At 61.3% G+C, this 68192-nt stretch overlaps 2 protein-coding genes across 2 annotated transcripts in view; both read right to left on the bottom strand.

Annotated features, from left to right (window-relative positions):
• CBX8 (chromobox 8) overlaps window positions 1-4466 on the bottom strand; it is a 4941-nt gene extending 475 nt beyond the window's left edge. Inside the window, exons 1-5 of the mRNA XM_058702884.1 lie at window positions 4286-4466; window positions 3850-3893; window positions 3601-3666; window positions 3420-3486; window positions 1-2954 (exon numbers count right to left, since the gene is read on the bottom strand). The exon at window positions 1-2954 is cut by the window's left edge and continues 475 nt beyond it. Coding sequence (XP_058558867.1) covers window positions 2049-2954; window positions 3420-3486; window positions 3601-3666; window positions 3850-3893; window positions 4286-4354 — 1152 coding nt within the window. The 5' untranslated portion in view covers window positions 4355-4466 and the 3' untranslated portion in view covers window positions 1-2048. The remainder of the gene's footprint in view (window positions 2955-3419; window positions 3487-3600; window positions 3667-3849; window positions 3894-4285) is intronic.
• Window positions 4467-38536: 34070 nt separating this feature from the next.
• CBX4 (chromobox 4) lies at window positions 38537-44329 on the bottom strand. The gene is made up of 5 exons (XM_058702883.1): window positions 44081-44329; window positions 43891-43934; window positions 42656-42721; window positions 40365-40431; window positions 38537-40098 (listed from the first exon to the last, which is right to left on the bottom strand). The coding sequence occupies exons 1-5, from the start codon at window positions 44147-44149 to the stop codon at window positions 38683-38685; spliced, it is 1662 nt and encodes a 553-aa protein (XP_058558866.1). The 5' UTR covers window positions 44150-44329; the 3' UTR covers window positions 38537-38682.
• Window positions 44330-68192: the final 23863 nt, after the last annotated feature.

The raw sequence follows: 68192 nt of genomic DNA, 5'->3' as shown, positions 1-68192 counted from the left end.
GTCTGAAAACAGCGTCCACATTTAAATAGATACACTTGGTCAACGGCGCTTCTTTATACAAAGTCTAAAATACCAGTCTGACAAATGTGAGCAGATAAAAATCCCCATTCGAGGGGCTTCTCTTTATAGGCGCAATTTGATATTCAAAAACAAATAAAATCATGTAGTACACCGTTTTCCCCTTTTTTTCCTTTTTTTTTTTAAACCCCCTCTCTTTAAAGGCAAGAAAGTCTGGGGGAGAGAGGGAGGTGGGAAGATGGGGGTGCGGAGGACAAGGCTGGCGTGCCCACTCTGTACCCCCATCCAGAAGCTCCCCCCAGCTCCGGCCCCCTGCCTCTCTCGTCCCGAGTCTGTGCTTCCTCCCGTGCGCCGGGCCCCCCTGCTCTCCCTCGACAAGCAGGGGGGCAGTCAGATCTCCCTAGCCCTTTAAGTGCGGGGGAGGCCGGGGAGGCCGCAGGATCAGCCCTCCAAGGGACGGAGGGGTGTGTGTGGGGGGGGGAGGACAGATTTGTGCTTTCGAGTCAAAAGAGGGGCGCGCGTCCTGCGTCCCTGGAGCGCACGGGGGCGCCCCGGGCCCCGCCGCCGCGCACGGCCTCCCCCGCCGCGGGCCGTCTCTTTTCAACTCCCGCTCCTCCCGCCCCCTTTGGCGGAGTCTGAATGTCGAGTTCAAATAGAGAACACTCCGCGAATCGAAAAGGCCTATAAATTATAGCTTTTGCTCTTAAGAAGTGGGGGGCGGGGGGGGGGGAGGAAAGAGCAAAAGTTCTGATGCGCATTCTTGGATGAAAACCTCGCCTCGCCCCTCCTTTCCCCTCGCCCGCCGGAGCCGCCGGGAGGCGAGTCCTGCCCGGCTCCTAGAGCCCGGAGCCCAGACCCTGCACCGCACTCCCGGCCGGGCCCGCCGCCGCGCCTCCCTCCGTGGGTCCCGCAGGGTGGGCCTGTGTGGCCGTGCGTCCATCCGAGAGCCGGCGGCCCGCCCTCCCCGAGGGAGTGAGGCTAGTTCAACTCTTCCTGGGAGGTGGGGGCCACCGTCTCTTCTCCTGGCGAAGCTAGAGTGCGCGAAAAGGAAAAGTCCGCCCCCAAACACTTTTCCTGTAAAACAACAACTGTCTCGAACTCTGGGCACTGACATGCAATCCTCCCAATTTATCCTGGCATTTCGGGAATGTAAACAGATTCGCTGGGTTTCTTTTCTTTCTGTGGAGTAAGGAAAGGAATCGAGGGAACTGGGAGAGTTTATCCACATTACATACACACGATCTGATCTTCGTGTGTAACACACACATCTCCCTTAAAGTGCATTTCCTGGTGTGGTCCCCGGGGCGGGGGTGGGGGTGGGGGTGGGTAATCTGCTGCTCCCCAACCACCTGCAACTCTCTAACTTTTTACCTTCAACATCACACACAAAAGTTATTCAAGTTAATACTTTTTTCCAACAGACTTCTTAATCTTAAAAAAAAAAAAAAAAGGCAAAACAGACTGACCCCACCCCCTTTTTTTCTGATTGGGGAGCTAATCTTTTGTTGGCCTGGTGGGCCAATGGGAAGAGAGAAAAAATCCGGGTCCTGCCTTGGTTCCAGGGGTCTGCCTTGGGGCTGTGGGAAAAGGGAGGAGGGGCGAGGTGGGTAGGCCAGTCCCTCCAGACACGATCAGAGAGTCCAGTACCTAGGTCCCCAAACTCCTTAGTGCTCTGGGTGGCTGAGGGGCGGCGTCTCAGCCCGTCTGCCCCAACTAAACCACGCTGAGTCTCTCTCTCTCTCTCTCTCTGCTTGTTTAAATAAAACAACTTCAAGAGTTGAAATATATATATTTAGATATTTTTTCTTAAATAACATATTTACATCTAATAGAAAATATAACTCTAGAGATAATCTTTCCAACCAAAACTGAGGGGAGGGAGGAGAAATGGAAAGGACTGGGGTATGTGAAGTTAGGGACAGGGCCAGCCCGGAAGGCCGCCTCCCACCCAGAAATAAAAAGCATTAGGCCAAGTTTGCACTCCCACTCTCTCTCCTGCTCTCTTGTCCTGCGATCACCCACCCAGCAATTCATCTTTTCTCTTTAAAAAAGCCTTGGTCCGTGTTACTTTCCTTAATGGTGACGGTCAAAAAGTTTGAGGTCACGTCGGTGACCACCACCTTCTCCAAGTTGGTCAGAGAGGGACTCCAGGATTCCTCCTCTGGGTCCCCCAGGATTCTGGCCACTGGGATCCTGGCGATGAGGGAGGGCCTTCCCCCCTGGGCCCCCATGTCCCGATACAAGCCCCCCACAGAGCCAGGAGTGCCTGAGCCATGCCGGACCCGAGGGCCACCAGGGTCCAGGGTGCCCTGGCCTCTGGCCTCCAGGAAGGTCGCCCTGTGCTTTATGACCCTGGCCGGAAAGGTGTCCACTGCCAGCTTGCCTGTGGCCTCGGCTGGGCTGGGGCTGGCCACACCGCACTGGGCCAGGTCCGAGTCCTGCCTCCGGGCCAGCTGGATCACGCTGTGGCCAGCTGGGAACTTTCCTGCCCCGGAAGGGGCCTCGTCCAGCTTCCTGCCCTTGAGGTAATCTCCGAGGCCATCACTGGGTTCTCCCAAGGGCCTCTGCGAGGGGTCCAGGAGCTCCTTCCGGGGCTTGGGGCCTCGCTTCTTGGAGCTGTCTCCCGGCGAGCTGGGCTTGTCATCCGTGCGGCTGGTACCCCGCTCACGCTCCCGCTCCCTCTCTCGTTCCCGCTCGCGCTCGCGTTCCCTCTCCCGCTCTCGGTCCCGGTCCCGGTCCCGAGGGGGCTCCACTCGGCAGGTGCTGCTGGTGCTGCTGCTGCTTCCCGGCGGGGACAGACCCATGTTCCGAAGGCCCTCACGTGCCCGGGATGTAGAGGCCAGGTCCTGGGGCGAGCGTCCAGGGTAGGGGATCCGGATGCCCCGGGCCGAGTCACTCCGGAACTCGTAAGTTTTGGCCTTTGCTTTGGCCTGGGCCTGCAAGAGAGAAGGCATGTCAAGAGCAGAGCAGGGCCCTGCCCACTCCCCCAGGACCCTTCTTCCAGCGGCGGGGGGGGGGGGGGGGGGGGGGGGCTCCCTGCTTCACCCTCTGATGCCTCCGGATTTCTCTATGGGTGGGGGTGGGGCTTAGGGGCAGCAGTCTGGGGGAAGCAGAGAATTTGTCTGGAAGCAGCCATTTGCAGAAAGCGCACTTCTTGCTTGTATTTGATTATATGTCTATTTGGGATGGCTGTGGGCCGAATCCTAGTGTGCTGAACCCCTTCCCCCAAGACACCTCTGGGCACTGACCTGGTGACAGCCTGTCTGGGGACTCCTTCCTAGATTACAAATAGCCAAGAGGAGTGGACACCCCCAAAGCTCCCTAAGCCCTCAGAGCCCCCTTCCCCCCCCCCCAAATGACACTGTAACATTGCTGCCCACCATTGGATACTGCCCTCCTACCTTGAGAAGGAAGGTTTTGGGTTTGGGTCCTCGCTTTTTGGGGCCATAGAGCTCCATCTCCCGTTCCCTAGAGAAAGGAAGGAAAGAGAAAGGGGTGTGTGAGTAAAGAACCTAGTGGGACTCCAGTCCAGGTTGGACCCATGTTCCTAAGTGAGAGTCTGAGGCTTGAAAGGGCCTGTACCTTTCCTCAAAGGCTGCGAGCAGGCGAGCATCCAGGATGTTTTCTTCGGGTTCCCATGTGCTGTACCTAGAGGAAATCAGGAAGAAATGGGCGTCAGTCCCGGGAACAGGGAAAGAGCGGCGGGTGTGTGTGTACGTCTGTAACTTTTCTTGTTGCATTGTATTGTATTTCAATGTAAAGGGGAAAAGAGGAAGAAAGAAACCTCCCGAACAACAGTCTGGGGTTGAGAATTGCACATAACCTACTTACTTCTGCGACCAGCCCTTCCATTTCACGAGGTATTCCATGCGTCCCTGCGGATGCAAAGGGGGAAAATGCGTGTGTGCAAGGGGAGAAATGCATGACGAGGACACAAGAAATGCATGCAAAAAATGCATGCACCAAATGAATGCGCGAAATCCCATCGCGAAAGGCACGCGCTCGCTGCATCAGCCCCTGCACGAAACGCTGCACAAAGTGCATGCACCGGCATTCATCCCCCCCACCCCGCCCCCCACCCATGCAATCTGTGCATCGCTGCAAGTCTAAGGAAAGCGCTTGGGCTCAGAGCCGCCGCCGCCGCCGCCACGGCCGCGGCCGCTGCTGGGACCTGGGGGAAGGGAAGCTGGGCTGCAGCAGGAGGAGGGAACCCAGGCCGGGAGGGGAGGGCTCGGCCAGCCTCGGTCCAAGGCCCGGGGGTACCTACTTTCCGTATGCGCCGCTTCAGGAGGGCTTCGGCCGCGAACACCCGCTCCCCCACCGCTGAAAGCTCCATGTTGACTCGCCGCTTCCCCCCTTGGCCGCTTCCAGGAGCAGAAAAGCAGCAGCCAGCGCACGACAGACCATAATACTCTCCCGCTGACGTCAGTTCTCCTCCCCCTCCCGCGCGCCCGCTCCCTCCCCGCCCCCCCTCCCGCGCGCCCGCTCCCCCTCCCCTCCCGCCCCGCGCTTCCTCCGGCCCCACGTGTTGCTAACGACGTTGCTAAAGCGGAGCGGCTGGGGCCTGCGCCTCTGCGCGCCGATTGGGCGAGCTCCGGGCCACGCCCCTCTCCCTTTCTCCCCCGCGTTGCTACGTGACCCGCGTTCCAATCGCCAGGGGGCGGAGTCCGAGGCTACTCCAGAGACAGAACGCGAGGGGGTGGGGGCCGCCGCCGGAAGTGACGTCGCCGGGAGGGCGGGCCCGGCCGCTGTCAGTCTGCGGGGCTGGCGAGGGGGCCGTCCACCCTCTGTCCTGGCCGGGGCCCCCTCCCCCGCCACCAAGATGTCCCTCCGGTGCTCCGCGTCCCCCAAGGCTCTCGCTGGGACCCCCGCGGTGGTGTCAGCCAGGCCCCGCCCCCTCTGCAGACCCCGGCCGCCCCACCCCCACCGCGCGGACTCGCGCCCTCCCCTCCCCCCACAGCCGCCGCCCGCGCCGCACAATGCACAATGCACAGGTGCTGGGGCTCCGCGGGCCGCGCCGGCACCCCGAGAGCCGGCCACGCGCCCCGACCCCGCTCCCTCCTGGCCCCCTCACCCCTTCCGCACACCCGACCCTCGGTCTCCATGACAACGGCCTCCCCCGCCGCCGCCAGCCCCATCCCGCTAACAAATCAATGTGCCTGTGTCTCGGTCTCCTGTCGCGCAGCCCTGCCCTCGGCCACCCTCCGGGCCCTGCGAGTCGAGCTGGGCTCCAGCGCTCACTCCCAGCTCGGAAGCCGAACACAAGACCTAGTGGACACCCGCTGTCTCCCCGCCCCCACCCAGCCTTCCCGAGTCCCAGGACCCCGCGGGGGACGTCGCGCGCCTTCTTCCAGCCCCCTGACTCGTCCCCGACGCCCGCAGCCACCTGCCCCTGCCTCCAGCCCGTGCTGCTCGTCCCCGCCAGGCCCCGGCCCTGCGCGTCGCCAGCCCCAACCCAGCCGCTCCTTGCCCCCGGCCGGCCTGGGTGTGTTGGGGGACTGGGGGGAGGGCGTGGACGACCACCAAGGCAGAGCCTGGAGCTTGGCTGGGATTGGGACGAGTAGCTGCGGGCGCGTCTCGCTCCCCGCGGACCCCGGCGACCTGCGGGGCCTGCGCCGTGCACTTCCTGTCCACGGCTCTTCCCGACGTGCGCAGCAAGACACTCGGCCAGGGAGCCCCGAGCGGGAAGTGCCGGGGTGGTGGCGGGGTCCAGTGCCTCTTGGGGGACCGGGGCTCCAGAGCGAAGATAGCAGGTCCGGGAAAGGGGGCGAGGGTCAGACCACGGACGCCTCGCGCGCGCACACACGCGCGCGCGCGCGCGCGCACACACACACACACACATACACACACACGTCTTGCTCAGCTCGCGGCGACCCGTGGCTGGGGCGGCGGAGGTGACCGCAGCCCGAGTCCGGGCCCAGCTCTCCCCGACCCTTTTCTCTTACCGCCCAAGCTGCAAGTCACAACACCCACTCCTTGGGACCCATGATTTAGTTAAAACATCGGCGATGAACTTGACTGGAAGCGATTTCCCTTGGCGAGGGATGGAGTGGGAGAAAGGGGGGGAAAGAGAGAGAACGAGAAAAAGAGAGCGAGCGAGAAGGCGAGCCAAGGAGTCTGACTCGAAAGGGCAGGGAGCCCAGAGCGGAAAACTGGCCTCCTGTCCCAAGTTAGGTGCGCGGCGGGCGGCGGGCGCGGCGCCGTGCGGGGCGCGCGGGACCGGCGCGGCTTCGGGCCCACCCTGCCTCCCACTCCGCGCCCCCGCCCCCTGGAAACGCGGGGTTCCAGGTTTTGGCCTTGCTCCAAACTCTGCAAGGTGGGCGCCGGGTGCCCAGGCTCATCTCTCTGGCCGTTCTGTCTTAACGAACAGCGAGCTGACGACGGCCAGATCGCCCCGCAGACCCGCGCGGGCCGCCCGCGAGAGGCCGCCGACGGCCGCGTCCTTAATCATAAAAAGTCATTCCCGGTAACAAATAGTTTCGTTGGCCGGTGCCAGCGATACAGCTGTTTCTGTTTAAGCTTAAATACTTTCCAACAGTTTGGGCAGTAAAAATAAAGTCGGCCTCAGCCGCCTATAAGTGTCTGGTTTCCCCGCCCAGAGAAAGCCCACCCTCCGCCCTGGGCCCGGGTCGCTCTGCACGCCCCGCCTGCCCCCTCTTGGAATCCGCTGCCCGCCGCCGTGGGCGACGCTGCCGGTCTGCCCCGCAGCAGCCGCCCGAGGAGGCTCGAGGGCCACCTTGGAGGCCGGAGGGAGGGAGCCTGCCCCGAGCAGCCGGAGGACGGGACCCGCTTCGCCTCCCGCCCTCCCCCCACCCCTCGCCGGCCCGCCTGCGCCCGCAATGAGCGGCGGTTTCCCTTCAGATAGGGTTTCTGGAGCCCTGTCCCCGGGAGTTGTGTTTGCGTTGGGTGCCTTCACCGACCTGGAGTCTGCACGAGGCGTGCAGACGTTGATGGTTTCAGTTTCACTGAAAAAGTTACTCTCTACCTCCCTCTCAGTGTTTCTTTCTTTTTTCTTTTCCTTCCTCCCTCCCTCCCTTCCCTTCTTTCCTTCCTTCCTTGCCTGCCTTTCTCCCTCCTTCTCTCTCTCTCTCCTTTCCTCCCTCTCTCTTTTCCTTCTTTGCCTAAATGCCTCGGGAAGCTGGAAATGGGGAAATGAAAAGCCTGGTGCGGCTATGCAGGGCCCCCTCCTCTGCGGGGGGGTCTTGAGTGTTTTCCCCAAGCTCCCCCCTGCGCCTTCCCGCCTTTCTCTATGCCTGGTGGTGAAAGCCCTTGTTCTGAACAAAATTATTGCTTGTGAGGTGTCTGAGTTTGCAAACATCGGGAATCATTCCTGCAGAGCCCATAGCAAGGAGGGAACTCGGTCCTAAAGGAAACAAGAGGAATAGAATAATCTGAGATCAGACCGAACCCCATTCTTTCCAGCAGCAATCCCCCCCCCCTCCAGGGCAGGGTGTCATCCCTGCTTGGTACCCACCAACAGATGTCCTGGATAGAGCAGGGTTACAGAGAGTGGGAAAACGGGTCACTGAGCGACCTCAGCTCCGGGAAAGTTTGGACACTGAGAGGTAGCAGTCTGAGAAATGGGCTTGTGGTGGGGCAGAGACTCAGAGCTGGGGCCTCCCTGGTGGGCACTGAGGATGCCCGTATGTGCCAGGAGAGGGCGCCAGCCGGGGAGCGGTGGCGGCATGATTCCGGCTGAGGGGGCAGGGTTCTTTCAAATTGGTCAGCCAGTGGCACTTAGAAACCAAGAGAACATGGAACCCCGCTCCCCACTCTGTGATTGAACGTCCCTTCCTGGATCATTCAACTTTCGACACCTCCCTTCTATCCTCCACACAACCTCTTTTCCCTTTCAAAGTTTGATCGTTGCTTTTCCCCGTGCGCACCCCTGGGAGTAAACAAAACAAAGTTGCAAAGAACCCTCTGCTTTTAATCCCACTGCTCCGCTGCCCTAGGCTCCCGCTGTCAGGTTGGAGTGCGCGGCCTCTGCAGTAAATAAGGTAACTGCTTCCTATTACTTTAGCCCCATATGGCTGCAATTTGAGTGTCTTTGGAGACAGTGCTGGTGTTGGGGCGGGGGGCAGGGGGGAGTGAAAGTGGAAATCAAATGCTCTCAGATCGCATTTTTATGAAGGAAATTGTCGGCGATTCTCTCCACAGCCTTCCCTCCACCCCTAGTTCCTGAGATGAGCTGCCCAGTTTCTTTGTTTACGGAAACACAGGCGCCCGCCCACCTCGGGCACCTGCTTCCCCAACCCCTGGGTCTCTGGCCCGATTCTGCACCGGTGTTGCTGACCTGGGCACACGGCTCCGATGTCCCTTCCCGACAAAGGACCTCCAACCTGCTCCCCACACCTGAGAGCCAGCCCGAGCCCTCCGTCCCAGTCTCTGGAAGGTGCTCATACCCTGTGCCCCATGCCATGGCCTCATTTGAGCCTGGAGGCCAGCTGAGGGCCGGGGGACCTCTCAGGCCTCCCTGTGCCCGCTGCCATCAGACTCGGCACCCAGGGAGAGAGGCCCAAGGCTGTCGGGGTCGAGGGGAAGGAAGAGGAGGGGCAGGCCGGGCAAGGCGCTTGGCTCCTGGGTTGCCGGCCAGACCAGCAAGCCCGAGCGCGTCCTCTAGCTGGAGGGTGAGGCCGGGCCTCAGCTCGTTCCCTGGGAGCGTTTCAACTCTGAGGCTCGGCGGGCGTCGGACCTGCCTGGTCTTGGCCACGACGCGGGCGGATTTGGAACCTAATGGTTCCTCGGGAGCATTGGTGGGGCCGGCTGTGAAGTGAGCACGGGTGGCTCTGAGGCGTGGCCGTGTGGGATGTGGCCTTTGTGCAGCAGCAGGGACCCATGGCTTACCTTCAGTGGCCCCAGAGCCCGACGGGCGTCCCCAGCCTCTGCCTCCCCCACACCCAAGCCCCAAGCCCGGGCCCACGCCTGCGGGGCACGGATTGTCTGTTTCTGGTGGAGGGGGGATGCCAAGGGGCTGACCCAACACCCTGCAGAGAGGGCCCAACGACCCGGACGTGACACGCTGGCCAGTGACTGGAGGTGAGGCTGCTTGGGTTTGGGGCCTGGGCCCCAGCCCCCAGCTGTCCCTGGAGTGAGACACCCCACCTCTTTTGTCCTCCCTAGTAGACCTTCAGAGCATCCTGATTAGAGAACCACTAGAACACGCTGCAAAAGATAAGAGGGGGCTGGCCATGTTCCAATAATTTCCCACAAGCCTGCACCTACCCCAGAAGCCACGTGACCTTTGACTTTGGCCCCCTGAAAACACTGTGAGCTGTTGTCAAGCCCCCTCCCTTCCCCTCCATAGGAGGAATAGCGACCCCTCAAGAGGCAAGCAACATCTTCTGAACACTTCTTGTCTGGCACCTGCACGGTCCCACCTGAGATCCTGAGATCCTTAACAACCAGGTGAGATCCAGTCCACTGTTCCCATCTCATAATTGAGGAAACTTCAGGCACAGTGAGGCCAAGTAACCTGCCCAGGGACACACAGCAGATGTTATGCCTGACAAGTCCTAAGCCTAGGTTTTCTAACACTCTGCATCAGGCGCTTTGGACCCTCTGGACAGCTCACCTCCTCCAGGGCTTAAGGAAAGAACTCAAGGTAAGAAAGGGCCCAGGGAGCATCCTGAAATGGCCACAGACGAAGCCAGGGGTCTCATTACCAGAATCAGCCGACTGGTCCCACGAAGCAGGGATACTGCTCTGGGCCCTTAGCAAAAATGATGACACTGAAACAGCAGAGGCGGAAAGGAGCCACAGCAGGCCAGCCGACTGGGCTAGAGGCTAGATGTGGGTGCCAGTCTGTTTTCCCTCCATCACAGAGCACAGTGTCTACAACTGTGGGCTCTAGGGCCAGCCTGCCTGGATTCAAACCCACTTACTAAGTGTGTGCCCTTGTGTGAGTTACTTAACCACTCTGTGCTTCAGTTACTATAAGAAAACAGAGTATTAACGTGCTCGCCCCACAGGGTGTGTAGGACAGTTGATTGTTAGGCACAGGTAAATGCTCAATAAACGTTAATTGTGACTGTCACAGGTGTGACTGCTGCTCTGGGACCAGGTCAAGCTAACAGGACCCAGTGGGTGGGTCTGGTTTAGGTGACTTTCCCCCGGGGAACACAGGGTCAGCCTGAACTGTCCCTACTTCCCGGGGAAGGGGCACCCACGGTGCTGGGAGCTGGGTGCTCACCGACCCTTTCGGGGAAACCGTGTACCCCTCAGACAGTCTAGACTCGCCCCTTGGGGCATCTGCTCCAGGTCGCACCCGGCCAGGCGGTCCCCCCGCAAAAGGCACCGGCGGCCCCTCGCAGCGCGGAGGCCAGGCACGCTGCGGGAGCCTGGAGGCAGGAGCACGCGCACAGCGCCAGAGTCGGCACGCATGCGCTCACGCGCGCCGCAGGGTGGGCCCCCCCCCCCCCAAATCCTCCCCGGGAAGACCTCCTGGTGTTGCCTGCGAAACGCGGCTCGGGGAGCCAGGAGGCACCATCGGCCCCTGGGGTGCACAGGGGTGAGGGGAGACGGCTCAGAGGTGGGCGGGAAAACCGAGCGGCTGCACCCCTGCGCCGGTCCCGAGGAGTGGAAGCGGTGCGGGGGCGAGTGGGTCCCGGCGCCGTGTTCCCGCCGCTCCTGGAGAAGGGGCTCAGAGCAGGTCTAGGGACGGCGGGGCAGGAGGGCGGCGGGGTGTGGGGGCAGAGCAGCCTGAGACCAGTGGCTGGCCTAGGGGTCAAGGCTTTGGAGCCCCATCCAAGACGAGGGCATTATCAGAAGCCTCTTGGCCTGGGATGCCTGGGGCGCGGGGACTCTGCGGCCGCGTCGGCGCTGGCATCGACGGCTCGACCCATTGACTGCAGCCTGAATTGCAGCCTGTAATTCGGGCTGTCCCCGGTGGAAAATTTGTCCCCGGATTCTGCCGGGAGGGAGAGAGCAGTGGCCTCGCGGTTACGCGGCACGGTCTCTGTGCGCCCCCTCGGCTCTCGTGACCCTACACGTCCCGGAAGGCAGGGAGCACGTACCTCCCAAGGAATGGCACCAGGCTAGCTTGGCCAAGGGTTGCCGGCACCACAGCCAGGTCTCCGGGCTCCCTTGGACCCGAATTCCTCCAGGGTTGGCACTTTGGCGGCCAGCCTCGCTAGTGCGCTGGTCACCGCCTCCTCCCCTCCACCCTCCCCACCCCCACCCGAGGGCTCTCTTCCGCCCCAGGGACGTTGTAGGGACGCCTAGCTCTCCGTCTTTAGCTTCAGGTTCTTTCTCGCTTCCTACCCCGCCCCCAAGCGGAAGGAATTGAAGTGACTTTTTGCTGGGACTCCGGGGACCTCAACTAGTTCCAAACTGGCGGTCTCTCGGCCAGGGCTGTTCCTTATCCGGCTGTTGGCACTGAGAAAAGCCGAAGCCCGACCTCTCCTTTTAGAGGTCAGAGAAACAGGTCGGGGCGGGGGGCTACCGGGTCGTTCGAGGAGGCACGAGCTGGGGGCCTCCGGAACCACCTGGGGCAGCCGAGGCGTCCGCGGGGCCCGTTCGCCCTCCGCGGGAGCGGGCCGCGCGGGGACAAGCCCAAGGGGCAGGCGTCCGGGACTCGACGGAGAACGCGCGACGGTGCCCGCGAGGGTTCGCTCTTCTTCTCTCTGCCGGACCTCGGCGGGATTGCGCGCCCTCGGCCCGGCCCCGCGCCGGGGCTCCCGCCGTGCACGCCCGGCCTTGGCCCCCGGGAGGGGACGCCGTCGGGGGGCCCGACGAGGCCGGGCGGGCGTCGAGGCTGCGCCACCAGAGCGCGCCGGCTCCGCGCACGCCCAGAAGCCGCGTAGCCGGTTCCGGGGCTGCCGGAAAGCGCGCGGCCAGCGGCGGCCCCGTCCCCGCGCAAGCGCCTCGCCGCCCGGGCGGGACCCGGGTCTCTGCAGCCGCCCTCGGCCGCGGGGTGGCTCGGCCCCAGGGGGGGGAAAGCGCGGACGGCCGCTCGGGCCGGGACACCCTAGCCGGAGAGCGGGGACGCCTTTTCTCTCCGCAGATGAAAGCCTCAGCCCCGCTTCCCCGCCCTTCTCTAGAAAATCAAATTCAGGGAACGTGGTACCGTATTTACCCGCACAACTTCCTCCCTTGACATTTTGCACTCTTGAAGTTGGGGCACAAGCGATTATGCAAACATCTGGGGCTGTCCTGCGCCGCTACCCGGAACCGTCCTTATTCATCTTGAAAGCCGCACTCCTTCATTTGCATAATAATGGCTTATCTAGAATAACACAGCAATCACAGGCAAAATTAATTTTCTTTTTCTTCAGCTAGTCCTTGAGATCCAGCAAACAGAGGCTTAAGGCAAGAAAAACTGATTTTGCAGAGAGGGTGGGATTCTTGACCAGGACCGGGGAGAGATGAGGTTTAAAGTAGTGGAAATTAAAAGCTGAGTTTCTATTATTTGATTTGGATTAAGGAGGTGCCTGGCCGACCAGCACTCTGGGCCTCTCGGCTGGTTCCGCCAGGACTCCGTTCCCCACCCTTTGGACAGATCAGAGGAAGCCCTTCCTTGCTCTGAGATTGCCGCCCTGCTGACTGGGGCAGAAGTCTTTGAATTCAAAGCAGAAAAGAAAAGAAAAGAAAAAAAAAAAAAAAGGTTGTGTGGGTGGTGGTGAGGGCATTATGTGGAGGAAACATCTTTTATACATTAAAAGATCTTTTTGATCTTTTTTAATATGAAAAGGAGTGGGAGGGAGAAAATCCATAAATAAATATGGTAAATGAATTTGCACCAGAATTGTAATCGCCGGGCCACTTTCGGGGCCATTCTGGGCTCCAGAGGAGCTGGTGCCCTCCGAGGCCACGGCCCCCCCTCCCCCAGTAGATAGTGCAGAGAAGGAACACAGCGCGGCGGGACCCGCCCATGACCCCCACATCCTGCTGCGAACCAGAACCCCCGTCTCTTCCCAAAAGATGCAAGTTTTGTGTTTATCAAGGAGGTGGTGGCGGCTCAGGCTTGCCACCAAGAAGCCACCATCGCGGTCGCCTCTTTTTAAATAATTATTAAGTTCCTTTTAACATCAGGGTTACAGGAGGAAGGTGGATTATGAATTGCGTCGAGGTGGGGCCGCCTGCAGAACTGGGCTGGCAGGAGGGGGAAGGGGGGGAGAATTAGTCCCCCCGCCCTTCCTGTGGAAGGACCGGCTGTTTTGGCCGGAAGGGAGGAGGGTACCGAGGGAAGGGACCGTGGGCTGCGGGAGGGGCTGTCTTTGGAGGCTGGGGGCTGCGGGTTGGACAGGGGGGTCCCCTTCCGCGTTCATTCATGCTGACTCTTGGAGCCGTTTCTATCCCGACGTCTTTAAGCCTCCCCGGGGGGGGGGGGGGGCTCAGACCGACCTCAGAGGTATTAACTTCTTCCCAGCGGTGTGTGAGTTATTGCAACTTCTACCCTGGGCGGGGTGGGGGCACCCCTAGAATACCCGAGCAAAGATTCTGGCCACCGCCCCCCCAGACTTTTCCTAGCTGGGAAACGGAGGCATCCTGGGATCACAGGCCTCCCCATCACAGTGCAGGGTTTCAGCCTCAGTTTCTCCTTTTCTGAGACTAGAGGAGGACACGGAGTGAATAGAGGAAGGGGCCAGCCGAGCGCCTTGCCGGGCGTCGTCAGTTTGATGCTTCGGAAACCTCTTAAGTCTGCAGAAGGTCTCCAGACCAGCTCGTTCTCCCTCCCGCTCTGGGTGTTCTAGTAGCCTCCCACCCCCCCAGCGCCGGCGGAGGGTCCCAGAACTCCACCCTCCATTCCCCCTGCGCCCCCCAAGCTAAGCGGAGAGGTTGGACCTCTTGGGGCCCCGCGAGCGGCCTGTCCTCCTGAGGGGGGCGCCACCCCGCTTGCAAGGACCGGAGTATCGGCTTCGTTTGCCCCAGAGCCCGAGCCCACCGGGTCCCAGCCCGCTGGGGACAAAGACCGGCCCGCGCAGAAGGGGGCGCTGCGGGACTGGCTGGAAGGGCCCCGGCGGGCTGGGGGTTGCGGGGCGCCCGGCTTGCCCCCCACCCCCACCCCCACCCCAGTCGCCGTCTTACGCCCCATTGAGGCGCGGCCCGGGGCGGGGCGGCGGGGTGGGAAGCTTTCCTCCCGGAGTCGGAGTCGGGAATTTCTAAGAGCAAATCCCGGAGTCCGGCCAGGCGAAAAGTTCACAGCCCACGTTGCACCACTGGGGCCGCGCGGGAGTGAGGGTGAGCGCGGAGGGTGAGGAGGATCGCGGGGTCCAGCTGGGTTTCCACGGCGCCCGCACCACTCAGAAGCGCCTGGGGTGCGGGCTGAGCTGGCAGCCACCGTGGGAGGGGGTGCGAGTCTGAAAGAGAGGGTGTGCCAGGGGCACGGGTGGGGGAAAGGAAAGGAAGAAGGGCACAGACATGTGGGGGAGATGGCTCAGAGCCTGACACTGAGCTGCCTCCTCTCCCTGTCCACCATCCATCAGGTACTGAAAGCCTGTGGGCTAACCCCCCGTGCCCCCTCCAGCAGGGGCTCTCAACGCTGCCCAGCCCCTGTTCCAAGTTGGGGGGAATCCAGGGAAGCCCCTCCCTGCCCTCTGGAAAATCAGTATTCCCACCTGCCAAAATGGGCAGGTTCTTTCCCATTTGGTTTGCTTGACGGGCACCTGTAATGCACCTCATAGGCACTGACCTTCCCTGGAGGAAAAGATCCTAGGGCTGTCTACACGGAATACTCAGGGAAGCCAGTCTGGGGATACAACGCTGGGTCCTGGGTGGCAGCAAGGGGTAAGGCAGGGCTGAGGGTGGAGCCAGGCAGAAGGGGGAGAGGAATTTAGGCAAGGGGAGGGAGGAGGCTGGAGCTGACGACCACCCACCACCGGCCCAGGGGAGCCTGCCGGGCAGTGTTTTCCTGTACCTGTTTCCACATGGGACCCAACGTACGTGATATGTTATGGTCATCTGTATCCGAGAGCCTGGTGCCCAGCCTGGTACAAGAGGATAGGAGGGAACGGTGGGAGTGGACAGATGTAGCTACCACCCACTGAGCGAGGGCTGCTCCAAGCCAAGTTCTGTATTTGATCCTTCCCGAGAAATCTTGACTTCCATTCCTCCTCACAGCCCTTAGAGGGAGGCTTACTAACTACATCTGAAATACATTCTGAACTACGTTCTGAAACCAGCCCAGAAGGCTTAAGTAACTTGCCAGTGGCCAAGTGAAGCCACAGGACAGAGCTCGACCTAAGTCTGTCACCCAAGAGTTGAGGGCCTAGGAGGAGATTTCTCAGTATGGAACGAGGCTCTGCAGGGAGGCAGGTATGGCCCTGCTGCTGCTCTGAATTCTGGGGTTTGGCGTGTTAGCCGGGGTGGGGCAGTGTGTGTATGTCACTGGCTCTCGCACTTCCGAGATTCTGGCAATACCAGGAGTCCGGGAGCCAAGTCCCAACGGTCTTCCTGCCTCTGCTCCCCGTCTTCCCTAGCCGCCCTGACAGCGCGACGGGCTGCCATCAGTGGCTGTCAGTTCCAAGCGCTGGAACAGCCAGGCCAGGCGTCCACCACCGGTCTCCCTTCACACACCATCTCCAGGGCTCCTGGACCACCGAGCCACATCGATACGGAAGCCTGTGCTGGGCTGCCTCTGAGACGTGTCCGCATGATCCAAAGACCAGTGGATTGGGGCTGAAGATAAAAAAGCTCAGGGTCCAGCCCTGAGCTGGTTCTGTTCCTGGCTAGCTGAGTTACCTTGGACAAGTCGGTTTCCTTCTCCCAGCTTCAGCTTCTCCCTGCAAAGCCATCATTTGGAGCCAGGTAGCCTTAAAACAGCCTGTCTGGTCTCCACAGTCCATACACGTGGGGTCGTTCAGGCAGGTTTCTTGGGATTCCAGAACCTTTAGAAAATACTTGTTAACCACGGATGGCTGACCCAGGGCCCATCGCTCCAGCCAGTGCACGAAACCCTGGAGTTTGTGAGTCTGTGACTGTGTGGAAAGCACGGTCTCAGCTGTGCTAGGTACCAGTTTCAGTTTCGACAATGATGCCAGGCACAGGGCTACCGAACATCTAGCCAGGGGACCCAGGAAGGCAAGAGAAAGAGTCCTGGAGGAAGCGCTGGGTGACCTGACCATCCTTCCAGTCCCATCTCTTCCCCAACCTCAGTCAAGGACAACAGAGGGCATTATCTTCCCTCCAGCTCCCTCACCAGCGCCACACTGCTGGAGGCATCGCAGCAGCTCGGACTAATTCCAGGTACATTCTATAGGTGGCATCATGCTACTGGAAATGGCTTCTTCAGAAGGGAGAGGTTCTCTCCGTGGCATCTCCAGGCGAGGGGGAAGTCAAGGCAGGTCAATAGAGTCCCACTGCAAACTGGCTGGAGAGGGGCACCTGGGCACCTGTGGAGCATGTGCTGGGGCAAGGGTCTCTCAGACTCCAGAGGCCACGGATCCAGGCGCATGTGCTTCTCCAGGACCGTCAGCCTGCTGGTGAGCCAGGGGTCCCTGGGAGTCTCTCACACCCACTACAAACGGTGGAATGAAAGGCCTCGGCCCCAAACCTGCTGTGGCTGTGTACGGGCTTGCTGGTGGGCTATTTGGGGTTTCCAGAAACATTCACCCACAGTTCGAGGTTGTACCACCCAGGCGTGGGAACCACCGCAGCAGCTCGGGACAGGTCCCAGACTGAGGCTCCCTCCCTCTTCTCCAGACATCCCGATCAGGGGCCACACCTGCGATCAGATCTCCCCCCCTCCCTACCAGGAGGTTACAATCTCTCTCCCGGTGGGTGAGGGAACTGGCCAGAAGTGGGGAGGGAGAATACAAACAGAGCAATCCGCTGGAGACCCCGCTCTGGGGTCTCTGGCACAGGCAGGAGCCCAGATGGCGGTGGCTGATGGGCTATCCTGGGGCTCGCACCAACCTCTCCACCCAAAGAGACCTCCTGCAGCCCCCTCCCACCCTCAACGGTCTGATTCCCACCTAACGGGCCCAATCCCGCGGCTTATCACCGCAAGCAGCACTCGCCGTGACGTCTGGGAGCAGGGCCGGTACAGAGACGGCGGAGAGAGGTGACAGCGACGCTTCTCACCTCTCCCTCCCGCCGCCCGGCTGGCCCCAGGCTGCCCGCTCGGGCCCCGATCCCGTGGGTCCTCGCCGCCACCGCTCCCGGCCTCCCCGCCGCCCCAGCCACACGCAGCTCCCAACCCGCGAGCTCCAGACTGGGACCTTGGCCGGGCCTGGCGCCTAGGGGGTCGGAGGAATGGGGCGCCGAATCTCAGATGACCGCGAGACGGGCCAGGCCTCGGGAGACAGCCGGAGGACCCCAAGCCCCAAATCACAGCCCAGGTCTCTTTCCTCCCCAACGCCCGCCCACCAGGCGTTCGGCTCGGTTTCTCGGGATCCTGGGCCTTTGCTCACACTCGACACAGACTCGCTCACGTTATTATTATTTTTTTTAAACAAAAGCAATTAGATTTCAATCCCGGCTCATTTGCATTTGCACCTCGGAAACAGTGCGGGGAGTAGGAGGGAGGGGGGCGGCGGGAGGGAAGAAGGGGGAAGCCTGGCGGCGGCGGGCGACTCCTTCCCAGCGCCACAGCTGGCCCGAGCTGCCATGACGCCGACCACATCTGGCCCGGCCGCGCGGCCGCCGCGGCCCTCTCCCGCCCGCGCTCGGAGCCCGCGCGCCGCGGCCCGCTCGGCGGCGCGCTCATCGATCGCCGGGGCCGCGGCCGGGCGAGCGGAGAACAAGGTATAGCCTGTATTTAGGTTCCTGCCCTTATATGGCGATGTGCGCGAGCGCCCGCCGAGCGGCCTCACCATATAAGGGCACGCGGCGGGCGCCGGGCTGAGCTGGTGCGCGCTCATTGGCCCGCGCGTCTCTCGGCAACCGGCTCTCACGAGTGGAAACGAGCCAGCCGCCCCCGCCCGCTCCCCGCCCGCTCCCCGCCCCCTCCCTTTCTTTCTCCCCCGGCATCCCCGCCTCTCGCCTCGGCACCCCCCCCCCTTGCCTACCCCCGTTTTTGCCTGCACCCTCTCCCCAAGTTTTCTTCGCGCCGTTGTCCCCCTCCCCCTCCGCCTCGCTGTCATTCTCTCCCTCCCGTTCGGCCTGTCCTCGCCCCCTCCGCGCAAGCTTCCACATCACACCCCACGCACCCCCTCCCCAAACCCAGCGGACGGCGGCTGAGGAGCCGGAAGGCCCGGATGCGGGAGGAGAGCTGGAGGCCGGGGGTGTGCGCGCGTCGCTGCAGCAGTAGCCGCCGCAGCATCAGGTCCACGGCGTGCACGCACAGGGCTCTGGGAACAGTACGAGTCTCCCCCCGACACAGGCACACACTCACCTCCCCCGCCCCAAAGGTAATCGGAGCAATTAGCTGCCGAAGAAATGTGCTTGCGGGGCTAGGGATGTGCTTAACCACAAACAGCCCTAGGTACCACCAAATGACCATTTCCCTGGGTTTCCCTTCGGGCTGGATCTCTGAATGCAATCAGAATAATGATAAATCGATGTCTCATTTAAAGGTTACTTTAAAAACCTGCCAATTGTTGAGGGGAAATGGGAAGAAAAAAAAAAAAATAAACCACCCTGCGTGCGGGAGGGAAAATGCTCCAAAGGAGCCATCCTTGGGTTTCCAGGCAGCCTGCAGCGGAGCGGTAGTTGCCGGATGCAGATCAGGTGCCCAGCTCTGGGCCCACCCGTGGGGTGGGGAGCCCGCGGAGGCAGAAGACGTCACTGTTCCTCTGGGCACGAGGCTCCCGTTCGCCTCAAATTCAGGGAGCGAAGGCACAGCGGTTCCGGGGGCGCCCCTCGCCCCCTCCCTCCTGCTCAGAGGCGCGCGCACGCGCGCGCGCGCGCGCGCACGCACGCACAGGTGTCCGGCTGACCCCTCCTGGGCAGTCGCCAGTGCCGCAGCGCCTGTCCTCCCAGTGACGCCGCGGAGGCCGGAGGCACCCCTTGGGGATCCTCTCCTGTCCCCAGGGGACCCAAAGAGGAAAGCTAAGACAATGGGTACCCTAGCACCCTGGGGACTTCGCCTGTGACCGAGCTCGCCTCTAGGGCAGCCGCCTCGAGGAGGCGCGGAGCGATGCCCCCTACTGGGAAGCCTGCGCCTGGAACACGGCGCAGGTGGGGGTCGCACAAGAGGCCGGCTCGGGTGGGGGATGGGGAACGGGGCGCGACGACACGACCTGCCGGACCTCCTCTCCGTCTCGGGCATCCTCCACTGCCCTCGCTCTCCTTTCCTTTCAAACCTCAAATCCCCCAACCCGGCCCCTCCTGGGGAAAGGTGGCGGAAACGGGCACTGCCAGGGAATGCGGGTGCGAGATTAGGAGGGCGCTGCCTGCTGGATCGAGTTAGCTTCGGCCGCCTCCTCCTCGCTGTTTCTGCGGAAGGAAGCTCTGCGGCCGCAGCAGCCCTTGGTGCCAGCATATATCCCTCCCTGACCTTGGCTGAGATATGCTGCCGCGGTGTTTTGCCTAACAGAAAGCACGGTTCCCCTCCCGCGCGGGGACTGAAGATGCCCTTGGGGCAGAGAGTTTGCCTAGGTCTGCTCCCGGTGCCCGACCTGTGTGCCGTGGAGACCCGTCCGAGCACCGGAAAATCCGTGGACGCCCGGGCACAGCCTCTCGACGCCCCTGCATAGCCCATCCCTGCCCCGCGCCTGCTCGAGCCCATTTAGCCAGGCCATTTATATTAAATCCCCATTCCCAGGTTTCTGTGTGCTTAGGTACATGGAGACCTTCGTCCAGCGGGGGGATGGGGGGGTGCAGGTGCCCAGGTGTCCCCCCGACTTCTCCCGGCACAGGGGCGTGCCTCCTTAAGTGTGCCTCTTCTCTACTCTTAACCCCCAAGAGCAGAAGCCCCTCTCAAATCTGGGAACACCTTTACCTGACCTGTTGGCTCCTGGTCTCTGCCCTCTCATTTACTGAATTTGAGTTTTCCAGCCAGTGGTAGTGAAATCGCTGGAGTGGAGAACGCAGTTGGCGGGAGGGGTGAGAGAGAAACTTGCAGAAAGGGAAAAATTAAAACCCCAAACTTACAGACACACCTCTCCCCGGGGCGGGCCTGGCCGCTTTGGGCCTGGGTTTCTCCGGATTGGGGAAGGGGGAGGGGGGGGGCTACGGACCCGCTCTACCTCACGAAGCGGTCCCGATTCCAGAGTCCGACCTCACCCACGGGCCCTCTATTTGCACTTTTCGTTTATTTCTCAGGAACCCCGAACTTGGGGTTCCGGGGGGGGGGGGCAATTTCCTCCCCGCTCTGGTGCGCTCCTCGGTCCCGTCCTGAATTCACGCTGGGGTCTCCCCCTCGCCCTGGGCGCCCTTCTCCACAGCCCAGGGCTCCCCTTGGCGCCCAAAGAAGCGTGCTTGGGCCCGGATGCCAGGGAGCTGCAGGGTGGCCGCGGGCGCCTCCACTGCGCGAGCTGCTCCCGGCCGGGCGGAGGCGGGGGTCGGGGAGCGGCTCCCTGCGGAGAGGAGGGTGGGCGCGCGGCACCTGCTGAGCGCCGCCGCCGCTGCAGTTCATGGCGCCGGAGGATCCACCCGGATCTTCTCCGCGGAGTTCCGGGCTTGGGTCGTTTTGCAGTCGGCACGCACACAGCTTTTAATTTAATTTTCATTTTTCTGCCGGGGGCGTCAGGGAGGGCCAGCTCGGCCGCAGGGCCCGGGTTGGGGGGTTGGGGGTGGGGGTGAGGACAGTGATATCTACACGGGTGGGGGCGGCACGCGGTCACCGAGGTCAACAGCCCATTAGCATTTCCCCACCCGGGAGCCGCGACCTCGTGAGGGCTCGGGGCTCGCAGGGAGGGGGACGGGGCGAGAGCGCCCTCCCTGCCGAGTCCTCCGGCCACCCTCCCCCCCCACCCCCCCACCGCCCCGCGCCCCCTCCGCCCGCAGGTAACCGCCCCTCCCCCTCCCCGCTCGCCCCCGCGCCGGCCCCTGCTCCCCCGGTGCCCGCCGGGGTCCCGGCGCCCGGGCGGAGAGTCCCCGGGCGAGGGAAAGGGAGCGGGGCTGCGGGTGGGCTGCGGCGCGCGCCCCCCGCCCGTGGCAGCGTGGCGACTGGCGCCGCTTTGGCAGCCATTTTCTGCAGCTGCCGCGGCCGGGGCTCGGCGGAGTGAGGCGCAGGCTGCCGCCGCCACACAGCGGCGGCGGGGCCGGAGGGGCGCGGGGCGGCCGGCGCTGGGGGGGGGGGGAGGGGGGGCGGCGGCCCGCGGCCGGGGCGGGGGCGGGGGCGCGCGGGGGGCGCCGGCGCCGCGCGCCCCTCCCCCCGCTGCAGTGCAGGCAGAGCGGGGCCGCTCCGCGTGGCGAGCGCCCGCGATCCCACCCTTTCCCCGCCATCTTGTACCCGGGCTGGCGCCTTCCCAAAGCCGAGCTGCCGCAGACAAAGCCCGGCCCGGGCCCACGGGGGGCCCCTGCAGCCCACCGGGCGGGGCGACCCGGGGGCCCCAGGGTACCCCCCTCCCGCTCTCGCCCCACCCCTCTCGGGGGGTCCGGAGTGCTCCCCACCCCGAGGGGGCTCCGCGTGCGACGGCCACTCGCCCGGCCCCGGCGGCTCGGCCGGGACCCCCCCCCCCCGCCCCTCTTCCACGGCCGGTCGCAGGGCTGGACCCGAGCCCACGCTGCGGCCCACCCTGGTTGCGGGAAGGGGGGGGGGTCCCCCGCGGGCCCGGCGGTGATGAGGGCTGGGCGCCCTCCTAGCTCCCAGTTCCTTCTCTCTTCAGATTGGGTTGGTTGGAGGGGGGGGGGGGTGTCACTAAGTCAGGAGCCCCCACGGCCCCCGCGTAGTGCCAGCCTCGTGCCCCCATCTTTCCACCCAGGAGCCTCAAAGAAGACCGCAGCACGGGCGGCTCTCGAGACCCCCCTAGCTGCCCGGCAGCTGCTGCAAACGGGAAATTTGGCACTCCATTTTCTGGGATGGCAGCGCTGTCTCTCTCCAATCCCCCCAGCTTGCTCAGCCCCTTCTCTCCACGCCCCTGCACCAAACCCCTAGGTTTGTGTGTGTGTGGGGGGGGGGGAGTGTGTGGGAGCGGGAGGCATCCCTTCTCAGCCCAGGGAGCGCAGGAGAACCTGGCGCCTGCCAGCCTCCGCCATCAGTGGCACGCTTCTGCATGGTAGAGAGTTTGAAGACTCCATTTTCCCATCGCGGAGTCCCCAGCGCCTGGGAGTGGGATGGGGGTGCCCACGCCCCCCCACAGCTAGGTGGGTTTCCTCGAGACTGCTCAACCCTCTGAGAGCACATGCCCACCGGCTCTGGCACCCTCCTTTCCCCTTGCACCGACCCTAGAGGGAGTCCCCACGTCGCCGTCCACCTAGACTTCTGAGAGCGATTGGAAGGGCCAGCGGGAGATGAGGAAACTGAGGCTGGGACAAGGGAGGGACTGGTGCAGGGTCATTCAGGTTAGTGGTAAAGCTGGACGCTTCTTCACACTCCTTTCCCCTCCTCTTATGTCTTTCAAATACGACGATCAAAGCCCAGGCTCGCTATGGACGGGAGCTCACTCCTCCAGGCGCTCTTGGCCAACTCCGGGCTGTGGCCAGGAGGGGGTTGGGTACCACCAGCGGGGCGAGGGACGGCCAGTGTGCTGGTTCATCCCGGAAAACCGGGTTTCCCTAACTGGATGCCTGCTGTTCCCCCACCCCCACCCCTCGGGGTCGCCTTCGAGGGTGGAAAACAAAGCGTCCCGGGGTGGCCTCTCTGACGCCGCTGGCGGGGTTCAGTCCTCCCCCACCAACGCCTGCCAGCCTGCGTGGATTCCGAGCCCGGCTCCGGAAACCAGTCTGACCACTTCGCCCATTTCCCAAACCTCCCCGGGCGTTGGGCGGCCGCCTCCCAGGGTGGGGTGAGCGCGGCTCGGCCGCAGCCTCGGCTGCCCCTGCGATGAATGGAGGCAAAGGGACACTCCCGCCCGCGCACTGCGGGCCTCCTGGCCGCTCCCCACTCCGTCTCCCCATCGCAAAACCCGATGGTTGGAACGAAGCTCCGCTCTCGGGCCACAGCGCTTCTCACCCGCGGGGCCAACCGCGGCGGCCCCGGTGACCCCTCCAAGAGCCATCTCGTGACCTCGCCCTGTGCGCGTCGTCTGAGACGCTGGCTGCCCTGGGGGCGCTTACAGTCTGGTTGGGACACCGAGCTGAGATCCAGCATCAAGTGTCGGGCCATTAGAACGTTGGCTGCTGCGTGGGGACGCAGAGTACTGTCTCATGGGACCGAGGCCGCAGAGGAGGGACGGACCTCGAGGGGACCGCGGGCGGGAGAGGCCGGAGCAGCCCCGCCCTGGTGGCCAGGTGGGCACGTGGCGCCGCCGCCCACCTTGCGCGCTGTTTCGAAGGCTCCGCGAGCAATTCACCAGGTCTCCCCAGGAAAGCGGCTGCGCCCCCACGTCCAGCCCGAGGCTCCTGTCGACGAGAAGCCCCTAAAGGGCAGGGCCGAGCGGCTCCGCTCCCGCCCACCATGTGGCGCCCGCGCTCAGTGCGCTCTGGCTGACCCTGCCCCCCCCCCCCCTCCTCCCCGGGGTGGCGGTGGCGCGTGGCCCGGCAGGCTGTGGTCTCGCCAGGTGCGGACCTGCGCTGCAGAGGCCGTGGGGACGAGGAGAGAAAGTGGCCGGCCGCCAGCGTCGCCGAGCAGGGGGCTGCGGAAGGGCCGGCAGGCACGCGGGGCGCGGGGGACGCTGCGACTCCTCATGCGGGGCTGGTGGGGCCAGCTTTGCGGAGTCAGCAGGGCCAGTGCGCGGGCCGGTGCGCCCCTTCCGAGCCCCGCCTCCTTCCCATCCCTCCATCGCTTTCTGGGGGGGATGAGGCAGGGCAGGCAGCACCCACAGGCAGAGCTGGGGTTGTGCTTGGGTTTATCCTCCCGGATCAGCCCACCCCTCCCTGCGCCGTGATCGTTCCCTTCCCCCACAGCAGTTAACCTGGGGTGGGGGCAGAGGAGAGTTGTCGGCCCTTGGAGGACCTCCCCCTCCTCACGACCCTCCCAGTGGCTTTGCTTATTAGGCCAGGTTGAAAGGTTTTAAAAACGCAGGTGGGAGAGGGATGGGGCGGTAGCAGGAATACGAAAAAAGTACTGCTATTCTTTCAACCCGAGCTAAGTAGAGGCCGTCTTCCTTATGAAAGTGGGGGGGGGGGGGATGAAGTGGTTTTAGAGGAGCGAAGGGGGAGGGCACAGGCACAGTTAACAGAGTGGGGCTGGGGGTCCGCCTGGCTGGCTGGGGAACCCTCCCGCCCAGGCCGTCCCCCCAGAGCTCCCAGCACTTGGAGCCCTGCCCCAAGGGCAAAGCCCCGATGAAAACGAGGAAGTGGCAGGGAAGCTAGGTTTAGAAATGGTTGAGGAAGAGCAGACAACAATCAGCACCACCCTAGACTGGGCAGGCGGATACCTACCTGGGATGCCTGGGCCTAGGATCTTCCCTAGGATCTTGGGAAATTGTCAGCCGAATTCCTGCTTCGGTCAGAGGTGACCCGGATGTCATCTGGGGCCTCCACCTGCAAGATTCCAGGGAACAGAGAAAACAGAAGCATGGCCCACAGCTGGGTTTGAACCCCAGCTCGGCTAGTGCTGGGTTTCTGCAGGCCTCCTGGTGTTCCTTGTGTGTGCAGTGGGGCCATCCGGGACTCTGTGAAATAGCACACAGTGTGCCTGGAAAGCGCTAAGTAGGTGACCAGATCCGAGCAGCAGCCCGAGGAGCGCCTTTACTCTCTCTTATAGTGTCAGTGTCCTTACGGTGTTCTTGGTCGTTGTGGTCATGGAAAAGCTCTTGTAAATGCCCCTTCTGTTCCTCCCGCTGTTCTAGACCCTGCACGGAGGACTTGAAGAAGGTGCCTACAAAGTCCCGTGGGTCACCAGTGTGCGACCGGCGGAAGTAGGAAAGCGGGGTCTCGGAGAACCGGACCGTCCTCTCTCTCCTCTCCTTGGGGACCCAGATTGTACTCCTTCTGGGAGGTACATCAAGGCCATCCACTCCAGCCTGCTCACCTGCTTGCCCTCCAGTTAATGGGATGCCTGCCCCACGAGACCTTCCTTGGGGTAGCAGGCAAAGGAAAGGGGGGCAACATCCAAATGGGTACGGGAGAGAACTTAGTGTCATTCACCAACCGTCTGAGGTTGCCGTTAGCCCCAGGGGCTACTGGTTAGAGAGGAGGGCATTCTGGGGTGTGTGTAGCAGAACCCCGAAGAGAGGGCCGGAAGGTGGGGGGAGAAGGAAGGCCCCCACAGCAGCCCCTCTTAGCACCACCCTTCTGCACAGTGGGATGCTGGTCAGTTCCCGATGCCATGCTGGTGATCTGGCCTCCGACAAATTTTTCCCATTCGCTCTCTCCATAGCCATCCATCCGTCCACCCTCGTACCGCTTCGGGATTTTTAGGGCTGGCAGCTCAGGCGGCTGAGGACGTAACCAAAGCTTGAGCGTGAATGGAGTAGCCATGGAAATAGAACTACCAGGAGTCTTAAGATGTGGAAGAACGATCCTCTCATCCTCTCATCGGCTCACGGTTGCTGGAGAGAAGAGGCTGCAAAGACACCCAGGCGTGAAGAGGGGGCGTTAACTGCCGGGTCTAAAGGGCAGATGTGGTAACCGGCAGCCTCTCATTCTGGAGGCCGCCCCACTGGGGCCTCCAGAGGGCCGAGCCAGTCCTGGGAAAAGCATTTGGGGCATTGGGGTCTCCACCAGAACCCGACCGGGTCCCGTCCCGCATCGAGCTGACCCCTCCTGCCCCGTCTGCTGGGAGGACCAACCCCAAAGTGAGGGCCACGGGCAGAAGGACTGTTCCCTCGTGGTCGTGGATGCTTCACCAGCTAAAGTGCGGGGCCCGAGTGTCCTTGCCATTCACCTGTAAGAGGAGGGAGTGGTGTCCTGGAGTCTTCCCAAGGCCCGTGCCAGCTTCAACCTTGTGGTGACTCTGTGGCCCCAAGGGCTGCTCACTTTGTGGGCTTCATCTCAGCTCACAGCTGATGCCTCTGGTGTACGGGTGGTTACACCATGCCGCCTCTTCTCTGGGGGGACAGACGTCTTGGCCAGACACTCTTTGTGTCCCGACAGCAATGATGGCAGTGGTGAGACTCCGTGGTCCGGGGCCCAGGCTACCTGGATCTGAGCCCCAGCCCCCCTACTCACTAGCTCTGTGATCCCAGGCCAGGTACTTGACCTCTCAAAGCATCCATTACCTCCTGGGGGTGATAATAGTTTGTACTCCATCCGGTTATTGGGAGGATTAAAAGAGACCAATCATCCATCTAAAGGCTTTTCCATAGAGCCTGGCTCAGTGAACATTCTATAACTGTGAGTTACTGTCATTATCAGGTCATGGGGGCACCAGGCAGCGGTGTTTATCCAGGGGCTGGGGTCACTTTGGGCATCTCTTCTGAATTCAAGCTGATGATGAAAATTATCAGAGAGAGAGAGAAAGAAAACAAAATACCTCACAAGCTGTGACAAAAATGATCCCGTTGGCAGCTGAGAGAAGAGTTGAGACAAAGAACTGAGTCCAGTAACTACAGACTGGTTATGGCAGCGAGAGAGGGAGGGACGCCTCCCCTGCCTCCCGCTCCCGTGAGCAGGTAGGGAATCACGCAGGGATACCTGCAGGGCAACATGGAGCCCATGGCCGTGGCCTGGAATTCTGGACGTGTTCTCCGTCAGCCTGGTGGAGGCTTCTCACCCTAACTGGGGGCGAACTGGGGCTCAGAGACCTCAGGGAGGGCTCTTCTGCACCAAGGATGATTTCTGGGCAGCTGCATGGCTGGCACTAGAACCATCTCGTGGCTGCCTTTGGTGCAGCGCACAAGGTGGGGAAAGGCAAAAGGGCTCCTGAAGCTGGGCTTCCAAAGGTCCAGGGAGAGGGAGCCCGCCGGCTCCGCCCTGGGGAAGAGAGAAGTGAGAGGCCCTTGGCTGCCAAGTCTGCGAGGTGCTTCAGGAAGCATTATTTATAGATCTGACTGTTTGCCCACTCTTATCTTGAGGATGGGAATTCGGGACACTCGGTCACAGGTTGGTTTCTGCCCTTGTCAGCAGTCATGCAAAATGGCAAATCCCTACACCCGCCGCTCGAGGCATGGACGAGACAAAGAGACAGCTTATCTGCAGGAGACCCAGCTGGTCCAGATTCGGAGGCACAGTTCTCTCCAGCCAGCTGGGGAGGCGGCTGGAGCAGACCAGGAGATCGCCTCTTATGTTTTAAATGTCAATATGGTCCCTACTTGCTGACTTGCCAAGATTTGATCAGCTAAATTGGCCCGTGCAGCATGTTCCCCTGCAATGCACGGGGTGCATTTAGATCTTTCGACAACGTCACAGGGGAAGCTACGAAGCGGCCGACAGACAGCCGTAAACACGTTTCAGTGGCTGTGGTTCAGAAGCCTTTCTTCAACACCTTCTGAGCTGCGTCCTGTCTCTTTGGGACTTGAATTTCAATACAGTTAGTTGTCTCCTTGGGCCCCAACTAGGTTGGGGAAGGGACCAGCTCCATTTGGGATGCCAGGGTCATCTCTGATGAGCTTTTCAGCGTGCTGTGATCCCAAGTAAGGCCGGCTTTTGAGTTCAGGCCTCATTGGGGTCTGCCCAGTGTTTTGAGTGTCATATGTGCTAGGGAAGAAACCAAATTATGAGCTAAACTCACCTAAACTATGAGAGGTTTTCACTCACTCACTCACTCACTCACTTTCCACTCAAAACTTGGCGGACAGGACAACATTTCTTGCCTGTTTTCTGTTGACCTTGCATCTCTCCCATTTCTGGGAGGTGAGGGAGAAAACAGAGAGGTGTGGTTCTTTTCTAGAATGTTCTGTGACCGGGATAGGAATATCCGGGTCAGCATGAGGAGGGCCATCTGGGGGGCCTAAGGGTGCTTTACTTCTGGACTATCTTCACAAGATGGATGACTAAGGATTTCTGGGGCCCATGCAGTCTTGGAGCTGGCCCCCTGCTTGGCCCATCAGCCTGCCCAAGTTCACAGAACTCCTGAGTTGTCAGATCTGCAGGTAGAGGCTGGGAGACCTCAGCTCTAGCTCGGAGCCCTGCTCAGAACACTGAATAAAGCCAAATCTCTCTGTCTCTCTGTCTCTCTGTCTCTGTCTCTCTCTCTCTCTCACACACACACACACGGCAGACATGTCGACAAATCAATAAGAAGGAAAAACAGTGTAATATGATGAAGTCATGGGTCAGGAAAGGGGATATTTAGGGAACCCAAATGTAAGAGCAGGCCAGACTTGGGGCGTTCTGGGGGACACAGCCACCAGCCCAGGGCACAGAACTGGTGAGCACAGAGCGGCTCACACACGGAGCCTCGTTTGCCTGCTGACTTAACCTTTCTTGTTGCATCCTTCCTCCTCGCGTGGCCAAAGGGCAAGGGTGGGCTTTGCTGTGTGTTGTGAGGGACCAGATGAGCTGGAGATAGCTGGTACCTCCTGGTGCAGGGCAAGGGGCAGCTGTGGGCCCACCGTCCTGCACCCCCACTCACTCGTGTTGAGGTCACGGGGTGAAGGGTTGGAAAAACAGGCCTTCAAGTAGGCAGCGAGGGACGGGTCAAGTCGTCCAGATGTTGTCAGCTGCTGGAGGGCTGGTTCCCAGGCTGCTTCTCAGCCCCACAAAAAGTCTCCAGAGCCAGCCAGCACCTGTCCCCCACCTCAACAGGGAGACTCCAGGCTCCTCTTCTGATTATTTTTTCATATTTAAATTTTTTGTTATTTTTTTTAAAGGTTTTTATTTATTTAGGTCATCTCGACACCCAACGCGGGGCTTGAACTCGCCAACACCAAGATCCAGATTCCCATGTTCCTCCGACTGGACTGAGCCAGCCAGCGGCCCAAAGCACCTCTTTTAAAATACCAACTTGGGGGTGCCTGGGTGGCTCAGTCGGTTAAGCGTCTGACTTTGGCTCAGGTCATGATCTCACGGTTCATGAGTTCGAGCCCCGTGTTGGGCTCTGTGCTGATAGCTCAGAGCCTGGAAACCGCTTCCAATTCTGTGTCTCCCTCTCTCTGCCCTTTCCCTGCTTGTGCTCTGTCTCTGTCTCTGTCTCTCTCAAAAATAAATAAACATTAAAAGGTTTTTTAAAAAAATCAACTCAGTATTTTTTGCCAGCATACAGAAAAGCTGCAAGTGTATTAAAAGAATTTCCCTGTATTCTTTATCTAGATTCACTGTTTATTTGCATTTTACCCATTTGCTTTATCATTCTCTCTCTCTCTATATATATATACATATATTTTTCCCATATTTTTTCTGAACTATTTGAGAGTGACCTGGAGACCTAGTGGCCCTTTATGCCTAAATACTTCAGTGTGTTTTCCCCAAGAGCAAGGACACTCTTATGTATCCACTGTGCCGTTAACAAAATCAGAATGTTTACTCTTGATCTCATACAATTGTCTGACCCACCAGTCCATGTGCAAGCTTTGTCAATTTTCTCAATAATGCTCTTTATGAGTAATTTTCCCCCCTCTTCCAAAAGCCAAACCAGGATGGTGAATTACATTCAATGCCCTGTCTTTCTTTTTACTATTCTTTAAGCTGGGACGGAGCACCTGCCTTTCTCTGGGTACCTTAAGCTTGGTGATTTGAAGAGAACACATTGGATACTTCTGCGTGGTCAGATTCAGGCTCTGCATTTGGGGCAGGGATGCCACCGGAGTGTCATTATGTCCTTCTCGGTACATCACGTCAGGAGACACCCGTCAGTTTGTCCCGATATTGGTGATGTGAACCTCGATCCCTCCCAACCTGGTGTTTCTGAACCATTGGGTTTCCCCTCATCTGCTTCTCCGTGTCTGTTCCTGTTATGATCGCTTTCCATTCCTTCATCCCTGTACTTTCGGTTTCCTTACATCTGTCTGTGGTCCCGTCTGGTTTCCTTTTCTCTCTGCTGCTGCCTGTGCCCTTGACTTTGGTCCTGGCTCACCCATTCCCCATTCTCTCTCTCCAGATTACTGAAGTGTGTATAGGCGCCATTTACACCTGCTACCAGGTTAACCCACAGCTGATGACCTGTTGCATCATCTGGTGCTTCTCTCTTAAGAGGTTTCAAATCGAACGGATGGGAGCTTGCTCGGGGAAGCCAGATCTAGGGGGTGTCCGAATATACCCAAATGGGATCTCATGCTCTGGGGAGCCCACTTCTGGGCCCAAGAGATAGGACAGCTTTCAGGGTTCGAGACATTCTGAGGGACAGTCCCTCTCCCTGCTGTCCAGCCGCCTTCTGCCTGCCATGGGTCCTCTTCCATGAAAGAGTCCAGAGACCCCAAACTCTAGACCCAAGGCTGAGCCAATGTCGCCTTTCTGCTGAGGCAGAGCTAACTCAAAGCTCTGAGGTTAGCCCATTTCTTGCCATGTTGGAGAGTTGAACCCTTAGCAGCCTTCACGTCCACTTGGTGGTCACCGGCTTCGAAGAAGCCCAGATCCTCCTGTCTTCTCTCTAGGTTAAGCCCCAAACCACCGTCCAGAGACTAGAAGCCAGACCACGGCACTCGACACACGGCCCATTGTTTACGACTATGGCACTGGCCTTTGATTTTTGTTACCATTATTCCCATTAATAAATCCACTTTTGTCATAGGGGGCGTGGGGGAGCACTGACCCTCGCGGGAACACACGTACCCACTTGTGGGCAGAGACTGGCCGATGCTTCACCTTGATGTTGGCTTTGGCCTTTGCAGGGCTCAATTCCTCCATGTGTAGAGTGAAGGACTTAGACTAAAAACTCCATGGCTCCTCTCTGCTCTGAGCTTCCAGGAACCCAGGATCCCGTGGTCAATAGGCCAATCTGTTCCTCTCCACCTGCCATGGAGCTGACCCTGCTCTGGCCGTGCTCACAATTAGGACGGTTATTGGGGTGTTTGTGTGTGTTTCTCTCTTGGACCAGCCCCAGGGACTTTCTAAGAGACACAAGTTTTCAACCTGGTCTCTGGAATAAGGCCTGGGTAAGGACCAGCGTGAAGAAAACATGAAGGGAGGAAGCATTCCTGGCTGCCCCAGCGCCCTGTCCTCCTCTCCCTGCCAGGCCAGGGCTGGATAGCCACTTCTCCGCCCTCCAATGCTCAGCAGCGGTGGGCTTGCCAGGCACAGGTGCCAGAGTAGCAAAGTGGTTGGTGCTAACCTCATCTGAGCCTCTTTGGAGCACCCAGGCCCAGGGGTATGCCACAGCCACCAGTCACTAGGCCCTGGAGAGCTCACACCCACCCTTTTGTTTGCAGCTGAGACCCCACAGGCCCGGGCAGGGGAGGTGTCTGTGTGTGTGGGGGGGAACCAGATCCCAGGGCACCTGAGTTCACATCTGTGCTCCTTCCGCCATCGCTCCTGATTTCTCAGCTCGCCGGTTCGAGAACTCTCCCAGCCCCAGACCTGTTTGCAGGCAAGAGGAATAAGTCATGTGAGTCAAAAGCAATTTGCAAACATAAATAATTTTCAATGCCTGGAGAGGAGACAAGGGGAAGACACACTGAAGGCTGAGAGGAACCTGGCCAGCCCTGCGTCTCCCTGGCCCTGCCTGGTGCTTCCTCTCCCCTCTCCACACCGGCAGGAGGGTCCGGGAGCATGAGAAACAAAGCAGGAAGTGGCTATAAGGATGCTTGCTTCCGCTGTTCCTAGGAGGGATTCTGTTTGCCAGGTTCTTCTCTCCCCACCCCCTGACACCCACATGATTTTGTAATCCCACCTCCTCTAGAGAGTCGGAGGAAAATAGATGGTCCCCTGCTTGCAGCTGGAACAACAGCCCAGGCCTCCTCCACCCGGGCTGGATTATGCCTTGTCCTCAACCCTAAACAGCATGACCTCAACAAAGAATGGATGACATGCCCTTCATTATTCTGTTGTATTCGTATAATCTCAGCATTCTATCACGAAAGAGCTTAACACGATCGTCCTGTGCTTGGTTTGCATACTGCTTTCCAGAAGCGAAGCGACCCCCCAAGACTATCCTCGGGTTTGGTGATGGGCATTGGCGCCTTCCCCCAGGATGCTGTGGCCTTGCCGGCGTGTGCAGCCCCTTTGGAGAGGTTTTGGAGGCTCGGAGGCGTAGCGAGAGCCGAGCTGGTGTCACTTTGGACAGCTGAGCACGTTAAGCACACCTTTACAAAGCCCACCCCAAGGGGCTGTCTGAAGCGGAGAGAAACAATGAGAAACCAGATACCGTGGAATTAGTGAAGAATTTCTCAGATGAAACAGGAAAGGGAGGAAATCCAGGGAGGTTTACATGACACCTGGCGCAGGTTGAAAGGAATCAGGGCCCGTTGTTGGCAATATTAAACTCCAGGGTGCGTTCGAAAGGATCCTTCACTCAGGCAGCAAACCAGAGGTATTCCTGCCAGTCTGGGCTGCGTTGCTGTGACCCTCGTCCAGCCCTAAATGCTCACACACATGCACACTTGTGCACGCACACGCATGCATCCACACCCGTGCGCATGCACCGTGGACATCCTTGGGGAGGGCCAGCTCCCTGCCCCTGCCCAGAGTTGAGAACTTGCAGGGAATTGGTTAAGTGAAACAGCGTCGCAGGCGATGTTGGGGGAGCTCTTCTCCTGGGTGAGGCCTTAGCCACACAGCTCGCGTGAAGACCACACATGAAAAGACAAGAGGGCTGTGGGCTGCGTCTTCTGCTTGTGCTTACAGAGTGTGCATGCGTGTGCTCGGAGTGACGTGCCTATCGCTCTCCCGTTCCGAACTGCGCGCTAAAACGAAATCCGTAACAATGACACAGGTGCTGTGCTGTCAGGAACCATATAACACGTACCACCAGCTAAATACGGAAATTAAACCATGATTCTTCCTGGAACTGACTCCAGGATTATCCTTAGGGTCTGTTTCCCTAAATTCAATTACCACAGAATGACCTAGAGCCTCCTGAAACTCTCACAAATGGATCAGGTGAAGGATGAGGGGGCGGCAGGACCCCAGAGCAGCTGAGCGTGTGTGTGTCTGCCCTTGCCTGTGGTAGGGAGAAAGGGAACGGCCTGAGTCCCCAGCCTGTGCTTTGCAGACTGAGCACTGAGGCCCCTGGGGACAGCTCGGGGCCCTTCCTTGGTCTGTGGACCCTGTTAACATGTTAACAACTTGAGGTGCAGGAATAAGCTTCGTCGTCCAATCACACTCACACACACACACACACACACACACACACACACACACACACAGGACTCCATACACGTACACACAGGACATCTGATTCCAAGGTATTTATCTAAGAATGAGAATAGTGCACAAGCTTCGGGAATGCATGAAATACCCAAGACATTCCCCTCACCTCCCAAGGTGCTCAAGGCTCTGTCTGCTTGGAGAATGGAGACCCATACATATGTGTATGTTGCGGGATGCAATTGACTGGCGGTGATGTGGGGGGCGGCAGTCAATAATGCAGGATTTCAGGGCACAGCCAGCCTTGATAAAGGCTGGAATAATCTAGAACAACCCCAGGGAGGGGATGGGGTCTGAGTCGGTATTCTGAAGGCCCCACAGCATCCTGGAAGGTGGGAGCATAGCCTCTGGAGACAGACAAGTCTATCTCTGAACCCCTGTGTGTTTCCCTGTTTACTGGACGTTCGACCTCAGACAGGTTCCTCAAGCCTCTAAGCCTTCATTTTACCATCTGTGAGACAGGGACAATGACAGGACCTACCTCATGAAGATGTGTGAGCATTGAATGAGATTATCCCTCTAAATAAAGGTCCCCATTCATAATGAGCACTCAGTCAATGTCAGCTGTTACCAGTAATTGCAAAGGGAAGAGAGGGGGAGTGGACGGGCTTGGGAGGGGGGGGGCAGTGATTTCTGAACTATAGCTGCAGGAAACGGATACTAGCCCAGGAATAAGTATTTCCTCTTCTGAGTTCTTACCTTCTCACACGAGTGGTAAACATAATACGGAACCATAGGAGGAATTCGTTTCAAAGAGTAGGCAAGTGCAGGTTTGGCCCAGGGGGTCTCATCCTGACTCTCACGTCCCAGTGTTATTCTCGGTGACCCAATAAAACCGGAGGGGTTGAGGAGGAGGTCCCAGGTCAATGGGCAATCCACCAAGCAGGTGGTGAGGACAGCAACGCAAGGTGGTGTCCACTGGGTTGTAGAGAGAGGGAAGGAGGGAGGGAGGCAGGGAAGGCTGGCAGTCAGTTTCGAGGTAAACATCGCTGGGTAGCTGTCCCTCCGTCAAGCTGAGGCTCTAGGCCAGAAGTCGTTAGAAGGCGTTTGGATCTGACGAGGGATGTTTAATGTTCCCTGGTAAAAAAATAACCTGTGTGTTTACTCAGGGGGTTTTCCAGGAGCGCTCAAGGCTCTCTCCTGACCCAGTTCATCCTCAAAGCACATCTTTGAAGGGGACAAGGAAACTGAAGGGTGGGGGGGACTGCAACTGGATCTGTCCTGCCCCTTCTTGTATGTTCTAGGAGTTTGCTGTTTGCGGTGGGCTGGAGGGAGGAAGAGACTCTATCCAGGGGCCCGGGGTGGACCAGCTCTGGCCTTTCTTCACTCTTTTGTCCAGTTGTGTCACATGTGGGCCCCACGCCCACCTTAAATCACAGGTGACAGTGGGGGCCCCACCGTGACACGGCACACATTCCATGCCCCGCCAACATATTCCGTGTCCTTGCGACCAGGGTGCTGCCAGAACCCGAGTTGCTCAGCTCTGTACCTTCTCTCTCCTGTAGGACTGAGCCATCCCTGTGGGCAGGGACTGACCACGTTGGCTAGTCAGGATCCAAATAGGGTTTCCAGATAAAATCCAGGATGTCCAGTGAAACCTGAATTCCTATAAACGATGCATTGTCTTTTCGTATATTTCATGAAACACACTAAAAAAGTATGCACTGTCCATGGGGCGCCTGGGGGGCTCAGTCGGTTGAGCCTCTGACTTTGGCTCAGGTCACGATCTCTCAGTTCATGGGTTCGAGCCCCACGTCTGGCTCTGTGCTGACAGCTCAGAGCCTGGAGCCTGCTTCAGATTCTGTCTCTCTTTCTCTCTCTCTCTGCCCCTCCCCTGCTCACACACACACACACACACTCTCTCTCTCTCTCTCTCTCTCTCTCTCAAAAATAAAGAAACATTAAAAAAAGAAGTATGCATTCTCCTATGAAATTCAAATTCAGTGAGGCATCCTAGGTTTTTACGTGCTTAATCTGGCAACCCTCGCTCCAGGGCACCCCAGGCAGATCCAAGGACAGGGCGATCACTTCAAGGCTGAACTCCTGACAACGAATGGGGGTGGGGGCAACATCCAGGGAGAGTCCGAGCTGGAGTCTGGGACCTGGCTGGTGACGGAGGGACCAGCTTCGGAGGGGTGAATGGACACATGAGAGTCCTTCTCTTGGTGGTGAGTCAGCTCTGGCTCTCTGCGCTCAAGGCTCAGTCTCCTCAGAAAGGTTCATCTGGAGAAGTTTGGGTTTCCTAGTGTGTAAGATTAAGGTCCCAGCTTCCTGCTTGCTTTCTCTCTTCTGAACTGGGACTCAGAGAGAGGGTTTATGACCCTTTGCTTGTGAAGGACTGGGCGCCCTCAGACATCTAGGCCTCAAGTTAGGAAGAAGCGGTCCTCGCCCAGAGGACCGGGGGCTAATGGCTTCGCCCCCCAACCCCCACCCCAATGCCAGGGCTCCTGACTCTCTCAGAGTGTTCCCCACCTTCGACGCATCTGTGTCCAAGAGGCCTGGAGGGCAAGTGGCCGCGGGGTACGTCCCTGCAGGACGGCTGAGCAGGCAACTTGGCTCTAGAATCATCCCGGAACCACGTGGTGGCCATGCACCCGACAAGCTGGTCTGCCCTCAGAACCTCGGGTTCTCACCCCACAAGGAACCACAAGCCCTACGGGGTCTGAACGGAGCAAGACGCTCATGGGGTGCCTCGTACGTCTGAGGAGCTCGGCACAAGACAGGGTCCTGGGGCCAGCATGGGTGCTGGACACTCTTGGGTCTGGCACCATGATGGGCATCCCTGAGCTCCTCCTGACCCACCCCTTGGCCTCTGTTCCACTGTCAGCCCTCTGACGGCAGGCTCCAGGCTCTGCCTAGGACCGCCCTCCTCAAGGACCCATCCCAGAGGTTCTGCCACCTTCCACGGCTTCAGGCCACATGCAGGCCACACTTTCCCCCCCAGGATGGTGGCGGACCACTGTTTTCCTTCCCTGCCATCGTCTATGTCCCCTCCCCCCTCCCCCAGGCAGGCGCACCCGGGCAGAGGCCACCCACTGGGTGGGAGGGGCACCCCCAGGGGCTAAGGCCCACTCCCCATCACCAAGGGTGCAGACCTCAACAAGGCGCTCCCCTTCCCACTCCTGATTGTTTAGTTTTCCTCCGCCAGAAGCACAGGGAGACGAAATCCCTGCCTGGCGAACGTCTTTGTGCACCAGCCAGTGAACGGCAGGCCCAATTCTAGTGCTGAACAGGCAGTTTGCCAGGAGCAGTCAAGATCACCCCTCCCTCCGCTCCCAGGGTGGCAAAGGGCATTCATTACATGGAGGGGGGAGGGGGCAGTGTTTAACTCACTCTAAAGGGGGCTGGGGTGCTGGGGGTAGTGGGAGGGACAACTCACAAAAGCCAGGGCTAGAAACTCCCAACGGTTTTTTTTTTTTTTTTTTTAGAACTTCCCTTCCCTCTCTCCCCTCCCCCCTCCCCTCCCCCACCTCCAGCCGCTGGTGGCCTGCAGCCAACACTGGCCACACTGTCCGCATTCAGGCCTCCCGCCCTCCTGGCCGCCGTCTATCTCTTCCCCTGGCCTTCCCAGCACTGCGCTCTCTCGCCACCGCCCCCTCCTCATTCTGAACCACGTTGACCTCTTCCGCCCTGGCGCCCCGCACAGGCTCTGGCCCTCAGTCCCGGGCGGACAGGCGAGGGGCTTTGGAGGCGGGGAGCAGCCCGGCACCCACCAGGGCCCCAGTCCCGCGGCCCCTGGCCCTGCCTGGCCACCCCAGCCCGGAGGAAGATCGCTGCGTCTGCAGAAAGCTGGCCACGGCCGGCCTCTGCATTCCCCGAGTCGCGGCTTCTGGCGGTGGGGGGAGACGACCTGGTGTTCAGCCCACTCCCCTCGGGCCCCTCTGGTCCCTTAACCCCTTCCTGCCCCGCGACGCCAAGGGCCCCAGCCTCGCCACCCAAAGCGGGACGGATGAAGTGGGGTCCCGCATTTCCCTCGCTCACTGAGGAAACAGGGGTGGGCAGGCCTTGCTCGCCAGGCCTCCCCCCTCCCCCTCTCCCTCCCCCACGCAGGAAGCCCCCCGCCCCTGCCCTGGCCGCGCTCGCTGCGCCTCCAGTCGGAGCCTCTGGCCTGGTGGTTTCCGGGGAGAGCCTGGCAGAGAAAGCCTCGGCGGCTTCCTCGGTGGGGCGGGGCCAGCGATGCCAGCCGGCGACGCTACACAGGGTGGGAGGGTCCCCTCCCCGCTGAACCTGCCGTACCGGGCCAGCGTCATGAAAAACACCCCTGCCCCACCGGGGCCAGCACCCGGGCGTGTTGCGAACCGGGTGGGTGGGGGGCAAAGATCAGCAGGTGCCGGGCGGGTGCGGCGTGTAGCTCCGGGGGCGGAGGGGGTTGAGATGAGGGAGCCGGCCCCACCCACTCTTCCGCGCCGCCCGTGCCCCCCCCCCCCCCCGCACCCATCCCCCCCCCCACCCCCAAGCAGATCCTCGGGTCCTCCCGCACGGTGGGTACCGCGGGCCTGGAAACCCTGGGGGCGGGGGCGACGCTGACACCCCCTCCCCCCGCAGGAATTCCCCTCTCCGTTTGGAGCGCCTCTCGACTTCCGGGGAGCAGGGTCACTCCTCTGCCCGCGAAACCAGGCCACTTTGCTTTTGCAAAGATTTAGCGCAGGGCTCGGTAGGTTTCCTCCCCGAGACTAAGGTGTAGGAGGGGTGGGGAGAGGGGTCCGGCCGCCTCCCGAACCTCCAAAGGTTCCCCTCTGCGCTAATCTCCAACAGCGAAATGCACCTTCAACATCTCCATTTAATATTTACATTCAAGCAGGTAATAATTGGAAGCTTATAGTTTAGACATTTCTAGTAGCAGCAGTTTCTAGAGAGCTCGTTTAGCCTTTAAACAAACTTTTTTTTTTTTTTTTTTTTTTTTTTTTTTTGCACATAGAAACAACACATCCATGTGTACGGTATTAAAAAATATATACCGAGGTCCCTGGCATCGCAGTTCCAGGAATGGGAGGGAATGAAATCAACCGAAATACTGAATGAACAGGAAGAAAGGTCAACAGAAAATAGTTTGTCTGATATAGAATATAACAGGATCTAGAGGAAACTCCATAAATCTAGGTTTTTATATTTCCATATATAAATACCTACAAATAAATATATATATATCAGCCCGAAGGGGATGGTCGGGCCTTTTGAGCTCAAACAATACATTTCAATAAGAACACCACGTACAAACGGGAGTAAAGTCTGCACTTGACAAGTTAGCACGGTTAAAATATAATACTATAACTCTGAGACCGAGGCGCGTGGCTGCCCTGTCAGTCCCGGAGATCCACGGGGGGAGGGGAGGTCCAGCGCGGGGATGGGGCAGGTGGAGGGGGGGCGGCGAGAGACCCGCAGGCACCGCGTGCAAGGGGCCAGTGCCGGGCCGGGGGCGGGCCCCAGCCAGGAGCCGCCGCCGCCGACGACGACGGCGGGACGACGGGACGCGGATTCTGCGGCTCCGGGCGTCCTCACTTCGGGGGGCAGGCCCGGATCTCCCGCAGCTGGCGAGAGAGGAGGAGTCCGCCCCTAGGCACCAGGTGCTAAGCCACCCGCGGGGATGGCGCTTCCCCTTCCGAAGCCCTCTGGCTACACCGTCACGTACTCCTTGAACGTGACGGTGAGGCAGTTCGCGGTGACGTCGGTGATAATTATATTCCCAAAGAAGGGCTTGAAATCGCTCAGCGGCTCCTCGGGCTCGTCCTGGGCCTCGGCTGGAGGCTTCTCGGCCGCCGTCACCGGCGCGGCGGCCGCCACCGCCGACGCCGTCGCGGGCGCCTCGGGCTTCACTTGGAGGGCGCTTGGGGGCTCTCCGGCCTCGCCGCGCGTCTTGACGCAGCGCAAGTCTATGGGCTCGTCCAGATCCGAGTCCAGCAGGATGACCTCGGGCTGCGGGAGGGCGGCGGTGGGGGGCACGTCGGTGGGGGGCTCGGCGGCCGGGCTGCCCCCCAGGCAGGTGGGGGTGCTGATGCTGCGCGCCGTGAGGCGCTTTTTGCAGGGCTCGCGCTCGCCGTGGGTCTCGGAGAGGCAGCGCTTGCGCGCGTGGGAGAGATTGAGGCCGACCGAGTGGTGGTGGTGGTGATGGTGGTGGTGGTGGTGGTGGTGGTGGGAGGGCGGGTGGGAGCTCCGGGCCGGGTCCCAGGCCAGCAGGTCGGGCTTGGTGGTGAGCTGTAGCGGCTGCTCGCCGAAGGCCTCCTTGGTGGGGGAGAGCTTGCGGGAGCCGGCGTCCTGGGGCTGCGGGTCGCCGGCCCCCGGCGCCTCCTCCTCCCTCCTCTTGGATGGTGCTTCCGCCTTCTTCTCGTCCGTCCCCGCTGCCTTTTTGAAAGTCCTGTCGGCCGGAGGGTGGCGCTCCTCGGCGGCCCGCTTCTTGTGGCTGGGGGAGCGCGCCTCGCCCTCGGCCGCCTCGCCGGACTTGATCTTCACCGCCTGCATGCCGTTCTCCATGTATTTGCTCATCACGATCACGATGCGTCCATTCTTGTTCTTGTTCTTGACGATCTTCATCTTGCCCCCAATCCCGTTGCCCGTCACCGCCTCTTTGGGGGCCGGCGTCATCCCGTTGGGGGGGCCCTTCTCGGAGCCCTTGCCTGGGGCCCCGGCCGCACCGGCCAAGGGCTTCACGGCTCCCAGGTAGCCCTTGGCCCCCGCGCCGTGGGCCCACTTGTCCGGCGGGTGGCTCTTGGCGCCCAGGTCCGGGCAAGTGGGGCTGGGCGCCTCCTTGTGGCCGCCCTGGTACTGCAGGTCGTACATCTTGGGGTCCGGCTGGTAGGGGTGGTGCTTCTTGCTGTTGAGCTGGTAGTAATACTTGCCGCTCTTGCCGGGCGGGGGGGGCTTGCCGGTTCGCTCCTTGCTGTGGGGCTGGTACTGGTGGTGCTTCTTGCTGTTGAGCTCGTACTGGTGGCCCTGGCCCTTGCCCTGAGCGCCCAGCTCCAGCTTGGAGCGGTTGTCTGCGGAGGAGTCCTGGAGTCCAGTCAGCACGTTGGAGCGACGGGCAAAGGTAGGTACCTGGGGGAACGAGGCGGGGATGGGAGGGGGAGGTGAGCAGAGGGCCGAGGCCAGGCCCAGAGCATGCCTCCGGCGTCAGGAGTGTCCCAGCCCCCACCGGGTCAGCAGCTATGTTCCAGGGGCAGTGTGTTGAAGGTCAAGTAGAAAGGAAGTGCACTGGCGTGCTCTGGAGGAATTCTCCCTGCCCTCTGGGCCTGGAGGCAGCTCAGGTGTCAAGGTCAAGGGGAAGACCAGTGGACAGCCCTAGGACCAGCGAGTATATTCACCTGCACCACCAGCGGTTTGGGCTTCGGCCCTCTCTTCCGATATCCCATCAGCTGCTCCTGCCGTTCCCTGGGGGGAGGGAACAGAGGGCAGCGCTATTAGCCTCGGGGTCACCTCCCTTCTTGGTGTGTCCAACCTGAGGTGACCCCCGCTCCCCCCACCCCCCCTTCCCCGAGCAGCCAGGCCAGCAAGACCCGGCGGGATCCAGAGCTCAGGGCAGAAGGTCGCCTGTGCCGCCGGCTGGGCGCCTCGGTCGGGTCCCAGAGCCCCACTCTGTGCTCACACCGACCCTCATCTGACCAAGGGGTCCTCCAGGAAGGGCTCCCCCACGCCCGATAGCCGCACCTGAACTGGCGCCCCCCTCCTCCGCCCGCGCGGCCTGGCCTCTAGGTCGGGGAGGCGGCAGCTGGGCGCCCACCGCTTTGGGCCTGTGGCCCTGCACCAAGTGAGGTGGGCGCGGGGGTCCAGGGGGGTGCAAACGAGTCCAACGAGGTGTGCGCCCGAAGTGTCCCACCCCGTCGGAGGCACGGATGCTAATGACCTCATTAAGATTCAGATAGCGAGTGCCGCCGGCAGAAGGGAGGACTCGTTTTCTTAAAGGCCAGGCACTAAACAGGGGGAGGGGCTGCGCCCTTGTTTACACGGCGGCAAATGAGCCAATTAGGGGCTGGGGGCGGGGGCCGGCAGCGAGGCCACGGCCTGGCCAGGTTCGCAGCCACCTGGTGAACCGGCTCCGGGTCGGCCTGGGCGGAGCGGCGGGGCGGGGCCGGGGCGGGGCGCAGAAGCACCTCCTCCTCGCCGAAGCCGGGCTCCCGGCTGCCTCGGTTTCCCAATAATTAATAGAGCCCACCAGAGGTGGCACTGGTCAATACAACTGCCAGGCTTCCGCCTGCGGCCTGGCAGAGGGGGACCCGAGGCTGGGGGTGGGGGGGCAGATCGTCCCAGCACCGCCCCCAGCCTTCCACGGGAGAAAGGGGTGCCTCCCCAGCGTTTGCTAAAGTTGCAACCCCTTCCCGGGTCATAAACGCGCTCTCCAGCGACCCCGGGCACCCTCCTGCCCGTGGGCTAACCCAGGGGAGTTCAGCCATGCCTAGGGGCCGGGGCCGGGGCCTGACTCCAAAGTTGCGTGGCATTGCAACAGCCTGCGTTTTAATTCTTCGGGGACCCATTATGCAACATGGCATCAGCCGCTGACATGGTTACAGGGTGGTGAACTCCCAGGTGGAACCGGGGCAGGATCCCTTCTCGGCGCCCCCCTGCGTCGCGGGAGAGCAACTTCCCCGCCGGCGGCTCTCTCCCAGGGTCTAGAGTTTACAGTTTTAGCGCCAAACGCACCACAGGAAATAATGCAAAATAAAAGGGGGAGGGGGGGATGGAAGGCAGCGGGGTGGCCGGGCTCCTGGACTCCGGCCGCTCCTCCCCTTCTCGCCCGCCCTCCCCCCCCTCCGTCCTCCCCGAAACAGAGAACCACAGCCACCGGCGGTGAATCCAGCCGCAGCAGCTGTAGCGTGACAAGCATCTGTGCGCACCAGGATGAGCCCCTCGTCAGAAGCCACCCCTCCGCCACCAGGCAGCTCCCATCCCACACACCCTTTGGGCCGAGCTCCCCCTGTGCAGAGGCTGGGGACGGACACCCACCAAGTGGCCCAGTGGGGTGTGTGTGTGTGTGTGTGTGTGTGTGTGTGTGTGAAGGGCACCCGGCACCAGACAGAATCTACCCCCTGCAGATCCCAAGCTCCCAGGGGGTCGAAGGTTGTGTGTGGGGGGGTGGTGGTTAAGGCCTTGTCAACTTTCCTCCAGCCCCCAACAGGTTAAGCTCAGTTCCGTGACGTCCGGCGGTTTCACAACGCCAGCTCCCTCGGCGCTGCCCCGCGAGGGGCTACTGCCAAGCGGCCAGTGGCTACAGGAAAGCAACACCTAGGCTCTGGGGGTGGGGCTCCAGGGTTGCGACGAGAGGGGGGCCCCGCGGGGAGCCAGGAGCAGCCTCGAGGTCTCCGGGCAGCGGCAGGGCCACCCGCGCGCACCCTTCTCGAAGTTCCCCCAAAACACAAGCCTCGCCTTCTCCGGGCCCCGCCCCGCCCCCACCCCGGGCTGCCGCAACCGCCAAGGACGTTGGTTAGCAGAGCCGAGGCCGCAGCCCTGCCTGTGCAGGCCCGTCGGGGAAGGGGGCTCCCGCCTTCCCCCCCTCCCCCCGCCCCGGCCCGCTCCCTCTTTCCCATTGCCGCGTGGCCCCCTTTCCCACTCTCCCATATACGGTCACGGCTGCGGGCGGCGGCGGCTGGGGGACGCTCACCTGTTCTGGAAGGCGATCAGCAGCCGGGGATCCAGGATGTTCTCCTCCGGCTCCCACGTGTTATATCTTGCAAGGGAAAAGGGAGGGGGACACGGCGTAAAAAAAACCGAGCCAGCCTTGCAGCCTCCAGGTGGGGAATGACATAAGACCCCACTCTGTCTCCATGAACCGAAAGCTATTTAGCTGTGGATGTGGGGGGTGGAGGGTAGATTTCTGCAGGCCTGACACGGTCCCCGACAACCCCCCCTCAAGTCAAAATAAACACACAAGGGCAGGAAGAAAGGGGAGGGGTAAGAAAAATGAAACTAGCAGTTTATTTTGCAGTTGTCAAGAATTTTAAGCATGTTACTGCGACATGTTCCAAAGCCACTTTGCTCACCAGGAACCCTGCGTGCAAAGCAGCCGAAAAGCAAAGTCGCAGTCCCCCCCTCCTCTCCCCAACCCCGAGTCTCCGCGAGGGCTTCAGCTGTTCTCCATTTGACCCCTAATCCGATCACCGTCAGCCAAGCTGCCCCCCCCAACACCCCCCTCGCAGCTCTGGAGCCCGGTGTCACGGGCAAGCACCCCCAAATACTCAGCAATATAAAAATATGCCTCTGTGTGTGTGTGTGTGTGTGTGTGTGTGTGTGTGCGTGTGTGTGTGTGTGTGTGTGTGCGTGTGCCTGCGCGTCTGTCTCCATCCGGTGCCTTCGCATTTCAAATTAAAAAAAAAAAAAAATCCCCACCAAAAGCGCCGCAGTGACAGTTCCCAACATTTTCTGCCTTTTTTCTTCCTCTCCCCGCACCACTAGGAGGGAAGAGGCACACAATTGCATTTTCGTCGCTTTTTAATTTTTTTTTTTTTTTTTGGTTTTGCAATATGGAGCCGTTCGGTGGAGGGAAAGGGGAAAGGAGCCATTTTCTGCTGCACATCAGTCAGTGCCTGCGCCCTCCCTCCCTCCGCCGGCCTCCCCGGCTCGGCCCCGCGTCTCTCCAGCTCCTCCGGCTCCTTTTAGTGCATAAATTAGTGATGGCATTTCCCGGAGAGCGGAGCACAACACAGGGCGCCGGGCTCGGGCTCGGCGGCTCGGCTTCCCCAGTGCCTGCCACCGACTTCCCCACCCCCTCCTCCCTCCACCCCACCTCCACCCCGCCTCCCGTCCGCTCCCCCCCACCACCCCACCAGCTCGGCGGTCCGGAGCCCGGGAGCCCCGCGCCTCGGCACCCCGCGCCCCCGCCCCTCCGCCGCTACTTACTTGGGGGACCAGCCTCTCCATTTCACCAGATACTCCACTCTGCCCTGAGGGGGGAAGAGACAGCACTCCATCAGCTTCCGCGGGATCCCCGGCCCCGGCCCGCAGCCTCCCCACCCCCTCCCCGCCTCCTCGCGGGCCGCTCCGGCCGCCGCTCCCTCGCCGCCTCGCCGCCGCCCCCGCGCCGCCCTACCTTGCGGATCCGCTTCTTCTCGATGCTCTCCACCGCGAAGACGTGCTCGCCAACAGCTGGCAGCTCCATGGCCGAGCCGGAGCGCGCCGGGGCGCGGGCGGCCGGCGCGGCTGCAGACGCTGCTGGCTCCTGCCGGCGCCCCGCTGCCGCCCCGGGCCGAGGCGCCCCTGCCGCCCGCGCCGCCCGCGCCGCCGCCGCCGCCGCCGCCGCCGCCGCCGCTCTCCCCGCACAACCCGGCCGCCCGCCGCTGCCCGCGCCCGCCCCGACTCCCGGCTCGCGCTCGCTCAGACAACTGAGCCCGGGCCGCGGCTGCACAAGAACTCATGCAAATCCGGACGTCAGCGGGCGGGGCCTCGCCGGGCCCAGCTCGGCGTCAGGGGGCGGGCCGCGGCCGGGATTGGCGCAGCCGGGCCTACCGGAGGCCCCGGGCCTGGGCGGCGGGGGGAGAAGGAAGGACGCGGGAGGGGGCCGGAGGAGGAGGGCGCCGGGGAGGTGCAGGGGGAGGGATCGGCGGGCCCGGGAGAGGGAGGGAGCGGGACCCGGCGGGAGAGGTGTGTCGGGCCGAGGGCGCAGGGGGATGGGGGGGGGGGGGTGGAGAGCTTGACAGGGCCGGGAGGGCTCGGCGGCGACCCCTCGCCCGCAGCTCGGCGCCTGGGCCTGCCCCTCCGCCTCTTTCTCGGTGTGCGCCGCCCAGGGACCCCTGCTGGGGGCCACGGAAGCATCCACTGCCGTTTCCAGTTGCACAGAATTGCGTCATGTGCAGACACGCGGGGAGCCGCCGGCAGGGGGCGGAATAGGGGCAGGGGCAGCTCGCGGCCCCCCGCCCTGCGTGCCCCGCCCCGCGAGGCTCCCGGCATCTAGGAAGGCGAGGCACGGGAGAGAAAAGGGCAGGGAGAAGAGGGAGGACGGACGGGGTTCACAGGATCGCCAGGGAGACCGGGAAGAAGAGACGAGGAAGAAGAGGACGCGAGCGGCCAGTCTGGGGCCCTAGCGCTCCGGAACCTTACCAAGAAGGGGGCTCGGAGTCCCGATCGATCGCACCCCAGATCCTGACAGGCTCCCAATTTACCCTCGGCGCTCTCCTCGGTGGGGCAGGGGTTGGAAGCCTAGTTTCCAGCAAAGACTCCTCCCCACCCCCGCCCCCACCCCCGAGGCCAAGCAGGACGAGAGGGGGAGACCACAGAGGGGGCGCAGGGGATGTCCACATCTGGGCGGGGGACCGAGGGGACTTGGTGGGGTCCCGGGAAAGGCATCGAAGGAGAGAGTGGGGAGGGCGGAGAAGAGGTTCAGGCTGGGCAGGGGGCAGATCGAGGCCGCACAAAGGGGAGCTGAATGCAATGGCCAAGGAGCCAAGCGTTCGGCAGGACTTTGCGTCCCTGGTCCCCGACAGCCAAGCCGAGCCGAGGCCCTCCTGACGCAGGCTGAGAAGACGCTGAGTGTGAAGTTTAGCACCTCCGGCGGCGAGACGGCGCGTTCGGCGTGCCGCTCCAGCGTCCGGCTGGGGGAGCTGCTGCGCTCCACGCGGCCTCCCGAGGGCGCCGCCCGCGGGGCTGCGAGCTCGGTGGGGTCGCCGCGAGGGGTGAGGGGACTTGGGGAGGGAGCAGGAGGCGCGGGGCGCGCTTGCCCTGGGGTGTGTCCGGGCCCCCTGCTCCAGGCCCCTGAAGGACCGGGAGCAGGAAGCTTGCGCAATCCCTTGGCTGAGCGTCCTTGGAGAAAGAAAATGAGCAAAAGCCGAGCGAGAGTGGAATGAGCGAGGGGGGCGGGCAAAGAGCCATCCGGGTCTCCGCTCCCGCCCTGACACACGTCCCGGAATGCTGGGTGGGGACTGCGCGGGGGGCTCGGGAGAGCCGGGGAGGGCCGAGGGACTGAAGCGAACCCCCCAAGCCTGCTCGGGGCTCGCCTTCTCCCAGGAATCCAGGAGAAGCCTGGAGACAGTCTGGTCTTTAAGAACGCACTCGCCGACTCCGCTATCCCACCACCACCTCGCAGCTCCTGCGGCGGTGGCCCTGCCTGGTGCGTTGTCGGCCGCTGCCCAAGACGACCAGCGTGGCTCCTCCCTTCGAGTGGTTCTGGGAGTGTGTTTGTGTGTGTGTGGGGGGGGGGGTCTTCTGGCGGCGTGAGAGAGGGGCTCGGTCCGCAGTGACTGCTCTCTGACAAGCTCGAGGCACAAACCCAAGATTCCTCGAGGAGCGTGGGGGTGGGGGCGCGCGGCTGGGGCTAAGTGGGGCCGACGCCTGCCTAGAGTCCACGGGTCGCGGGGTGGGTGGGGGGGGGGCGGCTCTCCGGGTTTATAGAAGCTGGGGTAGGCGGAGTTTGGGGGCAGGGGGGACACAGGGAAAACGTTTTCCTCCTGTGTTTCGGGCGTTTTTTTCTGACACTCTCGGCCAGGGCGAGGAGCTCTCGGGTGAACAACTTAACTGCGGAAGGGGAAGGGTCCCCGAGGCTGGCGCGGGGAACGCTGTCAGCGCGACAGTCACTCTCACACGTAGAGCCAGCCGCCAAGCCATAGGCGCTTTCAGTGCGTGGGGAGGTCCGCAGCGACCCTGTCCTGGGTAACCCCATCGTCCGGGTAGGGGCCGAGCTTCCCGACACTCCGCCTGCCCCCTCACTAGAAAATCCCCTGGAAAATCTGTCTCCAGTGGGTGTTTCCGCGGCATCCTGGTCTCACTGCTGCAGCCTCTGCGCCGCCAGGGGCGTCGGACTCTGCCCTTAGCATCCCGCTCGCTCTGCCCCCGCACCTCCCGGGCGCCTGCTCTGGACCCGGACCTCCGGGGCCAAGCGGCGGCAGCCGGTGCCCCGACGGCGACTTTGCGCAGGAGCCGGGCTGGGCCTGCGGCCGAGCTGGGGAGGAAGGGTGGCTCTCGCCGGCCACTACAGCGGATCTTTTCTATAGCTGTCTGTGTGGCGGTGTGAGCAGCCGCCAGGCTCCCCAGACGGCGGGAGGGGAGGCCCCCAAGCTCCTCAGAAGCCCGGGGAGTCCCCGGCCGCCCCCACTCCTGGCCTTTCTGCGCCAAGTGTCCGAATTACACAAACGCGGGCTGAAAGCGGCGACTCGCTCCTTCGCGCGGTTATTTTGTCCTCGAGGAGGGTGGGCGGATATGGAGAGAGGCCAACTCCCAGAGCCCCGGCCTCACCTCCGGCTGGCCTGGCCCTAGACCACCCCTCACCTGCCTGCGTGTGTGGGGGGGAGCTCAGATCGCAGAAACATCAATGGGCTGCGGGGAGGAGGCATAGACAAAATCTGGCAGGGGGGGAGGAGGGAGCGGTGCAGGAGGAGCCGGGAGCGCCCCGGAGGCTTCCCTGATGCGCCCCACCAGCCCCTCCTGGGAAACCTCCCAATGCCCCCCCCCCCCCATTCCACCCCGTCTTGGCCCCTCTGAGGGAACCGAAGGCGAGTGGAGCTCAAACTCGGGATTCCCAGAGCCTTCAGCTGGGGCCCCTGCCTCCGACCCGGGATATCCCGAGCCCCTCGGGGAACCCCGGAGAAGGGTCACGGGTCCGCGCATTTGACGCTGCCCCCTTCCAGCCAGGGACGCATTGCGCCCCTGGGTTCCGCCGAGGGCCAGAAACCTCCCGGGTGCCATCTCAGGCTGGGGCCCCCAGGGGCCCCCAGGGGCCCCAAGTGAGGAGCGATGCGGTCTCGCTGAGCCACAGCCTCACTCATGGAGGGGAGAGGGCCGAAAGAGCAGACCCTGGAGAAGCCGGAGACTCTAATGGCCCTGGGCCAGAGGGTGGTGAGACTCGGGGTCCCTGAAGGGTCCCGAGCCACACCGACCCAGGGAAACAAATGCCTTCGTAAATCTTCTCCCTGAATGGACGCTCTCTGCACCGAGAGGCCCCTCCCGCCCACGGAGCCCAGGTCTGAGTTCTGCCGGGAAGGGGCCGCCTGTGGCTTCCCCGGCCAGTCCTAGACTAGGAAAGCTCCCCAGCTGGTGTGGCTTTCTAGGTCCCTGGAGGTGGGTTTCAAACAGCCAAGGGAGAATTTACTAGCACAACGGCTGCAAAATCTACCCAGGCTTTAACAAGAGCTCATTTCTCCCCTCTGTTCTTAGTTGGTGGAACTTGTCTCTGACTTCAGCGCTGGCGTTCGTAATTTTGCATTTTGAGCGGTGACTGACCTGGTGGGGCTGTGCCTGGGGGGTAGGAGGGGAAGAGCCGGGAGGCGGTGTGGGAGCCCTGCACGCCGCCTCCCCGCACCCTCTCACAGGGATGGCTTTGTTCCCAAGGGCGCCCCTCCGCCCTCCGTGTCCTCGTCCCCGCGTGTGTGCTCTTTGTCACACCGCCCGCGAAAGGTCGGCTTTCTTTTGGGTGCCGAAACCCCGGATGCCCCCGCGTCCCTCCGCAGCGGGTCGCTCGGGGCTGAAGCTGGGGCGCCCGGTGGGAGGGCCGGGCAGGGTGCGCGGGCGGGGCAACGGGCCCGGCGCGCCGCGAGGTCGTGGCCCCTTGGCAGGTCCCGGGCATTCCCGGGGGCCACACCCGCGCCCGCGGGGCCTCGCCTCCGCGTTGCGGCCCGAGGGGGTCGCAGGCGCCAAAGCGGGACGAGCGGTGTTCTGCGACGTCGGCTGGCCCACCCCCTCCCCACGTCAGGGCAGCCTCCCCGGGCCCGCCCGGAGCAGCCCACCCGACCCCCGCCGCATGCTGGGTCGCGGGGCTCCTGCCGGCCTGGTGCTTTGCGCCCCCGGGATCCATATTTCAAATGCGATCTTTGGAGCCGCTTCCACCGCCCGCCGCCGCCGCGGCGCGCTCACAACGGCCTCTGCGTGCTGTGTGTTTTTCATTTGGGGTTGGTTTGCCCAAGGTCTCCCCGCGGGCCTCCTCTGCCCGCGAGGTCGCCCCTCCACGTCCGCCCCCTGTGTTTCGCTCTCGGATGCCCCCGTTGCGCCCCCCGAACCCAGCGGGGCCCACACACAGGGCAGATTTCTTTCTTTCCTTTTTCCAAACGAGAGCTGCTTCAGCAAAGCCGGGATTGAAATGAAAATCGCCAGGCGGACCCCAAAGTGGTCGCCAGCCGCAGCGCAACCCCACCCCACCCCCTCCCGGCCCAGCGCGCGCCCCCCTCCCCGCCTGGCGGCGCGCCGAGGGGGAAGCGCGCGCCCGAGAGGGTATTTGGTGAGGCGGGGAGGAGCGGGGGTGGGGAGGGGTGCCGGGCGCCGCGGGGCCGGGGAAGCCGGGCTCGCTATCGTGCCCCCCACCGACCCCGGAGTGGCGGGGCGGGCGCGATCGGAAGGGCCCGGTGCGTCTCCGCCTCCCAGGCTGGCTGGGAGCCGAGCCCGGCCGCGGCCCGGAACCGCGAGGACGCTGCTCGGAGGCCGCGTCCTGCGTAGCCCGAGCGGGGGAGGGGGCGGAGGCTCGGGAGCCGCGGCCGCGCGTCGCCAGCCAGCCGATCGATCCCCAGGGGCGGGAACGCGGCGAGCCCCCCTGGACATCTGGGGGGGGGGACGTCCCTGAAGGATCGAGGGGCGAACAGAGGGGGTGCTCAGGGATCCCGTGACCGTGGGATGGCGGCCGGGAGGGCCCAGAACGAGCACAGCTCGGCCTGCACCGGGGGGGGGGGGGGGGGCCCGGGGGCCGGGGGCGGGTGGTAAAGCCTCGGGCACCCCCCCGAAGTCCCATAGATTCTGCATCGGGCCTTCGATTTGCCCACTTCCGGAGTGGAGTCCGCCTGCCGCGAAGCTTCGTCCCTCCGTGTCCAGGCCCCCATCGCCGCCCCACCCCCACCCCACCCCGGATGACAAGGTCGTCGGACGTGATCACCCGGTTCTTACCCCTCCCCCAGCCCCCCCCCCCCCCAATCCTGATAGAAAAGAGTATGTGTCCCCTTAACACCACCTCCGGAAGGATCCCCTAGGTCTGTCCAAGAAGTCCCCTTCCCCGACTCGTTCTGCAGGGCCGTTTCCTGGGACGGTCTCTGAGGACCCCCGAGGGATCCCCTTCGGCTCCCGGGGTGGGGGGCTGCCCCAGCCACCGCCTCACCTGCCCGAGCCGGCGCCCAGGCGGGGCCGGGGCAGAGGAGCCGCGGAGCCTGCACCCGCGGCGCCCTCCCCTAGGGGGCGGGCTCCCCTCGGGCTGGCGGGCTGCTGGGGCCTTGGCCAGGGCGGCCCTCCGCGCCTCTCCCGGAGCGAGGAGGGGGAAGCGCGCGCAGGGCCAAGTGGGGGTCTCGCTGGACAGCCCTCGCGCCCTGCTTCTGCCCCCTCCCTTCCTCATCGCTCTGGCTGCGTGGCTTGTTCCCTTTCCAGCCAGAAACCACGGGACCCAGAGCGATTTTGAACCCTAGGAGCCCCTGCACGCCTAGGACCGAACGTATGTCAGCGTGAGCGCCATTGTTTCCCAACCGGGCCCCTTGCCTAGCGCCCTTCCTTTCATACATACACATTTTTATTCGAGGGTTTTGAAGGAAATCCCAGGTCAAGAGCATCACAAAGGTCCTTGTTCTGCTATCAAAGGGCCAAGAAGAAGCAAACTGATATTACAGTGCAGGTTTCCCTAAGGCAGCCCTGCTTAAGGTAGGAATTAGTGACTGGGGGAGCCTGGGACAGGAACCCCACCGGGGACTCTCTTCCCTAAACTGAGGCTCACTAAATAAAAGTTGCCGTGGCTGACAAATGGCACTATTTCAACGTGCCTGACGCTTCCCTGTGAGGAATGCTTCCCTGCCTTGTGCATGGGAGAACACTAAAGCCCGAAGAGATGCCCCAAGCAGGCAAAAGGGACCCCCCAGGCCTCCTCTGATGGGGACAGTGGCCTTGAGGATGGCAAGAGCTATGTTGGACTGTGTCTCGAGACGATTTATAATCACCGAAGTTCTGGATAAAGTTCAGATGTTCTGTTTGTCTGGGCTCAGCTACTCACTGACGAAGAAGGAATGTGGCGAGTGGAGCCCTGTGTGCGGCTGGGAGAGGGTGTGAGTAGGTGCACACAGGCCCAGCCCGCCCCTGTGCTTCTGGGCAGGGACACTCCTCCATCAGGCCCGCATGTCAGGGCCCGCAATGCTTTTAGGGATCCCCAAACATCGTTCTGATTTTTTTGGGGGGTGAAAGTTGTTTATTCAGAAATTTAATATTTAAAACACGTGTAATGTAAAACTTACCATTTTCTCCATTCCCCCCATTTTTTAAAAGTTTTTTTAAGTGTTTATTGATTTTTGAGAGAGAGAGAGACAGACAGACAGACAGACTGTGAGTGGGGGAGTGAGAGAGAGAGAGGGAGACACAGAATGCAAAGCAGGCTCCAGGCTCTGAGCTGTCAGTGCAGAGTCCGACGTGGGGCTTGAACTCACGAACTGTGAAATCATGACCTGAGCTGAAGTCAGAGGCTTGACTGACTGAGCCACCCAGGCGCGATTTTTCCCCATTTTTAAGTGGTGCTGAGCGCATTCGCATTACTGTACCAGCTCACCATCATCCCTTCGTCCTCCCCCTAACCGGAAACTCTGTGCCAATTAAACATTAATTTCCCATCCCCCCTCCCCCAGCCCCTGATACCCACGCATCTATGAGTTTGATGCCTCCAAGTACCTTATATAAATGGAATCCTACAGCATTTGTCTTTTCTGTCTGGCTTATTTCACTGAACAGCCTGTCTTCAAGGTCCATCCATACTGTAGCACGTGTCAGACTGTCCTTCCTTTTTAAAGCTGAATAACATTCCATTATATGTATATCTAATTTCTTTTATTCTTTTATTTTTTATTTATTTTATTTATTTTTAATTTTTTCCCCCTAATTTCGTTTAAAATCAGAAAAAGAGGACCACCAGGGTGGCTCGGTTGGTTAAGCCGCCGACTTGATTTCGGCTCAGGTCGCGATCTCCTGGTTCGTGGGACTGAGCCCCACACCGGGCTCCGTGCTGACAGTGGGGAGCCTGCTTGGGATTCTCTCTCTCCCTCTGTCTCTCTGCCCCTCCCCCAGAATGCAGGCTCCCGTCCGATGCTGTTGCAATAAAAAGCGTGCAAAAGCAACGGAACACCGGGAAATAACGCAAGGCCTGCCTTTCTTTCCTTCTTTTATCTAAAGGGTTCAGGTCTGCAGGGCTCAGACCCAGCTCTGGTTCTGTGGATTTCTCCCGGATGTCCATCTGGCCTGTGTCTGCGAGCTGATTGCCCGTGATTTGACAGTAATGATTATAATGGGGTGATTTTGTATTCTTTGACTCATTTGGATCGGAAGGTTCAGAAACGGATCCATGCCTCCCCCCTACCCACCCCCCCGCCCCCGCCGGACAGGTCCCCGGAGCGGCTCTGGTGTTCAGAAAGGCAGGGCTGGTGTTTACGCACATGGTCTGTAGAGCTGGTGCCCGTCATCTCTTTTCTTTTCTTTTTTTTAAAATCTTTTTTTAATGCTTACTTATTTTTGAGACAGAGAGAGACAGAGCATCAACGGGCGCGGGGCAGAGAGAGAGAGAGGGAGGCACAGAATCGGAAGCGGGCTCCAGGCTGTCAGCACAGAGCCCGACGCGGGGCTCGAACTCACAGACCGCGAGATCGTGACCGGAGCCGGAGTCGGACGCTCAACCGACGGAGCCCCCCAGGCGCCCCTGGTGCCCGTCATTTCTGCACAGCATCGGTGACGGTGTTTTCACGTGGCTCGTTAGAAGCCTGGCAAATTGCAATGCAGACCCGCAGCTCCCCCCTAAACTCAGACCCTCCAACCACACAGAGGAGTGCCTAGACCTGCCTGCCACTTTGGGATTCCTATCCCCGCGCCCTCCACCCCTGCCCAGGGAAGACCAGGGTTAAGGTAGGGTGTCTCACAGCAGGCAGGCAAGGGCTTTACTGTGAAGTTCCTGAGACCGGGGTGGGGGTGGGGCACAAAGGAGGAGGTCCCCACTGCAGAGTGGAAGGGGGGCTGCTGGCGGGGCAGGGAGAGTCCCCCCATCTTGTCCTTGGGTCCTAGCCAAAGCACAGGGCTCTGCCCCTCCTTGGGTCAAGCAACCAGGCCGGGAGGGGAGGGAGGTGTGCCTTTAAGACCCGCGTGGGAGAGGTGCTTCTGGAAGAGCCGGGCTCCAGGTTGCCAAGGTGAACCTGTCAATAGAGTATCGAACAGGCCTGTCTGACTGGCTGTAATTGTATTTCAAAACAGCCAGCTTCTGGCCTTCCTCACCCGTCCCAGAGCACCGCAGACAGGATCCCAGCTGGGCACCGGTCTCCCGGGACACGGAGCCCGGCAGCACCCACGTCTCCAAGGGCAGGGAGGTCGGACACAGAAGCGTCTCTCCTCCCACACTCCTCCTCCGGCTTGTGACCGGGAGACACACAAAGAGAATGCCCGCTCGCTGGAGTGAGTCCTTCACCCAGAGGGCCCTGCCCGGGCGGGACCCCCTCATCAGGTCCTCCTGCCCGCCCGCTGGCCCCGGCACATCCAGCGGGGCTGTAGGACAGAATGAAAATGGGGGCCCCTTGTTCAAAAATTATGAACAGCCTCAAGATGACAGCATTATACCAGCGTGGGTCCCTTCTGCGCTCAGGCCCCGTGGGTCCGTGCAGATCCCACGCCATGAAGCTGGCCCCGTCCCCGCCCAGGGCAGCACTGGGTCCAGTCTCTGCTGGTGCTCCGTGGATACAGTTCTCTTCCTCTTTGCTCTCTGCCTCCTGCCGGGTCTCAGTCTCTGGGCCCCAAGCCCACCGGTCACCCCGTCCAGCAGTCAGAGCCTCAAAAGAGGCCAGCTGTCCCGATTATCCTGTCCTCCCTGTTGGGGGAGACTTTCATGGTGGCCCCGGGGCCAGGCGTCCAGCTCTGGCCAAGAAGACCGGGCAGGGGGAGTAAGGAGAGGGATGGGGCAAGGCAGGTGTGGCCTCCTCTGTCCGAAACCTGCTAGGACGCTCCCTGCTGGGGTGCTTACGCACTCAGTCACCCTCCTCCGTAACAGCTGACGGACGTAACGCCTCCCTCCCTGCCATCTGAGCCACCAGGCAGAAGGGATTCGAGGGGTCTGGCTCACAGGACCGTCAGACCCGGTCGTTTGGGGCTGTTGGGATGGGGGAGACCCGGGCAAGTTGGACACCTGCTGATAGTTCCCTCTGCCGTGAGGTGGCAAGAAAACAGCATCATCAGACCCAGACCCATGGGGCTTCCCTTGACATCCCCACCCCCTACCTGGTGACCCCACGCTTCAGTTTCTTTGTCTGCAAACACGAGATAGGACCTCAGCTCAATACCCCTACAAAGGCCACCAAGGGCCCGTGTGACCTGACCCTGTCACCTTATTCTCCTCTGGCTTTCCTCCTTGCACACTGCACTTCAGCCACTGGAGCCTCAGGGCCTTTGCACTGGCTGTGGCCATAGTCTGGAACAGATACATTCAATAAACCTCTCTCTGCGTGGTTTCAAGCTACCAGACACAGCACCCCCCTCCCCAGTCCCCACCTAATCTCCTCAGCTCTTCTCCTGAAGAATTCAGACTTCACGATGTCAGGCTGTCTTGGGAGCTTTTCCCTTCCCCCCAAATTTGCAGTAGCCCGATCGTACCCCCCCCCACCCCGTGCTCCCAGTCTCCCTTGGCTCTTTCCAGCAGCAGCACCTTCACCCCCTGAGGGACACTGTCCCCTGTGTGCCACCGACACTCCTCGTCCCGCTCACTTCCTTCCTCTGATGTGTCCCCAGCGTCTAGAGCGCTGCCTGGCGCGCGGGAGGTGCCCAGCCCCCGCGTGTCAAGTGCGCGTGGAATGAACAGAATTTCCGCAACCAACAAGATGCCGCCCCCACCGGGGTGCTCGAGCTGGCTTGTCCTGGCTCACGAGGGCCGATGGCTCGAACGTTCAGAAACGTTGTGACCCAGGGGTGAAACACGGACATTATTACAAATTAAATTATTTACATTTACAGTTAAAGAAATTAGTTTAAGGACAAAGGCAGCAAGTGCCCCAAACTCGTTTCTTCCTAAGGATTTCACACCATTTTTTCTTGCCATGTTCTTTTTTTTTTTTTTTTTTTTTTTTTTTTTTTTTTTACCTTCGTGCCGGAGTCACCCTTGCTGGACAACTGCAGGCAGAGGCCGGCCGCTGGCCCCAGCGTTTGGCAGAAAAATCAGCGAAAGGGATCCCTGAATCAATCGGTCCCATGGAGCTTTCAGTAAAGGCTGTTGTATGTTTTATTATAACTCGCAAATGATATGATGCAGGAAGCAGCCCAGAGAAGGCATTCCGGTTATCGGGAATGGACGGAGTCTATTTGACAAATGAGAGGACTATTTCGGCTCCATAGATGGCCCAAAAGAAGGCGAGGGGATGGGAGGAGAGAGCCAGGCCCCGGGGCACGTGGGTGGTGAGAGCCGGGGACCGGGACACCACGAGTGGGCACGGGGCGGCCATGGGGCACGAGGAGGTGCTGGGAGATCCGGCCTGTTGCGAGGGGCCGTAGTGGGGGGAGCACGCAGGCCTGTGGATGGGGAGCACCCTGCAGCCTCCCCTCCCGGACAGGTAGGCTACACAAATCCCCAGGGTGCCAGACTCCTAGGGCATCGTCCTGAGGGCAAACCGCTCCAGGACCCTGGACAAAGGCCTTGTTGTCATGGGGGCTGCCCTGTGCTGCTCTCTCTCTGTGTCCTCCCAGCTCGCCAGAGGGCCTTGTCTCCCAGCACTGATCACGTCTACTCTTCCCGCCTCTGTATCTGCTAAACCCAACAAGGGGCTGGTCCAAGCCCAGCCCTGACCTTCTTGCGGTAGGAAAGAATTCTTTTGTGTTGTTTGGTTCTTTAAGTGTGTTTGCATAAAAGATGCTTCCCATTGGGGGGTCAGAGAGGGCCTCACTGGGCAAATCCCATGGGAATTATGACCTGCATATCGAGAATGAGCCAGGCAGGTAAGGATGGGGGCTGGGGGGCTGTTCCAGGGAGGGGACAGCAGGTGCAAAGGCCCTGAGGCAGGCACAGACTGAGTGTGTTCAAGGACCAGGATGAAGGCAGGGGTGCGAACAGCGTGAGCCGAGTGAGTACGGTGTCAGGGGTGGGGGGCAGATTAGAAGGGACAAAGGCGGTTTCCCCGGGTGGCTGTGACTAGGAGTGTGCACTTGATCTAATTGCTGTGGAAGGCCTTTAGAGGTTTTTAAGCAGAGCAGTGGGGACGTGATTATGTGCCAGCCAGATAACAGGGTCAGGCCTGGACAGGGGACAAGGCTCTGGACTTGAGGAGACACGCCTAGGGCTCCTGGAGGCCCTCTCTCTACTTGGTTTCTTCTGAGAAGCACCTCAGCAGTCCGTCTCCCCTCCAAGGACACGGACGTGAGGGTTCAAAGACCAAAAACAGAGAGTGGAGTTAAAGAACACAGACTCCGGGGGCCGGACTGCGCGGGCGCGCATCCCCGCCGGGCCATTTACTTGCCTTGTGACCTCCAGCAACTGACTCCTTGCCCTGTGCCTCAGTGTCCCCGTCCTGGAAAGGAGGCTGATGATGGAACGGGTGGTCGGAGCACCTTGCTCAGTGCCTGTCAGGAGCGAGGCACAACTCACGGTCGTTATTACTCTCACCTGTATTGTTTTTATGATCGCTGTCAGGACGAGGGGGCATCCGGGCAGCCAAGCCCAGGTCGGGACCCCCGCCCAGGATGAGGGTTCCCGGGGTCGTGGAAGCCGATCATGCCTCCCTGGAGGCTGGCGAGGCCGGGACTGCTGCTCTCTGCAGAAGCAGATGTCGTTCAAGGTCCAGCGGAAAGCTCCAGACCTTCAGGCGCCTCACGTCTGGGGCCCATGGAGCCCTTGGAGTCCCTGGGGTCCCGCTGCTCTGCTGGCCTTGATGGGTGACCCCTGGTGCAGGCAGAAGGCTTTTTATCCCGTTTGGCTCAGCCTCTACAGGGTCTGTATGGTCCCAGGAAGTCCTCGGTTCCCGAGAACGAGCCTGTCTTAGCCCAGGCAGTGCTGGGCAGAGCAGGTATGGGGTGGCCATGGGGCACGGGTGGGGGGCACCGGGAGACCTGGTCTGTTGGAAGGGGTCGGAGTGGAGGCACACGGCCGTATCTGAGGAGCAGGGTAAGGATTGGGGCATCTGTGTTGTGGGCTTTGTGTCTTCAGCTCACTGTGTGTGAAGACGTTCTTTTAACATCAAGCCTGGTGCCAGCCTTGGACACGTGGGGTGGCCTGGGTAGCTGGGTGGGCAGGGCTGGGCCAACGCACAACCCCGTCCCTGGCTGGGAGAGCAAGGTGGGGGGGCTAAGAGTCCACGGGAGGTGGGCCAGGGTGTCACCGGGCTCCAGGGGAGCTGGCCTGTGGGAGGGCCCGGGGCCCACTGTGTTACGTGGCTGGGATGGCAGGACGTCAGGATTGCATTCGGGCAGTCAGGACCTGACTCTGCGAGGTGGCGGCAGGGCTGGGACCCAGCCTCAGACGGGCAGCCCGGAACCTTCCGGCCGGACGGCATCCTCCGAGGGGCTTTCTTTCATTCTCTGGGCCTTCGCCCCTGCAGCCAGCCCTCGGGAAGGCCTGGGGTTTGTGGGGTGGTCTGGAGTGAATTAAACAGACACTAGTCCCCATAGTCACAGAGTTTATGGTTTTAGAAGGCGGGGCTCTGTGACTGAAGCCCACGGCGCGAGGAGGTCGTTATTCTCCTCGGCTCTGTGGGGGAAACCGAGGCAAAGGGAGTTGAACACTTATGCCACAGCTCATGACCTTGCGCAGGAGACGGATGTGAACTTGGGGGAGCAGCAAAGGCGGCCTCCGATGGGTCGAATAATAGTCCCCCCACGGTCCGCCTAGAACCTCAGAATGTGACCTTATTCGGAAACCAGGTCTTTACAGCTGTAATTAAGGTGGGGATCCTGAGATGAGGTCATCCTGGATTGCGGGGGGGGGGCCCTACAGCTGATGACGAATGTCCTCCTAGGAGACAGACAAGGAGAAGACACGCACAGACATTCTCCTTGCATCTGGAGCGGAAGGCTCCTGCGGACAGAGGCAGACTGGGACCGTGCGGCCACCAGCCTAGGGACGCCTGTGGCCCTGAGAAACAGAGGAGGCAAAGAAGGGTGCTCCCCGAGAGCCGTCATGGGGAGCACGGCCCTGGCGATGCCTTTGCTGACTTCCGCTCTTTGGCTTCTGTGAGCGACTGAGCGGAGTGGGTTTGGGGGTGGAGTGGGATTTGACCCTGGGGGTGTCTGCCACAAAGCCTCCTGTCTCCACCACCCAGCCGGCTCCCAGCCGGGGAGTCCGAGGCCTTTTCTGATTGGTAGAAAGAGAAGGGCCGCCGATCACGGAGCACCTGCTGCGGGCCAGGCGCCGTGGTTCACGGTCCGTTCAGGACTCAACGCCAGCCGGTGAGCCCTCCCTTATTATCCGTCTGCAGGTGACGGGGCTCCGGCCTGGCCCTGAGTTCATGGGGACTCACAGAAGGGTTCTGTCCTGAATGCACAAGATGAGGAAGTCATTAAGTGACGGCACAGCCCTTAAAACCCTGCAGGGCTCTCCTAAACACGTATGTCCAGAGAAAGATCTGGAGAGATATCCCTCTTGGAGTTGTTCTTGGCCCTTCCCTCTGGCCCTGGGTCCCGCCCTCATCTCCAAATGCCTGGGTTAGGGCACCTGTCACAGCTCTGGCCTCTCTGAATCTGCCCCAAATACTGTTTCTCCCTCCCTCCCTTCCTCCTCCTTCCTTCCTTCCTTCCTCTCTCTCTCCTTTCTTTCCATACCCTCCACGCCCAACGTGGGGCTTGAACCCATGACCCTGAGACCGGGAGTCATGTGTTCCACCACCTGAGCCAGCCAGGCGCCCCTCATTTCATTGGTGCCCGAACCTCCCAGTTCCTCTCGTCTGGGCACCAAAGGCCTCCTGGCACCCACCTGCCATCTGGCCCTTCCTCTCCAGCCCCATCTGTCACCCTGCTCCCCTGGAGAAGCCCCTTCCCAGCTGGGAAGCCTGCCCACCACACCGTTTCCGGCCCTGGCCCGCTCAGACCTGGGAGGTAGGCGTTTACAATCCTGCCTCTGACACTCAGCCGCCGTGTGAGGCCTCGTAGTCAGCACCTGAGCCTCGGTTTTCTCATCTGTGAAATGGGGATAAGGTGAAAGGTCAGGGCTCTCAGGCATGTAGGCACACATGTGGCAATTCTTTTCGAAGAAATGCATACAATGTGACGTACACAGTGACATTGGCCGTGAGGGGTGGGTGTGATGTAGGCCCAAACGCATTTGTCGGGAGGCCGTCCTGTTTGTCATTGTCCCCAGCGGGCCCAGGAGGACCGGGGTTGCTTCATTTTACCGAGGACGAAGGCGAGGCTCAGAGAAGCCGCAGGAACTGCTCAGGGTCACTGGGCAGGTGGGAGCCAGAGGCGCTGCTCCGCTCTCGAGGGTCGGGAGCTCGGGGGACTTTTCTAGTGATCGGGAGGGTCTGAGGCTGCACCATGCCATAGAAACATCACACGGGCCTCCTCTGGGATGTCAAGTTTTCCGGTCGCCATGTGAGAAAAGTGAAAAGCAGGGGGCTCCTGGGTGGCTCAGTCTGTCCGGCTTTGGCTCAGGTCATGGTCTCGCGGTTCGTGAGTTTGAGCCCCGCGTCAGGCTCGCCACCGTCACCGCAGAACCAGCTTCGGATCCTCTGTGCCCCCCTCTCTCTTCCCCTCCCCAGCTCGCGCTGTCTCAAAAATAAATACACGTTGAAAAAAATGAAAGAAAAAAGTGAAAAGAAACAGGTAAAACTTAATTCGAATGCTGTCGTTTACGAGTCCAGGATATCTGACGTATCGCCATTCTAACACGTGATCGGTACAAAAATTGCTCATGAGGCACGCTACTTTATGTTTGTGGTTTCGTTCTCAGTCTCGGAAATCTGCTGTGGATTTCGCACCCTCTCCACTGGCGTGCAAAAGCCACTGGTGGCTGTGGCCCCACCCTGGGCGGTGGCGGGTCTGGGGCCTGGGGACGTAACTTCCAAATCCCGATGAGCAGATCGCTCTGAGTCTGGCCTGTTGGACCTCGAGGCTATTTCTCTGGCTTCAGGCCTGGAGGCCTAAGGCAGCACAGTGGCTGGACCCAGCGTCAGTGGTCGTGTGGTCTTCTGTGTGCCTGGTGTGGTCGGCACGGGCATGAGGCTTGGCCAGGGGGCTTCCTCGGGGCCATAGCAAGTGCCTGCCCTTGGGAGGCCCACCCAGATGGCCCTAGAAAGCGTGATCACTGCCAGGATGGGTGGTGGCCTTCACAGGCACTCACGGGGCTGTCCAACTGGGTTCCTGGATCTGGAAGGTCACATTGCTAATGTGTCCTCTGCACACAGGGGCTCCCTGGGAAGGCTTCCGAGGACACGGTGCTTGTCCAGCAACCTAGGAGGCTGGCTGGCTGACAGGGGCTGCTTCTCTCACGTGCTGGTCACAGGTGGGAAGCCCCTGATGTCAGGGGACCGGGGTGGACGTACCTCCGAGGGGTCTGTGGGATATGCCTCCTGCAGCATCTCTGGGTGGGGCCGGCGCCCCCCTCCCGGCGACCGCTTATCATTGAAGTGGATGCTGTTTGCAGGCAGCTGGGGGTAATTCCGGGCTGCGTCCGTGAGGTCAGGTCTGTGCCTGTGTCTCCTGGGGGGCAGGGGGGCTGGTGGCCCGGCCGGGGCAGCCCAGTGCAATGCCAGCAGCTGCTCGCTGAGATGTGATGCCCTGGGACACCGGGCAGGGCTCCACTGGCTGCGTCCGGATGCCTGGGATGAAACACCAAACCTGAGAAGGAGACGGCTTCCCCCTCGCAGGGCCGGTGGGACGATGACATCTGTGGGCAGTCCTCGCAGCACCGACTCCCTCCCGCCGCCCCCCCCCCCACTGCTCTGCCCCCAGGACATCCTGTCCCTCTTGCTTTGTCCCCTTTCTCATCCTCCCTCTGCCCTCCACCCACAAGCTCCAGCCTCCCCCCAACCTTCCTCCCCCTTTGCTGGGACTCCTCCAGGCTACTCCCTCATGCCCCGTCACATCCTCGTCCCAATACTGGGTTGAGTGGTGCCCACCCCCATTCGTGCCCATCCGGGATCTCAAGATGGGACCTTGTTTGGACATCGGGTCTCTGTGGATGTAACCAAGTTAAGACGGGGGCCCTGGGGGCCCTTGGCCCACAAAGACTGCCGTCCTTATGAGGATAGAGAAATTTGGATGCAGAGACAGGGTACAGGGGACAAAGCCCCATGAGACAGATTCTGGGGTGATGCACCTCAAGGCCAAGGTCCAAACCTTGCCAGCAACCACGAGATGCTGGCAAAGGCAGGGAGGGGACCCTGCCCTGGAGGGAGCGTGGCCCTGCCTGCACGTTGACGTCGGGCTTCCGGGCCCCAGAACTGGGAGAGCAGCCATTTCTGTTGCTTATGTGCCCAGCTTGCAGCCCCGGGACACTCATCCAGGCCCCTTGACCCAGCTGGACCCCAGAACAATGGGGGGCAAACCCCGTGCCGGGGGCACCCCTGAGCCTCAGCGGGCGCCCCGGGACCCCGGCTCTGTCTGCAGAAGCCCCCAGCTCACACACATCTGAGGGGATAACGATCCTCAGGATTCCGACGGATTTCTTTGAGCTCACCGGATGCCGAGCACAGCCAGCCGCCACGTCACGCTTGACAAGAAAGGCAGCCAGCGCTCGGGGAGATTGATGGGGCAGCAGAAGCCGGTGGACGAGAACAGGCAGACGAGAGCAGGTCATTGCCCCAGGACGGACCGACGGAGGCTGTCACTGCCCGAATCGGGTGACGGCGTGGTTAGGGGTCACGGGCTCTGGGAACAGCGCTGGTAGAATGGGGTGTGGCCGGCAGAGCAGGGAGGTCACCAGGAGGACACGTGGTCTCCTGCAGGTAGAGTGGGGGCAACATGGGCGGTGGGCGGCGGCGATGGGGAAGGCTGTGGGGCAGAGGGCTCGGGAGCCGTCCGGGTCACAGTCCTGGCTCTGTCCTGCCTGGGGGTGGGGTGGGGTGGGGTGGGGGGCTCCTGATGTGGACGTGATACGGCCCTGGGACAGTGCCACAGGCGCGTGTTGTTGCCGTCTGCTACTGTCCAGTTCCAGAACATGCTGACGCCGTAGACTGGGTCCATGCGCAAAAAGCAGAAAGGGGAGCAAAATACCGCTGTCCGGGGGGGATGTCTCAGGAGGGGCAGGTGGTTCAGGGAGGGAGCTGGGTCCCGGGGCCCAGGGTGGCAGACAGGTGTGAGGAGAACGAGGAGGCTTGGGGGCCCCAGGGGGGGTCGAGGGGGCCCTAGCAGACAGCAATGTCAGCAGCTGCCAGCAGATAGGCAGTTAGGAGGGACAGGGGTGCACACGCACGTGCACGCACACACGTGCGCACAGGCAACAGGCTGGACCCGTGACCATGTCGGGACAGGCTGTCAGTAAAGAGAAGCTGAGTGGAGGGCTGCGGCGGGAGGGGCTGCAGGGGTCAAGCGAGCGCGTGGGTATTTCATGGCAGGAGAGGGCAGGTGCGGGGGTTGAAATAGAGGAGTTCCAGAACAGGGGTGGGAGGTGCTGGGAGCTCGGATGGGGTCCACCTTGGAAAGGAGGAGCGGAGCCTGTCCAGAGACTGGGGGGCAGGAGGGCAATGGGCAAGGAGCTGGGGAACGCCAGGGTGCGGGCGGGGTGTCCACTCTGACTGGGGCCTTTTCAGAAAAGCTGGAGACAAGGTCATCGGCGGGGTGTTTGGGGTGGGGGGGACAGGGGCTGTGCTCAGGTCGCCAGGAGGGTAGGGGGAGAATGGCCGCCTGGCAGGGGAGATGAGCAGAACTGAAATGTACAGAATCAGTGTGGTCCCCAGAAAGACCTGCACCGCACAGGGGACCGAGAGCCGGGGTGTCCCCAGGGCTGGAGGTAGCCCTGCCCCCGCTCCCCTCTCCTGGCCTGTTTGGGTCCCAGGCTGCAGACAGAGATTGGAGCTGAGCAAGCTGGCACCACCTGTATGTGTGCGAGTTTGCACACGTTCGCTATGTGTGTGTGCATTTGCACGTGTGCACCGTCTATATGAGTGTGCATGTTTGCACACGTGCACCATCCAGAGGTGTGTGCGTTTGCACAAAGAGGTGCCGGGAGAGATGGTCTAGTGATGTTTATTTTCCTCCTTTCCTCTTTCAAGTTTTAAAATTTAGTTGGAAACCACCGAGCGCTGTTTTTTCCAAACACAACATGGCAGTGAACACACCCCTGCGTGAGAAAACACAAGTCCCCGTGGCAGCGCGGGAGCGCGCATCCTCCCTGCGGAAGCCGCTAGCTCGCCTCGCCCTGCCTCGCCCTGCCTCCCCCTGCCAGGGGGCTGCCTTCTCACTCCTTTGGGTTCATCCGCGGACTCTGCGCTTGGCCTCTTCTCCCGTCTGCCTCGCAGCCCACCTCCGTCCACAAGCAGACGCCCGGGGCGGGGGGGGGTCGCCTCCTGTGACCCCGAGACCCCCTCTGGCTAACTGCCCTGGTTCCTCTGCTTCCTCCAGTTTCAATCAGATTAGTCTGGGGTGGGATCCAGGCACGGGGATTTGATCAGAGCGCCTCAGGGGAGCCTCACGTGCAGCCAGGGTGGAGGGCCACCGAGCTCACAGTCTTCCAGAAACTTCAGCCATCCTCAGTGCCTTAATCAATGACTTGCTGGTGTACGTTTTGTAATGGGCTCGGGGGTGGGGGGTGGGGGGGGTGGGGGGGGTGGGGGGGTGGGGGTGGGGACAGCAGGCTGTGATTTATATCGTGCGCCCGATCCCTTAGCAGGGATATTCCCACCACGGCTCATTTCAAGCTGCCAGCACCAAGTTCGCCCGCTCTAGCCAGCTTCCTAAAAACTGAACCCGCGGGAGCTGTGTCCCTGCGGCCTGGCTCTACTCTGCGCTGGCTCGCCCGGCCCTCTGGAACCTGTCAGGTGGTGGAGGAGACCGGCTTCCACGCTGACCGCCCACGGGAGGCGCTGCGGGGGCAGCCACGGGCTTTTCAGAGCACTCGATCTCCCCAAAGCCTCTCGGGAGCCATAGCCCGAGCAAGTGACATTGAGGAGGAAACCGAGACTCGTCTACGGTGGTATCTCAGGCCGCCCCCCGAAGGAGGTGCCCTACGCTGGTGGGTGGTCCATCCTGTCTCTCTCCTGACCTGACCCAGGCCACCGTTCCGGCCCTGCTGGGGGCACATGTCGGCTGGCGCTCGGGGGCCATCCTGCCACCTTCCGCTGTTGCACAGAAGCTCTAAAACCGGCATTTCCCACACCCCCTGCTGCTCAGGCTGGCTCAGTCAGGGGCATTCCCAGGGACTTGGAGTTGGGGAGGGACACAGAGGCCGCGGATCCACACTCTTCTCTCGGCATGCTTGGGGGTGGGTGCGCGGGGCCGATTGGCTGTTTTGAGGCCAGCCAGTTCCGCAGCTGTGCTCCCGGTCTCCCACCTTTTAGATGCCGGCCAGTTTGGTCGAGTCCCGGGAACCATCTGGAAGCCACGGCTAGCCTGCTTCTCCGGCCCTTGCACGGCTGTCGTGAGCACCTCATTTCCTTTTCTGTCCAAAGTAGCCGGCACGGCTTCTGTTCTCTCCCTCTGAATCCTGACCGAAGTGCCAGAGAGAGAGGGAGACACAGACTCTGAAACAGGCTCCAGCCCCGAGCTGTCAGCACAGAGCCCGACGTGGGGCCGGAAGTCACGAACCGTGAGATCATGACCCGAGCCGAAGTCGGACGTTTCATCGACTGAGCCACCCAGGTGCCCCACGTCCTGTGACTTTTATTCAAGTTCATTCAGCCGGGATCTCCACCCCCCCCCATTCCCCACCCCTCCCGGCTCCAAGGGTCGTGTCCACATTCTCCCATAGTAGTGGGGTTTGACGATATGCATCACAAAATGTAGGTTCAGAGCTGGGACTAGAAATCTTTCCAGTAGGTCCACACCCGTGGCAAAAGCGACATAAGGACAGCAGAGAACTGCAGTAAGGAGAGAGGTCACCGTGCCGAGTGGCTGCGCGGGCCGCGGAAGCCCGGAAGGACGGGGTGGAGCTGCGTCCACGTTCGCCCGCGTCGGTCTTGGGAGGGCGAAGGTGCCGCCCCCGAACCTACCACTGGAACTTTACGCGCTTCCCTGACCGTGGAGCTCACGGAGGGGTGGGGGAGCAGAGACGTGAGAACGGCTGTTGGGGACAGGTGTGCAGGTGGCAGCAATGACCGGGATCCGGAGGGAGGAAATGGAAAGCCAGGCAAAGCGCGAGGCTCAGAAGTGTGGCTGGAGGGGGGAGGGGCTGCGTGTGGGGGATGGGCGCGAACCCTCACACCCTCCGCCCCCGGGTCACCAGCAGCGGGGCTCCGTCCTTCCATCCGTCTGTCCCGATGGGCTGTGGGTGCCCAGGACTCAGACTCACCGAGGACGCCACGGAGCCCGCCGGCTGCCTGCGGCTGGGGCCGCACCTGCGTCTTGAGAAGGATGTTTGCGATGCACCGGGACGGAAAGAGGACGCGTGAATGTTCCCTCTTTTCTTCATCACCCTTCACGATGCAGTAGCAACTTAAAGAGTTTCCACACGAGTGATTGTTTTAAAAAGATATTTTTACAATCAAGTAATACGGGTTTGCTGGAAAATGTTGGAAACGTTTCTGAAAGTGAAAGCAAGAAATAAAAATTGCCTCTAAGCCCGCAGTCCAGACCCCTCGGAGCTCCCCTCCCCTCCCCTGAGGGGCTGCCCGTCCCCTCGGCCTGTCTCAGTCTCTGGTGAGACTGGTGCCCTGGTGCCCACATCTGGGCCGCTGTCTCTCTCCACGCAAATGTACATTAAAATTTAAAAACAAGTCATGATGACAGTGTATTTGTAGATCTGTATCCTGCTTTTCTCTTAAGTTTCTTATCCTGCCTCTTCCCATCAGGGGATTTAAGAGACCCAAACCAAACCCCTTGTTACCAGACATCCTTCAGTTAAGATCACCAGCTTTTGCAGATAACGATACGGAACACCCCATTAAATCTGAGTTTCAGATAAACCGTGACATGCAAATTTGGGACATACTTAGAATTAAAAAGCGATTTGTTGTGTATCTGACATTCAAAGTTAACCGTGTCCTGGGGCGCCTGGGTGGCTCAGTCGGTTGAGCGTCCGACTTCGGCTCAGGTCACGATCTCGCGGTCCGTGAGTTCGAGCCCCGCGTCGGGCTCTGGGCTGACGGCTCGGAGCCTGGAGCCTGCTTCCGATTCTGTGTCTCCCTCTCTCTCTGCCCCTCCCCCGTTCATGCTCTGTCTCTCTCTGTCTCAAAAATAAATAAACGTTAAAAAAAAAACCAAAACAAAGTTAACCGTGTCCTATATTTTGTCTGGTGGCCCTACCTTCCGGGTGCTGAGTGGCTTTGGGCACTGGGGGACCTGGCCTCCTGGAGGGACTGGTCTGCTCACACCTGGGGGACCGGACGGTTCACATCATTCCTGATACCAGGTGGTACATTACCTTGGCCTTGTGCCCTACAACCTGCCGGGTCTCAAGTCAGGTTCATTTATAAACCCCTCACAAGGGCTGCGGAGGCCATTTTGCCGAACAGGAAGCAACTGCCCAGGGAAGTAATTGGGCTAAGTAACCGCCCGTGGTTTCTCAGCCCGGAAGAAGGTTTGGGTCCAGGTCTGACTGACCGGGCTGAAGAGAATTAGAGGTAGCTAAGCCAGGTGGCCGGCGACTGGGGGCCGGAGAGGCCTGGATCAGGCCTCGGGGTGAGAATGCCACCCTCCCTGGGGAGCTCCTCCGTGGGATGCCTGGGATGGGATGGCAGACTGGGGCCTCTGCACCAGGGGGAGGCCTCCAGCCACCTCCTGGGACCCAGGGCAGCTGGACGAAAGCCACCGACTGCCCTCAGGGTTCAGGGCTTTTGAATTGCTGGCTAAGATTTCTTCCAAGCCCCTCAAGGGCTTATTTAAATGGAGTTAAAGTGCGCAGCCCCTGGTGGGAAGAGGTTAAGCGTCTGAACGAAGGATTAAGGACTGGTTTCTGGAACGGGCGGGGGGTTTGGCACTGGCCTGTCTCCCAGCTCTCTGGGGCCTGCTGGGGCCCCTCACCCTGCCCCCCCACCAGGCAGAACCCCCCCCCCCCCCCGCACCCGCCGTGTTTCCCTGCCCCTTTCTCTCTAGTCCCTAGCAAGGCTCTGAAACCCAGATGCCCTTGTGGGTCACGAGCAAAGGGGCAGGTACAGCGCGGGTGGGAAGGCCCAGGATTCTGCATCTGAAGCTCTGGGAGGTCCCTGGGCAGACCAGACCCCTCCTGAAGCCCTGCTTCCCGAGACCCCACAGCTACCAACCTTGGGTGGGCACCGAAGAAGGAAGGGCCGTTACCTCTATACCTCCCTCACCCGCCCATCCTCCTCCTTCCCCCCTCCCTTTCTCCCTCCTTTAGGGAGATGCCCATCCCCTCCAGAGGCCTGGGGTGGGGGGGGTCTCTGGGGAGGAGCTCCGGCCGGGTGGGCACCTTACAAGGGAGCCGTGGGCTGGCAGCGTCCGGAGACAAGGTCCTCCTCCTTTGCCCACAACAACTACAGAGGCAGATGAGATAGTGAGGTGGGGGGCAGGTGGGGGGCTGACTCAGCCCACCCCTCCCTGCCCACTCCCGCCCCTCGGGCACAGGCCACGGCCCTCTGGGCGCCTTGGCCTGGAGGAAGAGGGCAGGACGGACCTTCAACCAGCTGGAAACCAAGAACCAAGTTCTGGCTGGGGGTCAGCCCGGGGTGGGGGGGCCCCCGCACATCTGGGAGGAGCCGCGGCAGCCAGGGGCTTTTTTAACCAAGGTCCTGAAGTTGGGGTCTGTCCCCTGCAGGCAGCGCGGTGCTCGGAGCAAGGGCATGTTGGCATCTCTGTTGGAAAGTGTGTTCTAGAAGCGAGGGAGGTGGTTAAGTCAAGTTTGCAAACACGCAGCACGGGAGGACGGCGTCAGGGACCCAGTGGGGGCGAAGAGAAGGGCAGGGAGGGCTATTTCTGCAGGATTTGGTGATAGGGGGGCGGGGATCTGGAATGATGGCGCCCCTGCTCTTGGCACGAGCTGTGGGTGAAGGGGGAGCCGTTCTGTGCCGGGGAGGCCGGCGGAGGGCTCACATCCGAGCCCGGGACCGAGCGATGTGACAGGGGTCCTGGGAGAGCCCACCCACCACCTGGGTGAGCGGAGAGGGAGGGCTGGCTGAGGCCAGAAGGATGTGGGTGGGCTCAGGGGAGGGCCTTTGCCTCCTGGACCACGTGTCTGCAGGGGTTTTCTCCTCGCCCGGTCGCCCTGCAGACCCTCG

The sequence above is a fragment of the Neofelis nebulosa genome, chromosome 16 (assembly GCF_028018385.1).
Source record: "Neofelis nebulosa isolate mNeoNeb1 chromosome 16, mNeoNeb1.pri, whole genome shotgun sequence".
NCBI lineage: Eukaryota > Metazoa > Chordata > Mammalia > Carnivora > Felidae > Neofelis > Neofelis nebulosa.
The sequence above is the reverse complement of the archived record's forward strand: the minus strand, read 5'-3'. Positions and strand labels throughout refer to the sequence as shown.

Coding starts and splice junctions, on each gene's coding strand:
- CBX4 (XM_058702883.1), bottom strand. CDS start 44,149: ATGGAGCTGCCAGCTGTTGGCGAGCACGTCTTCGCGGTGGAGAGCATC. Junction 43,935..44,080: donor AGAAGAAGCGGATCCGCAAG/GTAGGGCGGCGC, acceptor TTCCCCCCTCAG/GGCAGAGTGGAGTATCTGGT. Junction 40,099..40,364: donor CCAAACCGCTGGTGGTGCAG/GTGAATATACTC, acceptor TCGTTCCCCCAG/GTACCTACCTTTGCCCGTCG.